The 72089-nt window shown below is 35.6% G+C and overlaps 1 protein-coding gene across 1 annotated transcript; it reads right to left on the bottom strand.

Moving 5' to 3' along the window:
• Positions 1–22820: 22820 nt before the first annotated feature.
• LOC149541052 (putative pectinesterase/pectinesterase inhibitor 24) lies at positions 22821–41414 on the bottom strand. The gene is made up of 2 exons (XM_089802041.1): positions 39554–41414; positions 22821–23835 (listed from the first exon to the last, which is right to left on the bottom strand). The coding sequence occupies exons 1-2, from the start codon at positions 40584–40586 to the stop codon at positions 23171–23173; spliced, it is 1698 nt and encodes a 565-aa protein (XP_089658167.1). The 5' UTR covers positions 40587–41414; the 3' UTR covers positions 22821–23170.
• Positions 41415–72089: the final 30675 nt, after the last annotated feature.

Raw genomic sequence — 72089 nt, forward strand, 5'->3', positions numbered from 1 at the left:
CAACACATTCAAGAATTGAATTTTATAAATTACAATTCAATTTATTATAATCAAAATAGTGAAAAAACTATCAATGGATATTTTTGTTTCTATTATTAATTTTTTTTTATAACTCTTAAATTTTAGTCTTTACTATTCTAGTTAATTAAACTATACAACAAATACAAGCTACTACATGACACTTGTTTGAACTCTTTCCTAGATAGATTGTGGGTTTATTTCAACATTTTAGAATGGATTCCATGATCTATCATTAGGATGATAAGAGTATAAGGAGAACACAAAATTTCACTAAAATGTTCATGGAAAAACTAACACAATCTAGACAAAAGGAATCAAATAATATTTTGGATTTATCTTATTATAGCTAACTAACAATAACATTTGCAAGAGCTTCATTAGTCTCAAAAGTAAACTTCTTTCTAAACTCACATGTTTTTAAAGGCTACAAGCACATGTTTTAGAAAACTCTAATAATAAAAGGCATAACTGTAATGTTTAGACAAAATTGGATCATTCATGGTAAATAGTGCATGCAATCATGTTTGAGCAAAAGAATTTGGCTAATAGTCTATAGGAATAATTGAATTCCATATTCTTAAATCTCATTTTGTTGTCAAGAACATTATACATCTTACTAGTAGCTCCTAATTCAACCCAAAAAATAATAGTTCTAACTTCTATATTTATCTTATTGATGATACACCCACCCACCTACATATAAATATATACAAAAATAAATATATTATTTATTTAATTATTTAATTAGACTATTAAACATAAAATATTTACATAAATTTTATTTCCTTAGCAACAACTCTTATTATATTATATCTAATTCCTTTACAATAGACATTTGTCATATTATGTGTTGGAATATGGATCTATGCTTACAATAAACAATCATCATTCTATTATGTCTTTTTATATGTAATTCATCAAACGACAAATGATCATAATTCTATTTATTTTTTATAAATAGATAATTTTTGTTAAAGTTATAATAACAAATAATTCTATTAGTTTTGGAAATATATTATCTAATTAATTTCAATATTATTTGAGGAAGAAATGTTCCATAACTCTGAGTTAAATTGTAGTGTCGATTTCATATGATTTGAATACACAAAAGACATGCAATTTAGAATGTTGAATAAGAAATCAATTTGAATATTTTGGTCTCCAAGTTGATTGGTAATAATCTATTTTTCCAAAAGCAATAGCTTAGAATGGTTGGATATGTTTGAAAATAGAGGATACAATTGTGATAATTATTGTGTCCAAGGGATAGAATTGCACTTGTGTGATATAGTTCCAAAAATAGGATTATATGAAATGATATTTAGCTGTTGGTATCTCTAACAATTGTTGTCTATTAATGTCAACACTTAGTCATTTACAAGGCAGAGTTAGACAGTCATCACTGTGACTGAGATACTCTATATAGTTCGAGTCATGTACATAAGTGAGTATTTACTCAGCTCTATAGGAGCTGAGTAAGTTTTTGGTCACAAAGTATTTTCTCTACGATCTAAGCTCATCAACGATTGAGCAAGTCATTAGCGATCAAGAAAATTCCAAGCATACAAGCATTGAGTTATATAGTGTGTGTTGAGAAAAATACAAGCCAAACAACAACAATGCTAAGCAACATCAATGCCAAGCATCATGAAATAGTAAAGACTGAGCAATGTGGAGTTTACATAAAAGTCGGGAATGGAACAAAGTTTGAGGCAAAATGATTATCAGGCCAATTTGAAAGGTATATTTAATTTTTGAAGAGGTTGTTACAAAACATTTACACAATGTCAATCACAAATCCCTATGTTGTGTGTTCAACGATCAAGATAAAGAGGAAAAACATGGAACCATCTAGAAAATAGTTTACAAATCACTTTAAATAGTGATGATCTTAACCTAGACCATAAGCATGCAAAGTAAGAGAAAAGGTGGAGAGGTATATGCATGTGAACAAGAAGTAAAATACAAGAGAAGGATTGAGAATAGATTAGAAGTCAATGAAGGGTTTTATTATCATCCAACAGAGCAAGTGACCTAGTCATGACAGTGAAGTGAAAGGCAAAGACAAGTGATATCTGATCAAAGGAGAGGATCAATAAGCAAGGAGAAGAGTCAAAATCAACTGACAGAGAAAATTGAGAGTCAGGTACTGAATCAGTTTTAATAGACTTGAATCAAGGTAAATCTCTTAACAAAGTGGTCTTAACAGATATATATATATATATATATATATATATATATATATATATATATATATCTCCTAACAGAGTCCTTACTTTGTTATAAGTGTCAAATATACTAACAAGGTGAGACCTAACAACCTCTTAAGCCTTTAACAAGGCAACTCCTCATAGGGTAGATCATATCTTGTTATCAAACATTGTAACCTTAACTAGTTAACTTTATTACTGTAGTATTAAAGATTTGTGGGTGTCATCCCCACCCCAGTTTTACCTTCACCTTGGCGAGTTTCTGGGTCACAAATATCATGTTATGTGTTTTATTTTCATGTATGTGATTGATCGGATTTATATGTTACAACAAGTTTACATGCAAATGAATTGGTGAAAACTTAGAAAATGTTAAAGATTTTGATTCATCCCCCCTCCCCTCTCAATATCTTAGTTATCTTGTTTAGTCCTCCATAAATAAACATTAGCATGGATTGGTGTAAGTTAATTGAGCTTGTGTTACTTTAATGTCAACTTGCCTAAAAAATAGGTTGAATTAAGAACTACAGTAGCATGTTGTAAGAGAAGACCAAAGTGGGTGTATAACTAGTGAATAAAAAAGTAGAGCAACACTTTTCTCTACATTATGCCCTTGCTTTGGCATGCATGTGACATATATAAACCATTGTTTAAGAGGGAAATGAAGCTGAAAATTTAACAATGCAAACTAGATGAAACAAACTCATTAGTCAAACAATTTCAATCTAAGTCATTCAATACAAGAGAAAGAGAGGCTTTCAAATACATCCCAATATAGTTCAAGTTAGATTAGCAAACTCCAAATAGGATAAAGGGATGCCAATGCTGAAATTGAATTATACTAAGGACGCAAGCAAGTCCTCTTTCATGAAATTTTCATCAACTTTAAATGTGCAATGTGAATGTAAATTGAACCAATTATCAAATGATAAAGATGGAATGGATCTAGGAGCAATATGTATGCAATCAATCCAATTAAAATATGAAAATTGGTCTATGATATGAAATAACAAGGCTAAAAATATGAACTTGAAATGTTCAACTAAAAGTGTCTTTTTGCTTCATAAACTATGGATTTGAATAGCTATAGGAAATCTGACTATGGATCTGTGACCATACTAGAAAAGCTAGAAAACTCTAAAAATCTAAGATCTCTAGGTACAGATCAATTTGGGTGACATCTACCAATAGGTTTACAGGATGACAAACATGTTCCTAGAGCACAAGAACCAAGTTAACCAAATTTTTTTGAAAGCTCTTAGTTGATAATTTTTAAATATGAATTTGCAATTCTGATAACTTATTCCAGCACAAGAAGATTTATTGTTTGTTGAGGGGAGGGGATGCCTTGGTTAAGTGACTAAGTTCTTGTTTAGGAATTAAATTTGAAAGAGAGAAGTATGTAAAAAAATGTAAAGAAGTAAAAAATATAAATATTCACCTTACTTAATAAAACCCTTATCAACAAGGATTTTTCAATGCTTGAATGTGCCAAAATAAAGAAATAACTTAAATATTAAGTCATCTTGACTTGATCATTGAGTTACATTTACTTCTCTCTTTAGATATCATTTTATACATTGGTGAGATTTAATAATTATTTTAATTATTAAACATTTCCTTTTTGGGGTTTCTTATTTTAGGTTACCTTGATATCCTTTATAAGAATTGATCATTGTATCTTTTATTGATTTGTTTGATATGATAATATTATCTTTCATATTTTCAAAACTGAAACCCTTGCTTTGTTATTCCATTCTTTCTTGTGGCAGGTCATCTTTGCATGTAGCTAACCTTGGCTTCATGAAGTTGGATTGACAACTTTTATATAGTATCAGAGTGTTGACATTCTACAACTTATTTTGGTCCCTGAAGAATTTTTTAGAGTAGTGAGGGTTTTCTTGGACAAATTAAAATTTTGATTTTTTTTATGAAATAGGGGATCACCCATTTTTTGGTGCACTTAGAGCTCAAATAGACCTCATCTTTGGGTTCGCAGCACTTCAAAACCTTTGTTTCCGTATAAAATTTGTCAATTTTGTGTTGTTATGTAGAGCCTAATGAAACTCATAGGTTAACTTTTCCTATTTTCTTTAGCATGGTTTCTCCCTAGATTTATTCTATAGGAGTTTGAGGGTAGCACCCCCATGATAGGGGTAAAGGAGAAACACTCCTTGCGAGGTCTAGGGGCAGTGCCCAAGGCAGGGTCTAGGGGCAGAGCCCCAGGAAAGCTCCCTGTTGTAAAAGTAGGTGGGATCACGGGGTAGCACCCCCAAGGAAAAAAATGACTTTATTACTATAAAAGGCATTGGAAGTTTTTTTTTCTATTGGAGGACATATTCTAGCCCTAATTTTGCAACCACCATAAGTTTTGTATAAAATGACTTAAGTTTATGGATTTTATGATATATGATGGTTTAATAGCTTCTTGTGACGGTATTGAATTGCAAGGGATTGTAGATTTTAATTAGGTTTAAATCACTAGCTAATAACATTAGACTCATTTTTTGGTGGATGTAGCCTAGGGATTGTGTGACCATGTTAAATATTTGTGTGTTCTATTCATTTATGTGTGCTTTATTTCTTTGTGATATTGGTTATATTTTTATACAATTGATATTTCTATCTAGCTAATCCTAACAAGTAGTATTAAAGAGAAGTTGTTTCAGTTATCCTTTGTAGTAAAGTATCATAGTTGAGTGAGAGAAATAGCAAATGAGGGTAAAGTAAAGGTTGAGTAGATGCCTACAAAACTTTTAGTTATGGAAACTGCAAATGGAGGACTATCTTTATCAAAAGGATTTATGAAGGCCATTGTGTGGGAAAATCAAGAAAGAAGAAAATATGATAGATGAGGAATGAGATATTTTGGACAAAAAGACACTTAGAAGTATTCATTTATGCCTGACATAATCAGTGACATTTAATATTATAACATCAAAGACAATTGAAGAGTTGATGGAAACCCTAGAAAAGTTGTATGAAAAGCCTTCTGCTTTGAAAAAGGTATTTCTCATGAAATATTTATTGAGTATAAAGATGGTAGAAGGTGGGTCTATTGCTAATCATTTATATGAGTTTAATATAGTTCCCAATTAGTTATTTTCTATAAATGTCAATCTTGATGTAGAAACTAGGGTTCTCTTGATTAAATGTTCTTTTCATAGAAGATGGAATGGTTTGGTAATGGCAATTAGTAACTCTATCTCTAATTTTAATACCCTAAAATTTGATTATGTTATTGGTGTTATTCTAAGTGAGGAAACTCATATGAAAAACTTAGGTAGATCTACATTAGGAAGTGTTTATAATGTGTAATGGGCACCCCTGAATGTCCTAAAAACTAAACCAAATTGCTGAAAGGAATTATGTCAAACAGTTTGCATTCAGCCTCTTATTTCTCCGTTTAATGTTTAAAACCCCTTATAACTCCAGAAATCAAACGGTTATTTGTTTGTTGTGTTTGTGCATGGAATTGGTATCATACAACATAAACAAGAAAGAAACTACAATAATATGCAAAGTGGAAATGAACTACAGCCAAATAAATGTTATTTTCAGAATTCATAAAACCAAATACATGGCAGATTTATCCACTCACTAATTACTTCAGCATTATTGACATAATACTTCAGCCCATGCTTTCGAACTTGCTTCTACAGTACTTTGTCCTTCAATCAGTCCACTACCTTCGTAATATCATTCTCTCAAAGCGACATAAGCGTCAGACAAGTAGTGAAGAAGATATGAGCAAAATACCAAATCTGCCTGTAGTCGGAAATGCAACTAAACTGCGTGATAATGAAGCCGATAACAAAGAATTCCAAAGGCCAAACCCCAAGGGAATGACATCTAGAATGTTACAAGAGAAGATAAACGTCCTCAAATACCAAGAACGGAGCTGCAAGTCACACACCAATTTCTTCTCATATTCAACCTGTCTAACGAAGCCACAAATGCTTCCTCTTATTCTATTCCCAAGGGTCTGCTCAACTCATGTGGGCAATGTGGGATAAAAGATGTGTAATATATAAAACATATATTAAAATACCCCTTATGTCTCCCTTGGGTACACATCACCATAAAATAAATATTAAAGTAACACTTTAATATTTTACAATTAAATTAGAGGTTACTTTAATAAAACTTCAGGCATTAAAATGTATTAGCACTCGGACTCTGAATAATGCGAGTGATAGCTCATCGGAAAGCTCTCACCGAGGAGTATCGAATCCAATCACCAAAATTGACCTACACTGTGTCCTGCCGACTTACTAAAAAATAATAAGTATGCCTGAAATTGAGTAAATCAACTTCGTTTTGGCCCAAACTGGAAATGACTAGGCCAAAACACTCCAGGATCCCATTAAACCCTTTGTTAGCCCTCGGGACCATGTAGAACAAGGCTAACGCGCACACACTTGGTCAACTACTAAAAGAACGTGAAGGCCAAAAGATGGGATCATTACAAATCCGCCCTCCTTGAAATTGCTTGTCCTCAAGCAATTAAGTAACATAATGGACTCCAACCTCCACCTAGATCCCAATAGGTGATATCCATATGGAAGTTAAACCAACTGCAAATCTGCATCATCAGGACCAACCCCTATAGCCTAGCATTCAAAACTTGTGCTGATGAAGTCAGAATGTCACCATAAGGAAACTCCATAGAAGATCTATGAAACGTCTTCTTCCCTTTATCCATCCACATAATATATATTGGACTGGAATGCATATTATCACCATCATGCATTGAAAAAGATGTAGTTGTAGGTGAACCATATGTACTCATGCTAACTGTATCAACAATAGGTGTTGCCACATCGAAATATATGGACATAGGAACAACATTAACTGCTGCAACAGAAAACTGAACTGAATTTGTAGTTGATGAAAACTCATCATCATTAACATGTGTGGCTTCATTAGAAAATACATCAACCACTGCATTTATAGCATTAAACTCCTCATTGGATGCTTCAACTGACATAGAAGTGGCTACTGATATGATAGTATCCTCGCATTCTCCTAATTCCACTATTGCTACGCCATCATCCCCTGACAAGGCTTCATATGTGGTCTCCTGACTTCGCACGCATGTCTCTGCTGACTCTGCTGAAATGCCCACATCACCAACATCATAGCTGGCTGGCTCTATACATGTCTCGATCCCACCTGAGAAATCGACTAGCTTCTGCTCTGGAGCAACATACAAATCATCAATGTTGATGCCCATCTATCTAGCCATAAGCTGCAACATCATATCCATTCGCCTATTCTGCTCCTGTTGCATATGTTGCCCCTTCTCTAATTTACCCAATAACTGTCTGAACATCACATCTTGATTTGGACTAATATACATCTTTATCTAGCTATCAATATGATCTCCACAGGATGGCAAAACTTATAGCTCTGATACCACTAAAATGGGCACCCCTGAATGTCCCAAAAACTAAACCAAATTGCTGAAAGGAATTATGTCAAACAGTTTGCATTCAACCTCTTATTTCTCCATTTAATGTTTTAAACCCCTTATAACTCCAGAAATCAAACGTTTATTTGTTTGTTGTGTTTGTGCATGGAATTGGTATCATACAACATAAACAAGAAAGAAACTACAATAATATGCAAAATGGAAATGAACTACAGCCAAATAAATGTTATTTTCAGAATTCATAAAACCAAATACATGGCAGATTTATCCACTCACTAATTACTTCAGCATTATTGACATAATACTTCAGCCCATGCTTTCGAGCTTGCTGCTACAGTACTTTGTCCTTCAATTAGTCCACTACTTTCGTAATATCATTCTCTCAAAGCGGCATAAGCGTCAGACAAGTAGTGAAGAAGATATGAGCAAAATACCAAATTCACCTGTAGCCGGAAATGCAACTAAACTGCCTGATAATGAAGCCGATAAAAAAGAATTCCAAAGGCCAAACCCCAAGGGAATGACATCTAGAATGTTACAAGAGAGGATAAACGTCCTCAAATGCCAAGAACGGAGCTGCAAGTCACACACCAATTTCTTCTCATATTCAACCTGTCTAATGAAGCCACAAATGCTTCCTCTTATTCTATTCCCAAGGGTCTGCTCAACTCATGTGGGCAATGTGGGATAAAAGATGTGTAATATATAAAATATATATTAAAATACCCCTTATGTCTCCCTTGGGTACACATCACAATAAAATAAATATTAAAGTAACACTTTAATATTTTACAATTAAATTAGAGGTTACTTTAATAAAACTTCAGGCATTAAAATGTATTAGCAATCGGACTCCGAATAATGCGAGTGATAGCTCATCGGAAAGCTCTCACCGAGGAGTATCGAATCCAATCACCAAAATTGACCTGCACTGTGTCCTGCCGACTTACTAAAAAATAGTAAGTATGCCTGAAACTGAGTAAATCAACTTCGTTTTGGCCCAAACTGGAAATGACTAGGCCAAAACACTCCAGGATCCCATTAAACCCTTCGTTAGCCCTCGAGACCATGTAGAACAAGGCTAACGCACACACACTTGGTCAACTACTAAAAGAACGTGAAGGCCAAAAGATGGGATCATTACATAATGCACAAGGTAGAGACATAAGAATGAGAGAGACTTTTTTTGGAAATTGTTGAAAATTAAATGGATAGAGATTTCAATCTAGAGGACCAAGAGATTGGTGATACTGTGGGAAATCAGGTCATAAGGAGAAATATTGTTGCTCTCGAAAGAACAGTGAGGGGGACAAGTAAGAAGAAAACAAAAAGGCAAACGTGGTAAGTAATAAATCTGAAGAGGATGTTTTGCTTCTTTTCTTAGAAAATGTTGATGATTCACGGGTTTTACATTCATGGGTTTTATTTCATGGTATATCTCATAGAATTTATTTTCTTAGTGATGTCCAAGGGGATTTTGGGATAGTTTATTTGGGAGATAATGAACCTTATCATGTTGTTAGAAAGGGAAGAATTAAGATTAAGTTTCAGAATGAGAATCATTGGCTATTGTTGACCCTTTGGCAAGACATACTGTCAATTAATGAAAAAACACTTAAGTTATTCAAGAAGGTCAGTTAATACTACAACCAAGCTTTCTTTTAGTCAACATGTTTCAGTGTAGCCCAAGAACCATCATATGGGACAAGCATCACAGTGTAAACCGAGTCAATAGTGTTTTCCGAGTTCTCAGTGTAAATCGAGCATTTAGTACAAGCAAGTGATCACAATGTCACCCAAGCATCCAAGTTTTACTCGAGTGCCAGAGTATCACCTGAGCTTATTGTGTCGGTCGAGCATCAACATAACTCATGATTGCATAGTTTGAACCGAGCATCAATATCAACTGACCTAAAGATGTAATTAGATTATTGAGAAAGCACCTTTTCTTTTATAGTCGACTTGGAATGAAAATATTGTGTGATGGCTATATAAGAAAGGTAAAATTTATTTTTTTCTAACATATGAACAAGAGAGAGATGTAAGCAAGTTGAGAAAGTGAATATGGAATACAAGAAGAAAATAGAGAAGATTGATTAGTAGGATACCAAGTAGTATAAAGGGCAGAGTAGAGGCTCATCTATTACAGTTAGGTGATTACAATATTTAAAGGACATATATTAGAAAAATCAAGTTGCAAATAAGGATCATCCTACTGATTGCATCCTAATAGGTGCATCAGGTAAATCCTCTAACAAGGTGGATTTAACAATCCTTTGTAAGATCTCATAAAATAGTACATACTTCATCATATTATAAAATCCTTTCATAAGGTGGACCTAATAGTCCTTTATACTCCTAATAGAGTATATCACCAGAATGATAAATTGTAAGCCCTAACATGTCAACTTTATTTCTATAGTAGTGAAGCATTGTGGGTGTCATCCCCACCCTAGTTTTACCTTCTCCTTGGAGGGTTTTTAGGTTACCAAATATTATGTCAAAGTGTTATGGTGTTGATTTCTTTATTGCTTTATGTTCCAGGCATGATAGTAGATTAGACAATCTAATAAAGAAAAGAAAAAGTATTCTAAGTGAAAAGTTTTAAGTGGTTCTTGATTCACACCCCCCCACCACCTCCTCAATCATGTCTGTCATTACATATTACATTTCCAACAATTGGTGTCAGAGAAAGGTTCTCCTATCAGAGGCTTAATAGCTTGAGAGTAAAGATATGAGGAAATGGAGGTGTGTAAGTTAGAGAAAGCTATTGATAATGACAAACTAGATCTACATATGGCTATGGAACAAGTCAAGAAACTCAAGGAGCAACTCACTCACTCTTTGAAAAGAAGAAAAGAGTTAGCTATGAAGATGAATGAAAATCTATACATAGAAGAAAGAATAGAAGACATCTATAGAGAAAGAAGTTTAGAAGAAGATGATGAAGCCATAGAAGATCTACTAGGAAGGAATACCATTCTATAATAAGACATAAGGAAATTGAAAAGAGAAAGAAAATCACTCGGTTGGGCTATATGAAGTCATGGAACAAAAGAAAAAAGCAGTAAATGAAAAAGAAATGGTAGATGAAGATAAAACATTGCTTGCAACAAGATTGGAGGAAAAGACCAATGAAACCCAACAACTATCTCAACTTCAAGTAGACATGGCAAATCAGCTAGATAATGCAAAGCATGAAATCACCAATCTAAGAACAAAGAATGAAAGACTCAATAATGATCTAAGAGCTAAAAAGGAACTCAATAAAAGAAGGTTGACATCACAAGAAAGTGTGAATCAATTGTATAGACAAACTCTGAATATACCTAAAGGCACTACTAGCTTAGGGTATACTGATCAAGGAGAATCATCACAACAAGGAGCATAGAAGAACAAAAGACCTACATGTAACAATTGTGGAAAAGTAGGTCATACATCAAACGTTTCTTGGAGTAACACTATGAAACCAAAGTTCAAAGGTTATTTCTATAATTGTAACAAGTATGGACACAAGGCAAATGAATGCAGGACCATATCAAAGTTTAAAGAAAACTGTTTTACATGTCACAAATATGGTCACAAATACTCTAAGTGTAGATCAAAATAATGGAATCCAAATAATCATCACAATGGAACCAAACAGAGAGCATTTATTGGTTGGGACTATAACACATGAGGAAGATCTCATCTATGTGGAGAATATGACCACATTGGAGCAAATTGTGTAAGAAATTACTTCAGGAAAAGACATACTAATGTGAGATGTTATATATGCAAAAAGGTTGGTCATTTGGAAAGAAATTGTATGAATTGAGCTACAACAAATTTTGATGAAGAAAAAAAAGGGAATTTTTTTTTTGAAGAGATCAAAACTCAGATGAATCAGAAATGGGTAAGGAAATTAGAGGAAAACACAAGGCAAGACAATGAAGATATTGTCATCCAAACCAATGAGTCGGGTGAAGCATCCACATCCAACTAAGCATACAAGGAGGTGGTTCAAACTATGAATCCAAAGAAGATCCTACATTAGTTCTAGATAAGCAAGAAAGAATAGTCCAAATCTGCATACTAAGATGCACAAGGACAAGTGGAGGAAACTACATTTTAACTGGGTTAAATCGCAGTTATAATCGAGCTATCAAGTATTACCAAGTCAAGTCAGGTTGGAAACCAATTCTAGCCGAGCCTCACGATAAATAGTTCATGTCAATCTCAAGTTCAAAGACCTTGTCGAGTCATCTCACCTACCAAGTACAGAGTATTTATTAGGCCCTAAAAGTTGAAATTTTTATAAAAAGATGAAATTGAGGGTTTATTTTCTAACTAAAAATTCAGAGATTAGTTTGAGTACAGTGATTTTCAAACCCCCAAGCGATCAAGAGTGAATTGTTGTGTTGTTGAGAAAATTCACAGAAGTACATTTCACAAAGATTATCTATCAATGGAATTCTTCATTCACTGAGTGAAATGACATCCAATTCTAGCACTAAGGCAAAGAAGGGTTCTAAAATGTTGGTGAAGAATGCGATCCATGAGGCAACAAAATTCAAGCTTTATCTAGCAATTGCTAAGAAAAAAGGACCCCATGGGAGCTCACTCGATCATCCTTCTAAAGGTGTTGTTGATCCATGATATTAGGTCATTTTACCACTACATGAATCAAGAATTGGGTCTTTTGAGTTAAATGAAACATTTGATGTATTATGTGAGAATGGAGTGCTAAAACCTAAACATAGACATTTGGAAGTAAAGGGGTTGACTCATGCACTGCATATGCCACAAAAATTTCAAATTAAGTGGATCAGATATGCTTTGAGTAAGGTTCATGATATGTCTTTCTGGCTTGAGCAACTAGTGAAGATTGCAAAGAGAATGATTCATCAAGTCACAGGTTACCCTATGTTGGAAAGACCAAGAACCACAAAAAACCTTGCTCAAGGCAAGCTTGCGAAGAAAACCCTAGCTGAATGGGATGGTAGAGGTATGAAGTTGAACAATGTTATAGACATGGAAATCAAGTTTGGGATCCATGTAATTGCCCACAAGATCTACATCTCGAGCAGGCCTAACAACATACCTTATGAGGTGGTTGACCCAACATACAAGGTTGTGAAGAACAACCTATCCTTTGACCTAGCTGAGTCACAACTGAGTCAATTATGCAAACACATGGAGAGCATCTTGGCATCAAAGAAGAATCTGTGTAAGTTTGGTTCTCTTCTAGTATGTTTATTTTTCTATGTGAAAAAGTTCTTTTCTTCTAAGGGTTATGTGGCTAGGAGTAAGGATAGACCTTCCCTTTATTAGATCAATGAATTCATCAATGATTTAGGAGAAAAATTTGATGGAATTATGGATGCATATTTTGAGAATTTTAAGGAAAAGATGTAGAACAAATATAGAATTCCTCAACAACTAATTGAGCAATATGAACAAAATATTTGCTTCCTAGTTGACTGTAATAAAACTCATATTCAAGAAGTCAAACCTAGTGCTGCATGGGTAAAACTATTGAGCTATGAAGTAAATATTGATGATATTAGGGACATCATTGAATCTCTATTGAATGAGCCAGTTGATCCTAAGGCCACTTAGTTTAACACCTATGAAGAGGCCAAGACCAGAATATCTCTAGAAATAGAGATTCCTCAAATACTAAAGAGAGGAAAGAAAAGAATGGGACATATTCAGAAGAATCTTGACAAGAAGAAAGACCATCTTATGCTAACCAAGGGAAAATGAGAGGATGAGGAAGAACAAGATCAAGAAGAAGAGGAAGAAGAACCTCCAAAGAAGAAGGGAAAAGTGATCAAGACTGCACCAAAGAAAGCTATAGCTAAGAAAGTAGCTACCCTTGTGATCATCACTACCAAGAAGCCAAGGAGGAAATTAAAGCTTCAGGAGGATGATGATAATGAGGAAGAAGAAAATACACCTATCATCCAACTAAAGAAACCCCCAATATCCTTTGAGTAGTAGTTGAAGAGATTGAAGGAAGGAAGTGGCATGGCTAGATTCAAATATATCAAATATGAATCCAGGAGTATAGAGGAGAAGCAACAGATTGAGGATGCTTTGGTTGAGAAGATGGCCAAATGGAAATATGATCCAAATGAATTAAAAAGCCAAGCTCTAAAAGCTTTACTTTAGGCAATAACTCAAAGATGGACGAATGATGTAAGAACAAAGAGAGACATCAGAGAATAGAGATTGAGAAGTGTCATGTGAAACTTTACCAAAGAAGAAATCAAGGAGGCCATGACCAAGCATGAAAACATGAAAATTCCCAAATTCAAATCTTTTCAAATTTTTTCTAATAAAATAGAAGTTGTAAAATCCACAACAAATTTGTGGAAAACTATTTTTGAGGAAGAGAATAAGGAAGATAAAGATGCTACATTAGAATCAAATTCAAAGATTCAGGTAGCTGAGGCAATAGATTCCCTACCTACTTCTCCAAGCCAAGCCATTGTCCCATCAAGGACATAGAAGGAAAAAGAAAGTTATACATCCGCCCAAGTACCAATCGAGCAACAAACTTTGACTATCTCTGGGCCAAGCATAACCGAGTAAAAATCAAATAAGGATGAGAACATAGTTGACCGTCTTTGTACATCGGTCCCTAGCAGTGGCCTAGGTAGTTACACTTTCCAACCACATGAAACTTGTAGGTCCACTCCCACCATGCTAATGGAGATAATTATCCAAAAATCAAATAAGGATGAGAACATAGTTGACCATCTCTGTGCACCGGTCCCTAGCAGTGGTCTAGGTAGCTACGCCTCCCAACCACAAACACACATAAAGAAAATGTCCATGGCTAACACTCACACCAAACAATGAAGAGGACTACAACCAAGATCATGAGACAATGCAAGTGGATTAGGTCTTGGTCAGAGGGTCAACTATGTAGGGGCTATAGTGGAGAGTAATATGCTTGGGACTCCCAAGCTAACCTAATGTGGAAACACTCTCAAGGTACTCCCTTGGAGGCCATTGCTGAGTATTCTCGAAATCAAACCGTACACACATCTCATTTTATTATCTTAATTTTATTGTCCAGTAATTTAATTAGATATCACTTGTTTAAAACTTCTTCATGCCAACCCTCTGGGAAATAGTCACCAAGGTTGCTAGAGAAGCCCCTCTACTGCCTACCCTACATACTCATACTTATCACACAATGAGTGCTCGTAGGCATGCATATTCCCAACCCAATCCTAACGAACATAACTCCACTAAAATACAACTGAGAGTACCAAATCACCTAACAAATGCATGTGCGCACATGCTTGTGGGTGGTGCACGACCATCACGAAAATCATAAAACAAGGGCTAGATGAGAACACAAGCAAACTCACACTCAACCGAATACGAGCTGAGGAGTACGGATGCAACACACATCCCAATGCAACATAAAATATAATAGTGGTATGACTGACATCCTACAAATAGTCCAAGTCCACGACCAATATCATGCCAAGAAAATCCAAAAAAATTGGATGACATGCAAATCGATGTAAGCACCACAAAACTCAAAAACTTCAAAGTTAAAACCCATTTGGTCTTAGGGCACAAAAGCCATGAAAATCCAATAAAATTCAAGTTCAGACACCGTATGCAAAAATAACCAGCATAACGATGCAAAACCCCAAACCATCATCCTGAGAATTAGGAAAACATTCATACCTATCCAACTGGGTAGAACTAAAAATAAAAAATGAAGGGGAACATTAGTTCTCAGCCTCCTAACATACATCTACTAGAAATGGAGCAAAAACATAAAAATGAGAGAGCCCTACTTGACAACCAAAATGGTTAAAATAGGAATCAACCAGATAAAATAAATATCCCACAAAAGTTGTCGAAAATTGCTTCAAACCAAGGTCTCCTTGAGTTGTATCCAACGAGACCGATCTCACAAAGATCCAACGCCCGTAGCTCCTACAACGAACATAAACACAATCCTCCAAAAGAGGATTTTGGAAAAAGCTCTCAATTTTCTATTTTTCAAAAGTGAGAAGTGAGGAATAAATTTCCTCTTTGAATACTTATTCACTTTTCGAGTGAATAATCGATTCGGGTAAATAACCAGGTAACCTAGTTAGACCCCAAATCAACCCAAACGAAAACAAGTTATTCCAAGTAACTGGAATTCATCTATGACAAAGCTATCAGGAATTAAAATTAATTAAAATAAAGCCTGAAAACCATTAAATAAAAATCACAGGATTTTTTAAAACTTTTGCGACAAATGCGAACCTCTAAATGCACATACATGCTCACAAGTCTAATCACATAATGCAAATGAATCTGGATTTATTAAATCACCGCAAGGTTTTAATTTAAACAATTAAATATGATACGTCGACCATACAAGGACGACATTAGTTAAATATGAATAGCTTAATCACTAACTCCATGTGCCACTGCTAGGGATATAAATCGTGCACACTAAAACACATGATCAAGTACAATTGCATATAATGACATAGCCGAAGTAAGAAATGGATTAAATAACCTAATTTAACCATTTATTTAACTATACTAAATCAATCCATTTACATTACTCACGTTCGCATAAAACATCACAAAGCAAGAATGAGGTAAATAACCATAGCATTAAATCCAACATATAAACATAATCAGAGATATGTCCAAATACCGAATAACCAGATATCATAATAAAACATACTGTCATCTCAAAATGACATCATCATGCAAATATGATCAACTGAACAACATAGTAATCTAGCAACTATGATATTGGAAATCAAAGTATAACATTTGACCCTCAAGTCATCTCAAATGTAAAAATAACATGAGTAACAAGTATCTCTCGGATCAAAATACAACAAGGTACAGACTGCAAACACGAGAGGCACTACAGGTGGTGGCTCTAGCTTACATAATATTGTAAGGAAAATGCCCATGTGGCTTTGCATCTATTATTTCTAAAATTTGTAATTCCATACTTTCAGAGACAATAAGAAGACAATTTTGGGTTCTTACAATTTGTTGTTGTTTCTCTATTTCTATTTCTATTATGTGCTTGTGTTATTAAGGGGAGTACCCTTCATTATTATGAATGGAAAAATGACAAAATAAAATAAAATAAGATTGATTGATTTTATGCTATGAGTATGATGATAGAAATAAAAAAAGAAAAGAGGAGTAATATTGAACTCAAAGTATCATGAAGTAGAAACATTCCTTCAAGAAACCTGCACACATTGAAACAACAAAAATGTTGGGGTTGGCTGTTTTGAGACTTACCTCAGTCAAATACCTACTTTGGTGATTCTACCTCTACAATAGTCGAATAAACACAAGCGGTGATAAGTAACTAATCATAAATGATATGTACTGATAAATGTTGAAAGAATAGTAGAGAGGATATCAATATGCTCAAAGGACATGAACAAAAGGAGTGAAGAGACTCCCCTCAACTCCACAAGGGAGAATTAAATGTGCGAGTGAAGATAAAGAATCCCAAGGCAAAGAATATGCCCAAAATTTGTGTTGAAGTTGTGAGAGTGAATGATCAAGAGTCAGGGTGCCAAAATTGTGAGACAGTTAGCAAAATCTAGAGGATGTGTAAGAGAGACAAAATGAAGGCCAAATGAGATCTAAAATGGATGCAAAGTTGAGTCATGTGTCAATGGGTAGTGGAATCGGGCATTACAATTGCAAGTTGGCATTTTGTAATGCATCCATGGCAACCCATATATCTACATATTTGTGGATGGGAGTGTGTCACGCAAACGTCTCCACAATGCACATTCTATGCTATCTAAGCCTCGCGGTCAAGTTTCATAAGCGAATGATGACAATGAATGGTAGAAAAATGTGGGTGGATGATATAGATTTTAAGTCATGGGCTAAGGTGAGGATGATGATAAATGACAATTTATACAAGGGCACAAATTAGGCCATCACAACATTAGGATTGGAAAGATTGAGGTCTTTGACACAAGTTTTCATAGTCATGAGACTATCATTGATAATATGAGATATGACACACAACAAATTAACACCATTTTCATCATTTGAAGAATCTTATTCAACCCTTCAATCAAGTGGTTTACCTCACTATTAGAATGATTTGGCCCATACAATGTTCAAGCTTTGCCAAATCGTTGACAAACATTTCCACATGGCTAGGAAACACTCTTGTTATGGATTCATTGTCATCACAAAAAGTATGAGAAGAGTGATTTTCAGCTATGTTAGGCATAGAGGTATCACCTACATTGCCATAGAGAATGTTAGTAGACTTAGGATCTACACCTTTGAGGGGATCCATAAGTCTATAAATTGTCTTAGAGAGATGTTATATGTAGGAATCTAGGTCATGAAACTCATACACAAAGCCATAAAATAAGAGAATCATCTAAACAATGTACATTACATTAATTGATCATTTAAACATTGCATGAAAGAAAGTAATTTTTAGAAAATGAAACAATGTAGATACATTTAAAAATATTATGCGAATCTGATCCATGATTGCACATATAACAAATGAATTGCATAAGGATCAAGTCTAATTATCCAAATGAAAATGAAAATGTAATGAGCTGGGTCACCATAATATAATGAAAGAAAATTGGGTATGATGGCATTAAAACAAATGGATGGACAAACTAGGAAGCTTTCACTTGTATCCTCTCATTAATTGGAAGGAAGATGATCACTATGCTTAAGGAGGCTCAACAGCTGAGTGGATGCAATGACCCCTTGTTATGGAAGATGACTGTGAAAAAGAAAGTGGAAAATACAAGCTCTAGGGAAACAATGGAAAGAGTGATTTTTCTGTGTACAGGAAGATAACATACAAAGAAATCAATTACGAATCTAGATGTGGGCAGCAACGACAATTATTGACTCATGATCCAAATTTCAACCTAAAACAAAAGGTCAAGGGTGACCAAGAGGTCAGGGTTGAGTCTAGTTACCTTTGACCTTGCACATTTGGATGAAACAACCATCAAACTGTAGCTCTCAATTTGACCTTTTAGTAGCTCCTTCCACATGAGCACCGCTTGTTTTCTAAGAAAAAAAATATTTATTGTGGAAAGGGGTTTACAAAAGCTATTTCAGGACTTAACTTTGAAATTGCAATGAAGATACTTGAAAATGAAGCATATTGATATGTAGCAAAGGCTTGATAAGATTCTGTGATGTTGAAAATGTTCACAATGATGTTCCAAGTTGTCCTGACTTTGGATCTAGGATAGGAAGAACATGGATGTCTTCACAGATGCTTAGATCTAGATATATTACTCCTTTTTTTCATGCTTGATGCCTTAGTGTTTTCTTGAGTGCATGAATTGTCTTGATTTCTTGAGATATCTTGAATCTATTATGATGAATTATGAATTAAATTCCTAGCTTACTAAACTGAGGGAGGTACCCTTGATTATATACCTCTTCTAACCATTTTGGGATGCAAAAAACTTGAAGGAGGCTGATCTGAATTTGGGGATCCCACTAATATTAGAAGACCATTACCCACTTCTTAGGGTTAAAGGAGACTCCTAGGCCAAGGAAACCCAACTCACTCCTGATCGCCCAATACGAAATCAAATTTGGGTCAAAGGCCTAATTGATATGGGGATGGTGAAAATATATGCAAAATTGAGGCTAACTCAAGTATAACATACACAAAAATCTTGGATACTAAAATGGGGCCTAAGGAACAAAATTATAAATGGATAAAATTTAGGACACTGCATATGGCATAACCCTTGTGAAATGAACTCCTCTCCTCTCATAAATCAGGTGAGGCATCAACATGTACATAGAGCTCAACACAAGTAGGTAGGCATCAATGGTTTCCAAAACCATCTTCAACACCTAAGAGAGAAGTTGTATCACGACAAACGTCTTGCTAATCTCATGACACGTTGCAAAGAAACTCCCAAGGAAACAAAATCTATCTCATCCATAATGATCATCTTGGTAAATACAATGTAAGTATAACATAGAGATTAACATGACTAAGAATATGAGCGTCATTGTGAAGATCAAGGATTTCTTAACCGGTCGATGGCGGGCGAGTTTCAGGCTTTCGCTAGGGCCTCCATGCCCTAGCCCGTATTCGGTCTGCATTCTAGGGCCGCTGTTTCTTTGGCTTTGTCAGGCACTCGTGGTTTGGGTGGCTGGGGATCGCTATCGTGCCCTAGTTTTGGCCGCAGGTCTACTCTACCCTTGCCGTGGCCGCTGAATGGCTCTGGCTATTTAATTGTTGTTGTTTGCTGGGTCTCCAGCTCGTGCTGCTCGCTACTGGTTGTTGATGCTATTTTTTGTTGTTCTAGGGTGTGGGAGTGTGCCATTATGCCTATTTCCGTTGTTCCGACTAGTTTTGATCAATGCATTCAGGGGATAGGGTTGTCTCTTATGCTGACATGGCTGCATTTGAGGCGGGTCTTCATGGTGTTGTTTGAGCTGCTCACTCCGAGTCTTCTCATCCCTATGAAGTCTCCCCTGTAAGTGTATCAAACCCTTTTATGGTTCCTTTGGATCCAGATACAGTCCTTGATATTTTCAACACGACAGAAGAGCTTTCTTCCTTTACTGCTATCTTCCACTTTCGGGGTTTCTGGCCCTCTCTTGCCAATCTTCATACTTGGATCTCCAAGCATTCAGAACCTCTTTTAGAGCGAGAAGTTCATTTATTTTCGATGGCTAAAGGATTTTTCATAGTAAAGTTTAAAACTGTTAAAGACAGGAAGACCATTTTTTGCAATAACAATTTTTCATGGGAGGACAGATTTCCTCTTATGGCCAAACCGTGGCATATGGATTTTGATCCGCTTACTAAATCCTTTAATAGGGTTCCTATTTGGGTCAGGATTCCAAACCTCTCGATGCATCTCTGGCTAGATTCTATTTATGAAGCTATTGGGGATGCCATTGGTGATTTTTTATATGTGGATTCTGACACTTTGGATATTCTCCATTCAACGTGTGCTTGAATTCTTGTAGAGATGGATATTTCAAAGGCCTCCCTAAAAAGATTTGTTTGGCTTCTCCAAGGGGCTCTTAGACCCTAATTTTGGATTATGAAGCTATCCCTTTTCGCTGTAGAAAATGTCATATGACAGGTCACATTGCTACTCGTTGTGCTGCTGTAAGAAGACTAAATCAATGCGACCACATTCCTAGTGGTTAGGGGCCTCTACTGAACACTATACGGTGTTTAAATCCATGGATGCACCTCAAGACCCAATGGATGATTCCCCTACTGTTGATCTTTCGGTTACAGAGGTTGCGGAGGAAGTCCAGACACTTGGTTTGGACCCTGTTCTTTCTCCTGCCCCTGCCCCTATGCTGGATGTTCCTCCTGGTCCTGTTTGGGGCCAGGGCCCTGTGCTCTCTCCTGTCCCTACCCTGGTACTAGACACTTCTCCTGGTCCTGTGGGGGGCCAGTTGCCTAAGGGCTCTTCTAGGGAGATTGTTGTTGCTTCCGATTCCCCTGGGCTCCATTGTTCAGTTTCTTTTGGGAATTGGATTGCTGAGGCAGCTAAGGTTGAGGATGGTTGGACTGTGGTAAAAAGAAAGAAAACTAAGCCATCTGCTCCTCCTTTAGAAATGAACCTCCAATCGTGCAAGGGAGGCTCAAAATCTAAGGGCAAATGGTGAGCGCCACTGTCATATCTGGCTCTCATTTGTCTTCTCGCTGGTTTTTTGGGTTTGGCTGGTGATAGGCTTTCTGTCACCTTGGTTACCCGTTGGGGGTAACCAATTTCGCTTTTTGTTTGCTGTTTTGTTGCTTCTGGACTTATTTTGGACTTATTGAAAATCTTTCGCCTTGTACAAGGTTTCAAGCACCCTTCAAAACCTGTTTTCCTTAATCAAAAACATGACCAAGAATATGCACCTTCCTTACCTAGCACTTGTAAAATTGGTATGATCAAGAGATTAACATGACCAAGAAAATGCACCTTCCTTACCTAGCACTTGTAAAATGGGCATGATCAATAAAGTGGTGGCTGCAGAGTGTTAAAGAAGTGGGTGTTCTGTGGCTGCATGTGTGAAGAGAGGTGCAGATCTCAAGAGGAGAAAGCATGTGTAAGAAGTAATAGGAAATCTGATTAAAGAGAGTTTTCTGGAGAGACGAGTGACAGTAAGAGGAATGGCACGTATAGTAGAAGAAAGGGGCCATAGGAGAGGTCATTTTTGTAAACAACATGATTTGGTTTTGTAATGTTGTTTTGCAATCTCATTGAATATATGATTTGTCAAGATATTGTATTTATATATTACAGACTTGAGGAATAAAAGTTCAATTCATTATTGCAATTTAAGAAATGGTTGATTACAGAGAGTCTCTACCAAATTTTGAGTGTATGCTGAAGTTTGATGGCAGAAGAGGTGGTCTCTCCTGCATCAATACTGATCGTCAGATATCTTTCTGGAATGTTCTCATTTCGTTCAATGTTTTTAATTGTGTTTGTGTTGTATGGCGTTTTTTCAGACTTGCTTAATCTTTTTGGGGATCAAATCCTTCCAAAAACTTTGCCCATCTAATCAGAAAAATATGTATGTATAAAAGTTTGGCCTCATATACTATTTTAATTTGAATTGTTTTACAACAGGAAAAATTAACATACCAAAATGATTTCAAACATGCGATCTGTGCAATTTGTAATATTAATAGTTATTTCGGTACAGTGATTTTCTTTTCAAATTTACAAATAACATTCTACACTGAATTTTAATATAACTATGTTTGTTCATGTAAATATACTAAATAATAATAAGCTATTTTATATAATATGCTTCTATAAATCAAGACATTTGTTATAATCATCTTTCAATAATTTATAGTTATTGAAAGCACACACTTGATTGCTTTACTTCAACAGATGATTATAACAATTGTATTATCTTAAAATAAAAAAGACTGCAAAGGAACCTATTGTGGAGTACATATAAAAGAAATAACATTACTTATACTAAAAATTTCTGCATGTACACTCTATATATGTGCATGGTTTTCAATTCATCTGTTTTTGGATCTATGGTGACGTAAAGAAGACAAATCTTGTGAATGTTTCATTTTAGCAATTAGTTATAAATTTTGGAGAACAGCCTATATGCAATAAACAATAGAAATGCATTTTCATCATACATACTCTTCCTTCCTAGAAAGCCAAATTGAATTCCTCACTGGATGTACAAATACAAGTACCATAGAACATCACTTTGTAATTCTTCAAACTACACAACAAAAAACACAACTCTGAGATTTATCTATCCCTGAAAAATTTGTCTGTTCTCTTCACCTTGGAACTGCTATTGTATTTGTGCAGCTCTAAGATTATTCCAATTCAGACTATTTTAAATATTTTACATTTTGACATATGTATTATCAACAAAATATTGCCAAAGGCATCAACATGATACGTTCTTATTACTGCATCTTCTCTGATAATATTACATGAAGGCAAGATCCTTTTAGAGCACAAATGATGGAATATGAATCTTTTAATCATGGCATTTCATCAAACTTGATATGGGTTAGTGGAAGCCATTTAGATGCAGATATAAATTCATCAGCATTGAATGAACTTGCTTGTTTTTCTGAAAGTTGTTTAGACCAATTCACTCTTTCTGCAACTTCGCTTCCAGGACCTTCATTATGAAACTCTCCCATGAACACTTTATCCAGGGGCAGGTCTTTACTGGGTGTAAGCCATCCAGCCGGATGTACAACTTTGGACATATGTGAATGGATGAAAACTGTGGAAGAGTATTGCTTTAATGGTGTCCCCAAGTAAGTAGAAAAGTCCCCAGTATTTCCATCAACCTTGCATTTCTGAAATGAAAATCCTGTGTTCTGATTGGGATCAGATTTGATTTGTGCGGTACACGTGTTGTTTTGACCCGGAAGAGGCTTCAAGGCCACAAGATTGCAATTCTGAAAAATTGCAGCTGAATTTCCAAAGATGAACTCCACGGTGCCAAATACAGTACATTCCTTGTAGAATTGACGAAAAGTGTGGGAATAAAGAGTTCCCTGATATCCCTTGACAGTGCAGTTGTAGAAGGCTGTTTGGTCTGCACTTACTCGAAGAGCTACAGCTTGCATTTTCTTTGGGCCTGATGTGTTTTCTATACTCAAATCTCGAGCAATGAATCCATTGCCATCAACAGCTTCAGCATTAAACTGGTTTTTGTCAGTTCTATGGCGAATAATCTTACAAAGGGACAAGCCAATATTTTTAAGAGTGCTTGACTATAATCATTGAATGACAAAAAACCCAAACAAGGGTTATTAATTTTTCATAAGGAAATAAGAAAAATGATCAAGTGAATCGGATACAGGGCTAGGCATTCTGGTTTAAGGATAACCATCACATAAAGATTTTTGTCACTATTTGAACCTGGGACCTGTTCTCACAAGCTAGAGCTTACCGAATACTTTATGTAGATTAATATAATCTCTATCAATCTGAGTCTGCCATGGTCATGACACATTACCTCAAGCAGGGATTAAATGAAGTCAAACTGAAATCAATCTGATCTTCAAATCTTACCAAGCCTGGCAAAGTTTAGAGACTTGCCAATTCAAAGCATAAAACTTAATAGTTGCAATTTTCTACAGAGGAAGAGGAAACTTTCATCTTGCTGAGTCTTAGCAGAATCCAAGGGTAAGGACTATGATGTATCTGAATTTTAAGCAAAACAAAAAATTCAAGAGTAAAAGTCATCGATGAGTGTTTGTTTATGATAATTAATTAACATTATGAGAACGTTCATTAACATACTAGACGAAACTATTCTAGTGATGTAGTATGTGTAATGAACAGAATAAGGAGTCCGAGAGAGTGGGCAAGGAAAACAAGGAAAGACTCTTCAAACAGTAAAATGAACTTGTATCATGAAAGGATAAATAAATAAAAAATCATCAAAACTATAAGAGAAACCCACAAATTGGATACACGTCTTTGCCTGAAAATGAAACTAAGCATGGAATAAAATCAGGGCTTTCAATCTCTCTTAAGAATACACTAATGATGGTTTAGGCCAAGAGGCATAATGAGAGGTCCCTCAGAAATGATGTTATGGATAGGATTCAAAATTCCCTGAAACAATTAGGCATCAACCCACTTTGACTTGCTGATTCTTCTCTTATTATTGGGCATTCTATCCTGTCCATTCTATGCTGCTTTGCTGGTTTACTGTTGTTATCCTGACAGCGTGGTCTGTTTGTTGTTTGTGTTTGTGCAACAACATAAGCTTTACTGATTTAAAAAGTTAGCAATATGAGCTTGTGTTGTCATTGATGTTGTTGCACCAAAAGATCGACCTGTTAATGCCTGATACAACCAATAGTCTTATAGAACCACAAGAGGCGGTTAAGCCATGTCATGAACCCTGCGAGAGACGCTGACCCACTGCCAACAATGCCCCTCCCAGCGTCACTCACTGTGGCTTGTAGGATTCGAACCTATGACCAAGCTCTGATACCAATAGTTAGAAAGGCCAGGGTTGCCGTTGCACCAAAAAACAATGACGTCATTTCGTAAAATGGCCTCCTCTAATCTCATTTCTGTTAACAGAGGTTATAAAATAGGACCTTAAGCTATGCAATATCTTGGCTTCTACCCTTGTGAGTCGTGATCTCTCTAGTTCTGATATCGATCGAATTCTTGTTACCAAAAATAACTTGGAAAGCTTGGGAAGTTTGTTAAGCCTTGATTACAATGGAAAGGTGATGATTTTTGCACTAGCCTGTTCATCAACCAATTGTTGATATGGTAATCTCATACCATCTTGTTTATAGATAAGACACTTGTAGAGATCCCCTGAATGCAATCAGTTCTATAGAAGAGAAGATTGGCATCTATATATTTCTAAGTCCATGTTCATCTTTGTTTTGCAGACAAGGATGCTTTTCAAGTGATGCTTGAGGCAATGCCACTTGTATAAAATATCTATACATCCTATTGGAAGGGTTGGAAGTTGTATGTTTATACTCCTTTATGCAATTATATTTCTGGTTATTGCCACACCTTCCTATGATTCAAAAGCTTAACTCTTGCTGCTACTTACAGGCTCCCTCTTTCATATGGGACATATGCTTTCAAACAATTTGGAAAGCACCAACAAAGCCCAACATTGAGCATTTTGCATGGTATTTGTTACCAAGGTTTTCGTATAGGAACTTGTCTTCATTTAGGATTTTAAAATTCCATTTGCCCATTGTGAAGGAAAATGGGGATGCTCCATCTTTTTGTTTTTGTGCTCAAGTATGTAGAATCCTTAACAATGGAATTATAGCTTCAGTTTGAGCCTTTCACATGACATGGTATGTTGTAAGGTGATGGAGCCATGTCTCCAATTGACTTATCTGAACTCTGACATACTTCTAGACTAGAAGTCCCTTTTGCATATGAAAAGATAGAAAATTTTCTATATTCAAGAATTTTGATGTTGATTCCAGTTTTACTACTCATGCCAATTGCTAGTGATCTCTATTGTTAAAATGTTAATACAAATCCAAGCCAATAAAGTAGCCCTTGAAGTTCAACATCTTCAAACCCTTATGGATCATAAGACAAACGATCCCTCCCTACATAGTTATTAGAGTGTCGTCCTTCTTAGCCGCTCACACAAAATGTACTATGAATAGCAACAACATGCTCGCTTAATCTTTTCTCGATGCGACTCTTGTAATTGATGAAGAGGCTTCGCTTTGCCTTTGGTTGGATAGCCTTTAGATTAAACTCCATGTAGTCACTGTGATGGAATATTTGTCACTAGACTAACAATCTTTTTCATCCTCTTGAAAGTATGGGTTGGTCCCTTCGGTGATTAGGGAAAACTTCTCATTTAGCATTTATCTCCCTACAATAAAGTGCTCAATTAGGTGTGCTAGATTGCTAGCAATTAGATCAACAACACTAGGAGAGATGAAATAGAAGACACCTCTCTTAATAGTTGGGAATTTGTGTACAAAGGAAAAGCCCTACATGCAGAGGGGTAGGGGAACCTTGACAATGGGGACTTCCTTCTTACTGTTGTGGTTTTGTGGATATCTCCTATTTGAGGTTGTGGTTTTGTATGTGCTTCCTTTTTCTTGGGTTGACATTAATATGTGATGCTTTTTTTCCTAATTAGGCTGGTTTAGATGATTTTTGGGACATGATTCCACACTGCTTATTTCTTGAGGATTAGTTGTACATTTTACTTTGGTACTGATATATTGCTCTTATCCATTAGAAAAAAAGAAAGAGAGAAAAGCATTCAGCCAAAAAGTTTTACTGATTTAAATTAGAGCATGACAATGGTTAGCAATATGAGCTTGTGTTGTCATTGACATCAATGGTGGTCTGTAAATATATGTTTAGATATTCCTATGGTCTCTGTGATAGAATGATCCAAACCACTGAGGGTGGGGTGTTAAGGGGAGGGGGAATCAATGGTCTATAAAATTCAATTTATTTAACAAATAACACTTAAAACCAATGGCCCTAAGACATATTTGTTAGAAAGGCCAGGGTTGCTGTTGCACCAAAAGAATGACCTATTAATGCCCGATACAACCAATAGTCTTATAGAACCACAGGAGGAGGTTAAGCCATGTCACAAACCCTGTGAGGGATGCTGGCCCACTGCCAACAATCCCCCTCCTAGTGTCACTCGTTGTGGCTTGCAGGATTCGAACTTGTGACCAAACTCTAATACCAATTGTTAGAAAGGCCAAGGTTGTCATTGCACCAAAAGATCGACCTATTAATGCCCGACACAACCAATAGCCTTATAGAACCATAGGAGGTGGTTAAGCTATGTCACGAACCCTGCGAGGGACGCTTGCCCGCTGCCAACAATATCTTAGTCTATACAAAATAAAACAATGGCATTGAGGCATATATCAATCCATAGAACATAAGAACCATATATGCAGATCACATGACACAAGTTTTTAAATGAAAAACCCCTCGGATAGGGTAAAAAACCACTATGAAAATGATTGCTATTAAGACTCACTGGCCATGAATCTCACAGATTACGGTCTAGCAAGTATGCCTCCCTGGCAAATAGAGCACCAACTCAATAGGAGTCAATATATTCCATTTACACAAATATTGAAGAAATTGAAAACATAATGCAAATGGCTACTCTATTTTTAATACAACTCACTAATCAATCTTGTTTCATTTGCTATACTTAACAATACTTTAATATTCTGCTTTGATCTTCATTAACTGCTGAAAAGATAGAAAGCTTCTGCCTTTTGATCCCTTACATCAACTTTTCATCGAACAAGGATCTTTATAGAAATCATTAAATCCATTATTTCAACATCAATTAGCAGAATCAGTTACACACATAATAGACCTAGCGACAACCCATCAAATTCATTTCACAAGAAATAGCCATTAATACTTCAAAACCTGATTTTAGATCTTCAAGTCTTCACCTCTGAAAGATTAAACATTGACATTAGACATGAGCTTAGATGTCATTTAAATTGTTAATAATATCATCATTTGTTGTTCTACCATTTAATGTATTTCTTGAAGTTCCTATTATTGGTTCCTGTTGCCCAGAAGATAGGATCTAAAGACACTTTGCAAAAACTCAGTCATCAAATCCTAACTACCTTCTCAACATCAAAACATCAATGAAACATATCATTGACACAAGTGCACTTTGCTCTTAATTGAACTTATACGCAAGTGATATATTTTTGTAATCTTGACTTAGTTTTCATCCTCAATGAAGAGAAGACACCCTTTTCAGGAGCTATTGCCCTATAATACCTTGGACATTTTCACATGCAACTGCTTTCTATGCAACTATTCCAATAAGTAATAAAGTCATAATAACTAAACCTTGACTTTCCAATCTTGAAACGAATGCTGCTATCACACAACAATTTCATATCTCAAACTCACTATAACTTCTTCCTTGTCAACAAAAACCTTATCACATGTTGCTCGCTACAAAATGTTTTTGACAACCAACCTCACCATTTGATATAACTGGCAAACACATGCCAACACTTTGGTGTTGTATGTGTTGTTTCTAGAATGTTATAGTATCAGGAGATGGAATATGTAGAAAAGAGTATTTGAAATTTGTTTAGGAGAATACTCTTCATTTGATGATATGATCATGTGGATCTAGATATAATAAATGTGTTTTTTAAATTTTGCACTATTATGTTTGCAGGTCCTCTAGATCACAATTGACAAGGTAGTTTTAGTTTGCTGACAGTGAGGTAGATCTAGTCTAGAGAATGCTTTGCATTTCTCTACAGTGTTGTCTTGGTTGTGCTATTTGGAGGATGTTTAAAATGCTTGTGCAGTATTCCAGTTCTGTTTTTAGGAGTTGATATGACCCACAAGAGAATTCGTGATGTTTTGTTTCTCAACATTGTTGTTCATGTTGGTCTCTAGCCGACTCAATTGGTTTTCTTGTTTGGATCATATTCTTTTAGTCCGAACTTGTTTTGGAAGTTGAGTTAAGATATTGTTGTGGGTTTTACCATTTCATGTGAAGATACACATTGAGTTATTTGCATTGGATAATGTTTTTGATGGTCAACTTGATTTCAATTATATTCATTCTATTCTTGGCCAATCTAATCGAGTGCTTTGATGACGAAGCGGATATATATATATATATATATATATATATATATATATATATATATATATATATATATATATATATATATATATATATATATATATATAATTGTTTCGGTGTGTTGAAGTGTGGATTGTGTGAGAATCATGTAGAAGTGTATGTGTTGAAGAGAAGTGTGAAGATTAGTTTGTGATGTGCTTTCATGGTCATATCATTTAGTTTGACAGAGTTTGAGACTGTGTATATGTGTGTTGTTTGTCATGAAGTTGGTCGTTTGAGATAGTGTTTCAAGGACAATTTCATGCTTACAGATTTTTTTCAAACTTCATTTCAATTCATGTCAATCCTACGCCTGTTGGAAGACAATGAGTCCTTTTAGTAGAATTGTACAGATTCATATCTTGTATTGAAGTAGTGAGATTTAGCATACAAGTCATTTGTGTATCTTGCCCCAAACCAGTGAGTTTCAACCTGCAAATCCTTTTTGTATGTTGTCCGAAGATTGCGCGTCTCAACTCACAAGTCACTTCCATCTCTCAGTAAGGTTGTGTGCCTTAGCCTACTAGTCAAATATTCTACAAGTCACTTGCACGAGCCTAAAATATGATTGTATTCAGTTGTTCATACAGTGTTTGTTAATCCTTACAGTGTTTTTCCCACATTGGACTTTCCACATAAAAAATCTGGTGTTCATGTATATGTTGTCATTACTTTATTTTTCTTTGGTGTTAAGTTGGTTAAAGTTAATTAATATGGCTTTAAGCTTGAAAAAGTTTTAAGTTTATGTTCAAAGCTGATTCACCCCCAACCTCACCCTTCCCATCCCCCCAAGCTTCTCAGTCTTGTGGTATGTTCAACATGCCCTTTCCACAAATAAAATTTTCTACGTTTTTTCAAATTTGAGATTCCCATCTTATTATTCGGATTTTCAATTTTATGCTTGTTTTCAAAATTTGGGTTATCTACTTAGCAGTAGATGTCCTCTCCTTCCAGCCAAGATACACATTGTGGCTATTACTGAATTTCAGATTACTTGGTGGAGACATTCTACATCTTTAGATTTTAATTCCAAGTTTCTTGATTGCTGTTTTGACATACACAGACCAATTTTTACATTTAGGTTAGTGTCCTTGTGAACTAAGCTTTTGATTGATTCACTTTATTCTAGCAACAAAAAAACATTAGTTTAATTTATATTGTATCATTTTTCTTTGAACTTTTCATATTTATTTGATGGATGGATGAAGTAAATCCAGTAATTACTACGCAGAAACCTGATTTGAGGCAGTTGCTGAGAACTGCTTGACAGATATGCTAGAAGATATTTCAACCCATGTAGTAGATGACAAGCGTGTTACTGTTATTGATTGAACCTCACACAGTACCACACACCATCTCAGTAATACTTCCACTTTCACTCCTATAAAATTAAGCTTGCCGCTTTCACTCCTAAAGTCGTTGAGGAAATGGATTATTAGATTTTCCCACCATCTCTACAAGATCTTTGTGATACTAAGCATGAGGCACCATTCTCTCTTCAGACGGCTGTTTGTAGGACTTATCATGACTGTACCATTTTGGAGTCTATATTTCCTTCATAGGAAACTTGCAATGTCCCCAAAATATTTAAATGCCTTAGTTAAATTGATTAATTAAGCATTCCCAAATTTAAATAATATCTTAGAGACCCCTTTAATAATTAATTAAATTGTTAAATAAAACTAATAAAATATGTCAGTCTATTTGTAACCTTTCTGGAAACTTCTTGGAACTCTTTATAAGGAAGTGGTTTGTATTGTAGGAAATCATCATGGAGTTTAATATTTCTTGTGTATTGTGAATCTAGTTGGAATTATGTTCTGGTGTGCCATTTTGGATGTGCAAGATCCTCCCTAGTCTAGTGATTGTAGTTTCAGTGGAAGTCACTCCTCTCCCGTTCTATCTGTCAATTCAAATTTGTGAAGTCTTTAGTTGAAGACGAATTTGATGGAACTTGAATATATTTTTATAATTTGAAAATGCAAGTTCTCTTCTTGGAGATTCATTCCACTTGGTGGCGTGTGCTCTGTTAGTGATATGTTTTTTGAGTTTTATCTATTTGTGTGAATCTCATCCCTTTGGTGGAACTGTTACTTGAAGTCACCATATAGGTAAGAAGCAGCTACTACACAGTGTGGAGATTGATTTGTTCAAATGGTCGTACGAGATTCATTTGAAGCACCATTGATGTACTAGTGTGGAATAGGATGGTGCATGGGAAAAAACAGCCATACGAGTGGCAAGAATGAATTGTTATACAGGTACAGATGAAATTATTGTACAATGTGGAGAGGGATGATTGTTTCGTGCGAAGGGGTGACTTCATCCTTGAGCTCTTTCATCCTGATGATGGATCACAAAGTGTGATCCGAAACATTGATGCAAAAATTATCACAAAATCTGCCCAGAAGTAACACAACAAAGATTTCATACTTCCTATATAGGTGTAGTGTTTCTACACAAGAGTAGAAGGAAATGACGTATCGGTATGTGTAATATCCTCAGCCGGATATCTTTCCAAAATTTCACAAATTAAATACAGAGCTTTAAAACAAAATTTGCATCCAGCAGTTTTCAGATTTAAACCCAGCAAATACTCATATAAACAGTCTTAGAATTGTCATTATATTCATATTGTAAAACCAGCAATACAATGATTTCATAAAATCCAGTCTTAAAAACAACAACTACAGTCAGATTGGTAAACACTAAAAAAGAACCTATAAATCTATATGTGAACTCCATTTTGAATTTACTACAATTGATGAACCGTGTTTGCATCCAATCCACCAATGAACTTGAAGGTTCCATCCTCAAATTCTGAAAATGAAAGCTGAATGCTCCCAAGTTTTCCCAAGAGAAAACTGAAATCCAATCAAACATCCAAGCATCCCAAAATGAGAAATGAACTTGTCATTCTTCTTTTGGGGTCCGTTTAGTTCCTAGAAGATGACAAGAATTGGCTTTTTCAGAATCCGGATTTGAGATTTTTTGCGTTTGTTTCAAAATTGGCAAAGTGGAATTAGCATACTGGACTTCCAATTTTGCCTCAAAACCAAGTTTTCCAACTTCCTACTAGCAAGTAGGAATTGAAAATCAAAACCTGGTTATGTTTTTTAAGGAGTGTAAAAAGCATAGATTGGAACACTTTTTGAAATTTGCCTTCAACTCCGAGCTTACGCATAAAAATGTGTCTTCACATGTATCTTCCGAGTGAAACAAATGGTTCTAAGTAAAATCCTAAAAATCGGAATTAAGATTTGCAAAACCTTGATTTGGCTAAACCAAGGCTTGTAGAAATCCTCGTTTTTAAAATTCCACGAACCAAACGGACCCTTAAGGATCTATCTTGTGACTCTTCATCTTCCCATTCTTTGATGTATGGGCATTACTTTTCCATGTGGATGAGAGTACAAGAGTCATAGGGATGTGTTAGGTATATTACAGAGTGGTATCAATGGTGTGCAAGCCTATCTGTCTTTTCCATAGAAGAAAGAGGGAAGTGCCCTATGCAATAAGGGTCTTTCTATTCATCAAGTTGGAGAGGAAAGCTGTCATACGAGAGGTTGGAGTGTAATTAATGTATAGGGGTTGGAAGGAAGTGAAGGGGAAAATGTTGTGTGTTGTCGTACAAGTCATATTCTTCTTTGGGACATTACAAAATTCTGGTTTTGAGTATATTTTTTGACCACCATCTCACTATCTTGATATCCCATTTAGTGGTTGCATGCATAGGATAGGTCTATCAACATCAAGTTGATTCTATTCCTATTTGATGTAACTGACCATTAATGCTGCTAGACTCCCTCTTTCCGTCAGTTATTTTTTCTCAAATATTTTTAAGAGATTTTGTTGAGACTACAATTTGTGAGTTTGTAACTATTAGAAAGTAAAGTCCACCAACACAACAGAGGAGGGGGGTGAATCAAATGTGTGCTTAAACAATCTCTGTATTAATCTTACCAAATTCAATTCCAATAACCAACATATAAGAAACATGTACAATAAAACAAGATTTGTTAACTAGGGAAACCCTTGATCAAAGGGAAAACCCCAGTGGAAATGATGCCCATAAGATGATGTACTCATATAAAAAATTCCTTGCAAAAGGATGTGACCCTGTTAGGAGCCGATTACAGACAATGAATACATGTGAGTCTCTTTTAGGAGACTTTGAATCCCTGCTAGAAGATTTCAACCCTGTTAAGGAGTTGATAGGAAGTCAACTGAATCCATTTTCCAAATTGCTTTAGAACTGTTCCACAAAACAGATCTAAGATAACATATTCAAGGGTGAATTGACCAATACAACAACTTCTTTGACAATACAGTTCCTTTGAAGTTCTCAATTCATTCTCATCATCATCTTCTGCTCTGATCTCATCAAATTTGCATCCTCAACATCAATACATCAATTACAAGGACAATTCATAACCATACTTAAAACCAAGGAAAACATTTTTTCCTTTATACCTTGTCCTAATAACTAATTGAGTCAGCTTGAGGCTTTTTCAATGCACAATGAATAATATAAGGAATTATTAAGATATTACAATACATGTTGCATTACATTTACACATCCCAAAAACAATATACCTAAAAAATTAGCTGCTAGTGAATAAATCACACGTTATCCTTCATTGGCCTTCACTAAGTGAGTTCTAGATTATGCTACCTCGACCTCCTCATCACGAACATGTCTTCAACCACAACCCAAGCACGTTCAACTGACCTCTATCTCGCTTAACAAATAAAATTGATTTACCAGTAAACAATTTTCCTGCATACTGCCCTGTGACCAGTCTCCACATATTCAACTAAACTCGTGCAGTCCTTCACATAATTTTCACGCACATAGCTATAGTATCTAGACATATCCATGAACATGACTCTAAGCCCACATAACATAAATTTCATACTCTGTCCTTGCTGAACAAATCTGCCTCAACAACTTTGACTATTATAACCAGAATACATATATGTTGACATCAATGACAAACCAAGTCGTGAATGCAACACATAAGCAATCAATCCAAGTGCCAACCACTCAATCATCTCTCCAAACATGCTAACAAACTCCCCTTTTGGAATACTTCAACATTCATGCTAACAATAACTGTTGTTGCGAGTATTCAGTAGTTTTTCCTGGGTACAGTAGTAGTTTTTTTTTTGTTTAAGCGATTGTGTTTCTGGGATGATAGAAAACGTTTTGGGGACTACAATGGGATAGCCAACTTGGAGGTGAATTTTCTTTTCTATTCAAGTTAAAAAATAAAGAGATTTTTTTTCCTACTGCTGCCATTTCTGCATGGTGCGTTTGTTTCTTTATCCTTTGTGAGTTAACAAAATATAGGGTAAATTACACTCTAAGCATTTGCATTAATTGCTAGGCCTTAGTTTTTGTAATTTATTTTATATCCATTATAAGTGAGAGCAGACTATTGGACTTGTAGCAATAGAGGTTGTTTGTATTAGAATTGTTTTGGAGACTTCATAGATGCTGGGAGTGGAGTATTCCTGTGAAGAGTTTTTAATGACTTAGAGGAGAGCTGAGAGTATGGCTATGGATGCAAGGGTGTAGTAGTTTTATAATGTGAAAAAGAAGATAACCAAATTGGAAGAAGAAAGAGGACAGGCAAAGGTAGAACAAAAAAGAAGGTAGGAAAAGGAAGTTTCAAAATTATGGTGAATGTTGGAGCAAAGTGAGGCAAGTAATAATGAGATCATAAAGAACGGGAGAGCTGAAACAAAAGGCATATGCTGGTTGTGGAAAATGCTTGTGGGAATAAACACTCACCATGTGAGAAGGAGCAGTTCTCAAGGAGGAGGGCTATAGAGTCTAGGATTAGTCAAGAAATAGAATTATTTGAATAGGGAAAGATAAACTCTCTTTTGGTTATGGCAGAATTACTAGTGGTTGGAAGGCCATTAAACATAATTTATAAAAAGTTTGAGAGAGTGAAAATATGATGTCCCCATCCTTGCACTAATACCATAATAGTGATAAAATATTTTTCTGGTTGAGGAGTGGTAGACCTCGAGCACCTACAAATAGTTAGAAGTAAAAGTACATAGCAAGTTGATAGACGGAATAGTAAGTATCTGGAAAATCGTGAAGTCTTATGAATAAGATGGTTTTCTCATATAAGAGTAGGAAATATAAGGACAAGTCAGAATCTAAGATGAATGATGTCCCCATCAACACCATCAAGGCAATGATTATCATTCCAAATAACGATAGTAAGCAACATGTTCATTAAACTGGGTAAGGAGAGCATCTTCATTGGATTAAGTCATTTTCAATCTTATATGAGGAAAATACAAGTGATCAATACAATCATCGGCACCTTCATCAAGGAGATGACATGATTACCGTATCCAAGACATCATAAGCATCCCTTAAGTACAATTGCCGATATGAGAATAGCAGAGAGCTTAGTCATGTATCCTGTAATTATCATTAGGGAAATCAGTCACAAACATCTGATGGAGAGAGCATGTTAAGAAATCACCATTACATCTCAATCCTACTTAAAGATAAACTACACAGAAAATTATAGAAGATTGATAGTCAACATGAATATCGATATATTGACAGATCGACCATACATGAAACCAATATAATGGATAGTGGTTGAAGACTAATGTATAATGATTCAAAAATATCAACTGCAGACCACTGATTAGTATTTGGGGTGGCAAAGGATCGAGAAATGATAAAGGACAGCAATTTGAACTATAATCAAGCATCAAACTGTTAGCGAGTAAACCATAAGCATCGACACGATAGCAATAGAAAATATGAATCAACCAGATTGACTAAGGCATAATCAGTGAAAGTAATTGACATCAATTAAGATTGCACTCATCTTAACTATAATGTCAGATGTCAATGATGCAAGTAATCTAATTGATCATTTGAGGAAGCCGATTAAGATTAAAGATAAGTAAGGACAATAGCAGCTATATAGTTAGCATCAATTAAAGCTAAAGCAGTGACCCGAGGTTTGAAACCACTTAATTATATTGTCAGCAATAATCAAGAATATGAATTGGCTAATTGATGATTTGTGACAACACAAGGATAATTGATAATTGTTATGCCTGAAGTTGACAGCAATTAAGAAATAATGGACAGCCATTATGACAATCAATATCATTTGTTTGATACTGATGGAGTTGTGTTATGAAGAGGCCCGAGTTAGATTATTAATAACAGCAATCACAAGGAGATTTACATATTAAGCAATGATGCAAAGTTAAGAGACCTCAGACATGTCGCTTGGTAGTAACCTATCCTATTGATTTGCAAGATATAACAGGGAAATCAATCTTTCTCCCTCAAATTTTCATTCACAACCTTTTTAATCTCTTATCTATCATTGGATCTACTCATTGAGTGTAAGTCTTTTTGGCCTATTTTGGTTGTATAGTTTGAAAGAGAATATCAGAGACAGCACCATTATCAGTGTTGCAAGAATGTATCTACACATTCAAATCAGCAACATATCACTAAAAGCAATATTATCATCTTGCACATATTTGAGGACTGAAATCAGAACTAGCAATTTATCACTATAGGCAGTAGGAATTTAATTTAGCATCTCCATTGTCAAATCAGAGAAGGCTAAAATCATATTAAACATCAAGATCATCCCTTGCATAATTTATTCAGTCATCTCAGATATAGCAAAAGCTAATCTTATCTTTGTGAAATGCACTAAGCGCAGATATATAGATCAGATCATCTGGCATATACCTAATTGTCAATCAGAGATAGCTGTGATCATTATATATATAGACACACACACACACATAATATTAATAATTATATGTACATATATATCGTGTCAATTGCAAATTTCATAATATTATTATATATGCATATATATTGTGCCAATGGCATAATTCAAAGTGGTATCATAGATCAAATTCATAGTGATATTTGAGACCTAAAGGAAAGAAGTCTCTTGCAATTGATTTTGCAAAGCAATAGGGACATTACAGAGAAAATAGATGAATGGGATGAAGGTGTTGATTTGTGTTGCTCAAATTAGGGGGAAAGTATGGATGATCACGTTAGAAGAGTAGAAGAGGTTGAAGATTAAAATGAATAATGCAGAAGAAATTTGCATTCAAGATGAAACCATGACAAAGACAGATCTAAAGGATGACATTGTGAAAAATGAATGTGAAGAGCATGATATTGTGAGTATGCTAAAAGTTGACATGACAGCATAAATAGACGATGAGGAAAATGGACTCCAGATAATCTGTGATAGGGCAAGTAGCCATGAAAAAGATATATAATTGCAAGGGAAAATTGGGTAGCATGCTCGAACGGTATAATATAAAATAAGGATGAATCACATATGAGAAACTTTATTTCCTTGATACTATCATTAATTGTTTATGGATAGATGCAATAGAAGGTTAGGAAAGTAATGAGAAGAGCTATACTCTTTTATGGTGTAGGAAGACTACTAGAGATAGGTCCAAGCCATGTAAAAAATATACACTGCAATGCACGATTGGAAAGCATGCCTGAATGGTATAATATAGAGAAGGAAGAATTACCTGTAATAATTTTGTATTCACTTAATTTAATTCTATGTTTTAATTATTTCTGTAGTTAAACTAAAAGAGGGGTAAAAACTTATTCAATCAGAGAGAGATGCAATGCAAGAGGGCCACACACCCAATAGAGGAAAGGTCATTACGCAACCCTGTCAGTTTCCATTTAGTGACCCAATAAATGGGACATCTCTGGAGATAATTGCCCCCTATCAACTATATGCCAGGCCTGCACATGATGAGAGGCCTATTTGGCCAAACAATCTACAGCTCTATTCCATTCTCTAGTAATGTGACTAAAGGTAACACATTCCAATGAGCCAAACAACCAAAAAAAATGTTTAATCACCGCAGCTAAGTGCCAACTAACATCATTTAACTACCACTCATTCAACAAAGTCACCACCATCTGAAAATCTGGTACAAAAATAATCCTTGTCCAGCCAAGACCACTAGAGATGGGCTTAGGGCCACAAGCAGCTGGAAAAATAGAAAGAAGACAATTTGGCAGAGAAGCATGATACATAACCCAACTTGAAGCTGGAAGCAAATTTGGAAAAGTGCCTACAATGGTGGAAGCAGAAGCCATGACAATCAGATTCTTGTGTTCTTTGAACTAGGATGTTCAAAATTTCTAACTAGAAGGGGAATGATGTAACCAAATGTTGATGATGATTAAAATTTCTCTTTCATCATATTTTTGATGCTCATATATTTTTAGCATTTAGTAGTTTTTCTCTCCCTAAGATAGCATTTTTGTCTACTAGAGAAAGCGTAATGCTGGGATGAAAGAGAGTTTTGGGGACTGGGCTGGGATAGTCATTTTGGAGGTGAGTTTTTTGTTGGAATCAAGTTCAGAAATAAAAAGGATTTGTTTTCTGCTGCTTTTTCTATAATCTATTTATTTATTGCTCGACTGCCAGTTAAGAAGTTACAGAGCAAACAATACTTGGAGTATTCTGTATTTGCATTAGCTGCTATGCTGTGTTTTTTGTTGTTCACTTTATATCCATTATCAGTGACAGCGGAATATTGAGCTTGCATGAAAAGAGGTTATCTGCATCACTATCATTCCTGTTATAGTCAAAGCTTCTTCCTTGGGCATATTTGTAATTCAGCAAACTGATGATGAGCTTCATATTTGTAATTATATGTGAGGATGTCTCTTTTGTTTTCAAGTACAGAATGAATTGAGTAATGCAAACTGTAATTTTGAAAGCTGTGTCGGGTTACGAAGTAACTCTAGCTTTCCCTCTGGTATAATAATTCCAACTTTTTCAGTTGGATAGTGGAAACCATTTGTGATATGATCGTAGTTGATCAATTCAAAAGATAAAAAAACCATTATTCTCAAAGATTGAATTTAAAGTATTTGAATTCTCATAGAATCTGATCATCTATCCCCTATGATTCCGTAAATTAGCTTTTTGTTGTAGTTGACTACTTATTTTCTAGCTTACAGGTACACCGACTAAGCTTTGTAGCTCAAGAGCTTGAAATGAAATAGCATAATCTCATAATCAGTCAAGAGGACATTGAAAGCACTCCCATGTAATCACTAATGCTACAAGTCCCCAGTGGTTTGAATATCTACAATGGATGTTTTAGCAGTAATCACCAATTGCAGTCAACTGAGCAATAACATGAAATAACATACCTAAAGTAGCTGATCTGTAAACAGATAATCCAATTTGCACATTCTTGTTCCCAGAGATGATTGTGTTCTTAGTACTGTCACCAATGAAGACAATGTTGGTCATTTTCTTCGAGATGATGACATTCTCTTCATAAACCCCAGCTTTAATATGAATCACATAACTCTGGTTGGCACTCTGGGGAGCCGCATCTACTGCATCCTGAATTCTTGAGAAATTCCCACTCTCATCTAAGGCAACAACAACATCTGGGACTAAAAATTTCTCCTCAAGCAAAAGCCTCAGCTCTGTTTCCCTAACCCATCTTGGAAGCAGGGTGGAATTGTCTTCATCAGACAGTAACCGTCTTGAATGGGACGGACTTTCAGAATCCTTTTCTAACATTGGAAAAGTCATGATCAGTGCCAAAGAATTACTCAACAACTTAGACACATTCTTTCCCTGTTCTTTTATGTAGTCTAACCCTTTCATATCACCTAGTCCATCAAGACATGTAGTCTGGTATGTGAGAGATGAGCTTAACCATGTCTGCAAATCAGAAATATCAGTTGAAGTTGATTGCAACAACTTGGTTAGAGATGAATCCAGCCCATCTAATGAATACTCAAGGAGCTCTACACAATCATTAAGAGCCAAGGACACAGCTTGATCCCCTTGATCCTGAATGAAGTTTTCCACACTCTGCATCGCACTATTGATTCCTTCCATGCCTATTCTGATTGATAGGGCCACTAGTTTAAAGTTGCTTGCATTGATAGCCCCAGGAAAAGAAGAAAGTGAATGAACACATATGTCTGGATAAAGGGTATTACTGCAGATAGACTCTATGGCCTTTTCTCCAGATTGTACACTAGGGGCTCCATGATGCTTCCACAATACTTTTCCCAATCCAACTGCCAAACAAGCAATGGCAATTCCAAGGAAGAAGACCAACACGCCCAAAAAAATGTAATGTCTTTTCCCAAATCTCTTTGGCTTGATCTCATCCTGCCCTTGTTTTTCAATTTTCCCATAATTGTTCACACTAGTCTTCATATTTGCAAAGATTATAATCACTCGCCTTTTTACCCTACATCATCATAGTAAGCTTCATTCTAATCTGATACAAAGTCACAACTTCGATGAACTTTGTTACCTCCTTGTCAATATTGCTCAAACTGGTTCTTAACCAATAACCCTCAAATCATCAATCATATCTATAAGCTTTGCTTAACTGTGATCAAACACCCATAAAAGTTATTAACCAGTTTACTTTGCAATTCTCTTAGCTCGGCCCAATCATATGATGCTAACCCACATACCACTAATCCTATATATAAGCTCAACTATGATCAACCATTTATGCAAGCTGTTAATCAGTTCACCATGACCCAACATAAACTACCCATTTCTTTTACCTTGGCAACAATCATAATGCCAAACAATCGAAATCACACTGAACATATAATTCCTGTTTGTTATGGGCTTTGCTGATCGACCCTACCAGAAAGAAAAGAGAAAAAACAAACCCAAAAAGAAAGGATGTTGAATGCCTTCTTGTACACACTTCTTTTCTGTCATATTCTGATTCTGAATTCAAATCAGCTGTCGCAATGGCATTTAACGCTCAGCTATTCAACAGTGAACAATCAAAAGCAAATCCAAAAAATCATAATTAGATGATCTGTCTTCTTTCTCATCATAACCGGTGAGTGGCTACTCACTCATATGCAGCTGCAAAAATGACTCAAACAAGATAATAATCGTTTTTCCCATTATGATTTTGTTGCTAATTGATGTAATAACCATTGACATATTACATCAGCATTCATGTATACTCATATCAATTAAATTGGATTCTATGCTTGGTTAGAATTCTGTGCTCATAAATCTACGTATTGGTAATCTCTATTTCAATGTCGTATCCCAATGGAGAGGTAACTTATAATCATTTGAATAATGTATGTAGAATCCAAACGGTCAAAATATGGAGTATGTCGGCTTCTGGGTAATACTGCTTACTAATCTTACTAGAATGAATGTTTACGAGGGAACAAATTTCAAGTGCAGGGAAAACGAGTCATATGCCCTGGGAAATCAAAACTGGTTCTTACTCCCGATAAACATTTCACATGCATGCGACTTCCAATGTGAGTAAATGTTGTAATCAAGTCGCTAACCTTGAACTATTCTCGTTGTCAAGTTTGAAGCTTTGGTTGGAGAAAATGATAGATTCGTCCGGGCATTCTTGGTTTCAACCTAATATGGGTAAATAATGACTAAACATTCATTATAAAATAAATAAACAATAGAGTAGATAAATGGATAAAATTAAAAGATTGTATTGTAATATCGCAAATTGCACCATGTAATTTCACGTCATATATAGGTCTAGCTGACTTGAATGTGAATTCTCCATCTTTTGTCAACCTACCTTCTTAGGGGAGAAGAGTCAAAAAGTACACACCCTAATTTTAAGGTCACGTGGGCTCCACATCCAATTTTTTTTGCGAGTGTAGTTGGTGAGTTGGCAAATCCAAATTAAAAGTTGAATCTATTTATTCACCACATGTAATGAATTGATTGGTTCGAGGTGTATACAATTTTGGCTTTCCAGTGTGTCAATTAGGCGTGCATGTGGCACAAGGAAAATATAAGTTGATTACCTTGCGTATAGACTAGGTGGTCGCTTGGCATTTAACCACAACGTCATCCAATCCACCAACCTCAGTGCCATGGCTTCTCGCAGCCACCTTATGTTGCAACATGCAACTGCATTTAGTACATGTCAACTCATCTCACATTTGGCTAAGGGGATGCCTTCAACATTATGACTCCATTCAGTGTCCCTAAGGCTCCGTTTGGTTGCTGGCATAGGAATAGAAAATTAGAATAGAAAAATGGAATGGGAATGGAAATGAGGAATGGGAATAGAAATAGGCAATTCCAATCATGTTTGGTGCACTTGGAATTCGACTGGGAATATGTTAATCTATTGTTTGGTTGTACAAAAATAGAATAGGAATAAGGTTAAGTTTTGTATTTTTAAAAACATTTTTCCTAATTTTTTTTTTAATTTATTATTTTTTTAGTTAATTCATTTTCATTTTCATTTTTTTAAACAAATAGATATAATTTTAAAAAATGTTATTAAAAAAAATTTAACAAAAAAAATTCAAAAAGTAAAAGTTAAAAAAAAAATTCAAATTTTTTTTTTTTTTTTAAACTTTTGAAAAAAAAAAAATTTTAAAAAAATTTTAAAATATTTTTTAATGGAAAATCGGAATGGGAATGGAAATGGCCTATTCCAATAATAGATATTTTTTGGCATAGACATATGCTCATTTTAGGGGCAAAATTGGAATATGTCTTCCTATTCCCAATTCCGATTGAGCTTACCAAACAACGAATATAAAATATATTCTAATTTCGTTTTCCTATTCCACTCATATTCCAACAACCAAACGGGGCCTAACTGTTTGTAAATTGAGATGCCCAATATTTCTTTTTATCTCATGCACTCTACAATGTTTGATTGTTTTTTAGTCCAATTGTGTTTGGCATGCAACCACTCCCTGTTTTGCTTTGGACCAACTTCCGCATTGATTTTGCAAGTTTCTTCAACTAGTTATGTACTTCAACTTATTTTTTCGCATTGCATTATTATTATTTAGCATGTATTGACTTTGTCAAATTATCATTTAGCAGACAATGAGTTCATTTGCATGTGAGAACCTCAAGATTTTGAGTAAGCAGAGAGAGAGGAGGATGTCAACCATTGAGAGCAGTTATGAGAGCTCGTTTACCATGTCATGTTTGACGGAGGTGAGGATAATGCTCCTTAGCAAGGCCACCTTTCACCATTGGGGTCAATAAAATTTGTATTGTTTTATTTTGTTTGGTTATTTCTCTAACATCAACATCCAATGTTAGTTTTTTTTGGATATTTTCAATGCTTCTTATGTTCATTAATTGATGCAAGAGCATCCTAGGTCTAAGAGCAATCTTGCATTACGAAAAAATATTTACTTTATGTTTCTTGAATAAGGGTTGTCTCAGTGCAAAGTTGTTGTTTCTGGAGGGTTACTACTTAGTAAATCGAGCATACAAGCTCAAAATATCTTAATTTCAAAGGTGGAGGTTCATCTTGTATATATCAACCTGTTAGTTGAGGTTCATTACCATATCATGAGTATTCATGAAGTTATTGCAGATTTTTGGTAAGTAATTTTGGTAAAAAACTTCTAGCTCAATTTTGAAGGCCTTAGACGACTCGAATGAGCTTCGAAATGGGGTTGACTATGGTTTGCACTATCCAAGCATTGTAGATTGGAAGTTGAGGATTTCTGGATTGGGGTTATAATAGCAAGTTAAATCAATGATTCATATGTTATGGTCTTCCAAAGTTGTGCTAGCTAGAATTTCCAAAATAAATGTCATAATTGATTTTAGCCGACTCTATATGTAATTTTAGGGTTGGTTGTTCTCAAGGGTTAGGGTTTGATGTCTAGAAAATTCCCATGTGGTGTAAAATTGCCTATATAAGGAAGTCACATAGATTGTCTAGGACAACTCTGGGTGATAGTTCGAAGCTCTATCTTGCAAATTATTGTAACGAAGACGTCCATGTGGGTTTGCATATTGTATTTTAAAATGTTATAATTCCACATTTGCGATGATAATAAGAAGCCCATATTTTGTTCTCATGATTTGTTATTATTTCTTAGTTTCTACTATGTGTTTGTGGTATTAAGAAGGGCACCCTTCATCAAGTGGTATCAGAGTAGGAGTTCCTAAGTGTGTAAATAGATCACTAATTGTGAGGTAGTGTGCACTAGGATCGTGCTTTGGGTTGCATGCGTAGACAAATCACTGATGAGACAGTTTTCCCTAGGACTTCAATGGAAGCATGGAAATGCCTCCATGAAGAGAATGTGGTGGAAGAGTACTTGGTGTTACACCTAAGGGTTCTAAAGCCCTCCAGAGGAAAATAAAAGTATTAGAAGAATAAATGCACAGAGGGATGAATCTTGTCGTAAGAAATGAAAGTGAGGATGAAGGTGAAAGAGAAGAAAATGTTGAAGAAAAGGCGGTTTTGAACCTTGAAACAAAAAGGCTTTTTAGGGTCATTTCCAAGATTGGAAAAAGACTTAAGTTTGAGATTCCCACATTTTCACGAAATCTTAACATAGAGGAATTGATTGATTTGATCATTGAATTAGAGGAATACTTTGAGTATAAATACATTGAAGATTTAGATAGGGTTGAATTTGCAAAGGCCAAACTGAAAGGTCATGCAAAGATCTAGTGGCAGGAGATTCAATTAGAGTGAAAAAGAAGAGGGAAGGGCAAAATCACAAGATGAGACCAAATGATAGCTGAATTGAAGAGACAATTCATTCCTGTTGCTTATGAGCTTGATGTGCTAAAGAAAATGCAAGCGTTGAAACAAGCGAGAATATATGTGTAAGAATTTGGTATAGCTTTGATACTATGTAAGAATTTGCCTTAGAGCAAAATTCACCCAAGATCAAGGAGCACAAGCACAATAGTAGACCAAAAGTATGATCAATATGAGAATGCTCACTATTATGTCGGAAGCATATACAGTAGGAGAGCCTATATATAAAGGCCTCTAAGATGCATCTAGAATGTGTCTAGCATGTACTAGGAGATAAGCATGACAATTAAGCACATATCCTCCACAATAAGAGGATAAGCATGTTGAGGTGTCTAGAATGTTGTAGACACCATGTGCTCAAATAATGTGCTTACTCCTATGTGTAGACACCATGTGCATATTTAGAGTGCTAACTTCTATGTTGTCAACATGACAACCCACAAGAGTACGCATACTCCTAGGTGACTAATAATAAAATATGCATTAACCTAAGTAAACTTAAGTAAGTGTAAATAGTAAATACTTATTTATACCAACACAAATATCCAATTTGCACTGGAAAGCTTCAATATTCACCTATCAAAAATCTCTCTTACTGGCCTAATGGCCAAAAGTTTTCCAAAAAATAATGTAGATCCAATTTTTTTTAGAGATGCAGATGAAAATAATGCAGATCTAAAAATTAAATGTACAGATCTAAAGCAATCATACCAATTTTGCAAATCGGGCCTTTGGGTTACCTGTTTGCAAAAAAAATGTTGCCTTAATTTTGACTATGGCCTAGGGTAGGCAAATTTATAGTCAAAATTCATTGAATTGCCTCTACAGGTGCAATGGTGAGGTCTGCTTTGGCTCTAGATGCTCCCAATAGCTGTGGATACTCCGGATGTGATGCAGGAGCATCTTGCATGGGAAAATTATTGGAAAAAAAAAATTGAAAAAAAAAAAAAATTTGTGGAGGAGAGAGAAAGTGACGAAAATTAGAGGAGAAATTAAAATTAAAAAAAAAAGAGGGGGAAAAGGAGAAAAGAAAGAAAAAAAGGATTTCTATTTTCGAGGTGCATAGGTGGCATAATAGAAAAAAAAAGAAAAAAAGGTTGTCATTCCATTTATCGAGGTGTGAGGGTAGAATTCTAGAAAGTTATGAATATTGTAGAAAGTTGTGGATATTGTAGAAGGTTATGGAAGTTGTAGAAGGTTGTGGAGGAATTCTAGAAGGTTGTGGATAAGTCATGCATGGGGTGGTAAGTGCCTATTTAAGCAAGGCATATGAGCATTTCTAAATCAAGCTCAAGGAGAAGCTTGAGAAGTGGAAGCTCAAGGAGTAGAAGCTCGAGAAGTGGAAGCTCGGGAAGAAGGTGAAAGCTTGGAAAGGTGAAAGTTGTGGAAGGTGAACCTTGGAAAACTTGGAAGGCTTCAAGGTGTGAAAGAGAAGGAGGAAGTGAAGAGTGAGTTTTCCTGAGTCTGTGGACAGAGTGTCGAATGTGAGGCAGTTTATAGCAGGATTGTGGAGTTGTGAGTGTAGACAGAGCGTCGAATGTGAGGTAGTTTACGCTTGGATCTTGGATAAGGTTGGAGAAGAGCTAGTAACTGCGGTTTAGAAACAAGGAGGTTGCTTGGTGGCTTGCGAGCACAAGTTGAGATCTCAGAGGTTTCTACGAGAGTGTGGATCTGGACTAGCTTAGGGTGGTGTGGCCCTTTATCAAGTGGTATCAGAGAGCGTACCTTCATCAGTGGTATCAGAGTGGTACTTCATCAGGATGTGAATCGAGGTGTCCTCAGAGAGGTGAAGCAAGAATGGCCTCTAATGGCTATGAAATGACGCTCATATGGCTTTGATACTATGTAAGAATTTGGTATAGCTTTGATACCATGTAAGAATTTTCCTTCACCCAAGATCAAGGAACTCAAGCATAAGCACAAAATGGACCAACAAAGTATGATCAGAATAAAAATGTATGATTCCATATGCAATGGTGAGGTCTGCTTTGGCTCTAGACACTCCCAATTTCTGTAGATTCTCTGGATTTGGGGCGAGCTGCTAAAGAAACAATAGTCTCGAACGACTATGTGAAGAGAATCTCCCTGAGCTCTCATACCATGTAAGAATTTGGTATAGCTCTGATACCATATAAGAATTTTTCTTAAAGAAAAATTCACCCAAGATCAAGGAGCACAAGCACAAGCACAATAGTAGACCAAGAGTATGATCAATATGAGAATGCTCACTATTATGTTGGAAGCATATACATATACACTAGGAGAGCCTATATATAAAGGCCTCTAAGACGCATCTAGAATGTGTCTAAAATGTACTACGAGATAAGCATGACAACTAACCACATATCCTTCACAATAAGGGGATAAGCATGATGAGGTGTCTAGAATGTTGTAGACACCATGTGCTCAAATAATGTGCTTACTCCTATGTGTAGACACCATGTGCATATTTAGAGTGCTAACTTATGTGTTGTCAACATGACAACCCACAAGAGTACACATACTCTTAGGTGACTAATAATAAAATATGCATTAACCTAAGTAAACTTAAGTAAGTGTAAATGGTAAATACTTATTTATACCAACACAAATATCTGATGTGCACCAGCAAGCTTCAATCTTCACCTGTAAAAAATCTCTCCTACTAGCTTAATGGCTAAAAGTTTTGCAAAAAATAATGCAAATCTGAAAAAATGTAGAGATGCAAATGGATAAAATGCAGATCTGAAAATTAAATGTACAAATCTAAAACAATCATACCAATTTTGCAAATTGGGCCTTTGGGTTACCTGTTTACAAAAAAAATGTTGTCTTAGTTTTAACTATGGCCTAGGGTAGGCGAATTGACTCTACAAACACAATGGTGAGGTTCGCTTTGGCTCTAGACGCTCCCAATAGCTATAGATATTTCAGATCTGAATTGAGGTGTCTTTAGAGAGGTAAAGCAAGAATGGTCTCTAATGGCTATGGAATGACATTCATATGGCTCTGATACCATGTAAGAATTTAGTATAGCTCTAATACTATGTAAGAATTTTTCTTCACCCAAGATCAAGGAACTCAAGCATAAGCACAAAATGGATGAACAAAGTATGGTCAGAATAAAAATGTATGATTCTGGATGCAATGGTGAGGTCTGCTTTGGCTTTAGATGCTTCCAATTTTTATAGATTCTTCGGATTTGGGTTGAGGTGCTAAAGAAACAATAGTCTCGAATAGCTATGTGAAGAGAATCTCCCCGAGCTCTGATACCATGTAAAAATTTGGTACTATTCTAATACCATGTAAGAATTTGTCTTAGAAAAAAATTCACCCAAGATCAAGGAGCACAAGCACAAGCACAATAGTAGACCAAGAGTATGATCAATATGAGAATGCTCACTATTATGTCGAAAGCATGTACATAAACACTAGGAGAGCCTGTATATAAATGCCTCTAAAATGCATCTAGAATGTGTCTAGAATGTACTAGGAGATAAGCATGACAACTAAGCACATATCCTCCACAATAAGAGGATAAGCATGATGAGGTGTCTAGAATGTTATAGACACCATGTGCTCAAATAAAGTGCTTACTCCTATGTGACTAATAAATAAATAATAAAATATGCATTAACCTAAGTAAAAATAAGTAAGTGTAAATAGTAAATACTTATTTACACCAACAATATGTTTAGGAGTATTGTTGGAAATATAGGATAGGCTAGGTCATTGAGAGGTGAGGGGTGAATCAAGAACCAATAAAACTTATTCTTATTTCACCAATTAATCCTTGATCTAATTGCATGCATGAAAAACCAAAAGCATTAAAACATTATAACACTTAGACAAAAGATATAGTGACCCAAAAACCTTTCAAATAGAAAGTAAAACTAGGGTAGGGATGATACCCAAAAGCTTTAGTACTGTAGTATAAAGTTGGCCAGTTAAGGCTTACAATTGATTAGTTTTGATGATCTGTCTTGTTAGCAGTAATAAGGACTACTAGGTCCACCTTGTTAAAGGATTTACAAAATATACAATGAAGTATGCACTTGGTAAAAGATTTGCAAAATACTGTTGAGTCTACCTTGTGAAAGGATTTAACTATTCCATCTATTAGGATGAACTAGTGGCTTATCTCTGATCTGTAACTCTGATTTGCTGGTTGAGATTTCTTTGAAATGTAATTATCACCTTGATGTGATAGATAAATCTTTGCTTCTTTTTATATTGCTTGTAGCCTTCTCAATTCACACTTCTGCTCTTAGTATATCTCACATATGTTATTCCTATATCTATTGGATGTGGTACAATACATTTCATATACATACCAATCCAAATTATAACGTATCAAAGTCGGCTATAATACAAGTTTCACCAAAATACACAAAGTTGACTCAATTGCTGGCCTTAAGTTCTGAAGACAAAGTCGGTGAGGTTCTAATACTCGACAACCATTGTTCACACTTGGCATCGCCATGCACTTGGTAGACATAGAAGCTTGGTTCATATTGATCACTTCCAAGTAGTTTGAACTCAGTCAGCACTGATGACTTGGTGAATACTGTGAAACTCAACATATAAACTAAATCACTTTGTTGATACTACATGGCTCGGTCAACACTAACACTCTAGATCAGTATGAATTGAATCACTTGGTTAACACTTCCTGGCTTGGTCAACATTGGATTTATATCACTGATACTGCGAACTTGGTAAACACTAGAGACCACGATTGACACTGTGCAACTCGATTAATACTATGAAGCTCGGTTTGCATTGTTACTTATCAACTTAGTAGATAGTGCTAGGTGTGAACTCAATATTGATTCTGAAACTCAATAGGAAATGTAGAACTTAGTCGAACCACAATTACTTAGTTAACACTATAAACTACAAGATAATCTCGGTAGCTACTAACCATTTCACTAAGTGTGAGTCACTAATAAACAAACTTGACCATAATGTCAACAATCTCCCCCTTTGGCATTAGTGATAATAAACACTTATCAATCAAAACCGAGTTCTCAAAGTTTCAAGTTCAAAAACATTTTTAGTCTCCATCCTGTGTTTTCAACTCGGTAACATACACTATTTTTTGTGATTTTTCAAAAAATACTTTTGTAAGAGATGTTTTCTGATTGATTATACATGTATTTGTATATTATTATGCTACTCCCCCATACGTATATCACATATTATACTTTACTCACTATATACATTACTCATATCTTATTTTCTCCCCTTATCACATCTTCTCCTCCTTTATATATTATCTTATCTTCTCCCCCTTTTGACATAATTGCCAAAGGTTGATGCTACATGGTGATGCCAAATGTGACAAGAAGTCAAAATGTATCTTCAAAATCAATTCCACAATTTCCTATAACAACTTGCTTGCATGAAGTGCAATATGTACTTTTGTTGATAACTCAATCATGTGATCAGCTATGGAGAAGTTATTATCATGGATGAGAGTTTTGGCATGTGCAATGTGTTTCTACAATGCATCCATGTTCGAGAGAATCATGCATTGGATGTCTACAAGTGTGGCCCTAATCCTAGCTTCTTCCCTTAAAAATTTTGCTTGCATATTAGATAGAAATCTAATCTTTGAGTAGTGAGTAGAACTGTAGCTCGGGTCAAGTGACAACTAGTGTGCACTTGCCTTCAAGTCTTCATTTATCTTAGATAGTTTATCTTTGATTTCTTGAGTGAAGATAGATGTATCACATAACTTGTTGAATAATGAAGTTACATTATTTGCAAAGGTTTCCAATGAGTTGAGAATAGTAGATAATTCTACTTGATTTATTACAATTTTCTGTGCAACTTGTTCCAATACATTGTTCTCAAAAAATTTCTTTGCTCTTTCTAACAACTTTTCCTGTCCATTTAGTTCTTCATTGAATTTTGTGACAACTTCTACTAACTGAACCAAAATAGGTTGAGGTACTATCAACCTCAATACTTAGTGCATCTACAAGTCTGTTCTTCACATCTTCAAGCACTTGGTTTTCTCTTCTCTAAGCTTCTGCTACTTAGCCTTCTTTTGCAATAGTTCACCCACTATGCTCATTTGATCAGGATTCAGAGTAGAGATATTCCAATTTGGGATAACTATATCCTCATCAAGATCAATATCTTCTTTTTTACCTTTGCCTTTGCTTGAAACTTTAGTACTTTGTTGAGGCTTTCTCTCAATTGTCTTTGTACTTACTATTTGCATACTTGGAATTGTAACAATAGTAGAAATACAAGGGCTAGCAACAAAAGTAGATATTGCACTAATAGAAGAAATACCTTGTTTTTATGTAGCCAAATTTGATGATGGAGGAAGTATTAGCTACTCAGTAGATGAAGTGTTGATCACTTCAATCAATATGGTACTCAACTAAATAGGTGTAGAGATTGGTTGGGTGCATTGTGTTGCAGTGGTTGCCACAACCAACTCGACAGAAGCTTTCTCTGAGCTTGATGGCATTAAAGATTTACAAAAAGAGTAAGGAAATGAGGCCATAACTACTACTGCAATCTTCTTTAGGTCAGTTTCCTCAATACTATAAATCTTAGGGGGATTCTCCTCATTAGCTTCTTATTCTTGCTCCTCATCATCCAGATTTGCATTAATTGTTTCTACATCTTCTTAATCATTGTTGTCATTTTCTTCCTTGTCATCTTCATCATCTATGTCACTAACATGAACAACAAAATCATCTTTTGATGAAGTTTGTAGATATTCTTCCATGCAGTTGTAACTAACTTCACTACTTGTCATCTTCATCATCTATGTCACTAACATGAACAACAAAATCACTCTTTTGATGAGGTTTGTAGATATTCTTCCATGTAGTTGTAGCTGACTTCACTATGAATTCTATGTCTTTTAGAAGAATCATGCATGTGTTCATTTTGAGAGTGAACCTTTGTTCATTCTTCTTCATGGAATCTCTCACCTCTTTGTCACTAAGACTCGACATGAGCTTCCTAAGAGTTTGTTCAAATATATCTTTTGTAGTTTTCTTAGCATTTTCCCAACTTGGCTTTATTGCTTGCATAAACTCATTAGGAATTTTCTATTCAAGTTCATTAGCAGAGTATTTCCATCTTCCTAGTTTATTCATAACAACATCCTCAATTTTCCTTCTCATTTGCATTCCTTGAATCATATTTCAGAAATCTAAAGCATGTCATACTAGTTCCCTCTTCTAGTTTCTTCAACTTTTCTTGAAGTGTAGGAGGAGACTTTTTGAAGATAATTTCCTTAGTATCTTCTTCACCTAACTTCAACTTCCTTTTAGTCTTAACTGACCTTCTTGTAAACATAGTTGGGGGATGATTTGGTAGGTTGGTTATGATAACCTTACCTTTCTTTTGTATAGGATCTTCTTCCTCAGACTTTGTTTCTTCTTTTTCATCCTTTATATCATCTTCTTCCATATCACCTCCTTTTCCTTCTATCAATAGGAGAGTAGAACTTGCTTGCCTTAGTTTTGCTATCCTCTTCTTTCCTTTACTAACTACTTGAGGAAGCTTAATTTCAAGTTCTATTCTATCTTTGGCTTCATCAAAAGTACAAAAATATGTGGCCTTGGGATCCACAGGTTCATTCAATAGTGCTTCAATGATAACCTTGGTGTCATCAATGTTACCCTCATAGCTTAAAGTCTTAACCCACACCTCTCTAGGTTTGATTGCCTAAATGTACACTTTGTCATAGTCTACCATGAAACAAACGTCATCCTTGTAATCTTCTACAAGTTTCATTAGAATTCTATAGCTGCCAATCCTAAGTTGTGCATGTTGATGAAGATGTCAAATTGTCACACTCTAAAGATGTTGAAAGAGGAGAAGTCCTAGTTAAAAAAAGAACCCTGTTGAGTGGTGAGAATGAACCTAATTAAAGGATGAGCCTATTTTGCACAAGGCACAAATGTAAAGATACGTGTTGTGATGTAAAAATGATGGTGGTAGTATTGACAATACATTGTTAGAAAAGTTGGTCATGAAATTAAAGCCTAAGAGGCAGAGACATCAACATCCTTATCATATTGCCTAGGTATAGGATGACCACAAGGTCATGGCCAATGAGTTGTGCCTAGTATAGTTTAAGATTGGAGTCTACCAGAATGAAGTACTTTATGATATCATACCTATGTTGTTGGGTAGGTTGTGGTAGTTTGACAGGCATGTTGTACATGATAGGCATGCAAATACTTTCCAAAATGTAACACCTATGCTTGTTATTGCCAATGGCATACCAAGATTAGACAAAAAATTCAACAAAACAAACAAGGTTAACACCTATGAGAGGACCTTCAACAAGAAACTAAGATAATAACAAAGGGAATGCAAAACTCACTACTCCAAGTAGCTCCAAGTTGAAGAGGAATTGTCTAAGTGATGGATACGTATGCTTAAATGATGTTCAAGCTTCAATAGATGAGAGATTCATTAGTGTAAGTGTGGATGGATTTTTACATTATAAGAGTGGTTTGGTAGTTTTTAGGCTCTCAAAATAGCATTATAACTTTAGTATAAAAGTGGATATGAATTATGAAGGAGAGGGTTTCATTTATAGACCAAAGGAGGTGAGGATGGAGGATCAATATGAAAAGATGAAGGATAGCTAGGATGCAAGGAGATGGAAGCACATGGATTTTGTTTTCTCAAATACATAGCCTTGCGACAAGTCTCACAAGGAAAGAGGATGTGAGAGGATGGAAAAAATGGAGGGAAAGTAGGGGATAAAGGAGTTATGAGGGGATGGTGTGTGTAAGTGGGATGTAAGAGCATGTAAGGGATGTGTAAGAAGCCATTAATTCTCCATAAGAGAATTTAATACATGTTGGAAGGGGTTAGAGGGGTTTGACTTTGGTTTGGCTTAGGAATTTTTAATCTAGGATTAAAGTTGTGCACATGATTAGGGTGAGGATTAGGTTTGGATTAAAGGGGGGATTAGGATGCAAGTGTCTTTTTAGAGGGATGCAAGTAGGTTAGGTACTCAAGTAGGTTTAATTAGTTGAATAAGCAAGGTTAGTATGGGTGAATGGGTTGGATTTAGCTAATGATATGGATGTCGAAATATGGTTGAAGAGATCATTGTTGAAGATATTGAAGAAGGGAGATTATTAAATGTTTTCAATCATTGTTTTGTCACTGATGTCAAACCTACTATTTGGTGGAATATCAATTTCTTATAAGATCCAAGTACTATTACTTAGTTGATTAATGAGGAGGAGTTAATCAATAAGATGTAACAAAAGCACCTAAGGGAAAGGTTGAGTTATGATGTTGTAATGGAGTACAAAGATCAGTTAAGACATTTGTAAAATGATGTATTGATAATATACTTGAAGATACAGAGGTTGGTCACACTTAGAAACATTAGAAGAATAAGTTATACCAAGGCTATTTGCAAAGCTTGACTAAATTCATTAGTGGGTTCCGAGCAAGTTAGTTCATGCTGAATAGATTTTTTAGTTAGTGTCGAGAAAATGCAAAATCTAGTGCTTACCGAGTAAAATTTTTTAGGTACCAAGAAAATCGTTGGTGCCGAGCAAAGTTCAGGTGTTGAGAAAGGAAAATGTAATAGGTGCTAAGTACCAGTAAAATTTAGTTGATGCCGAGTGAATCCATAGTAGGTGCTGAGTAATATAGTATGTGTCGAGCATCATTAATTCAATAATGTCGATGTACTGCATTGTTTGAATAGTCAAAGATTTGCTAGATCTAAGACAATAAGGTTGTTACCTTAAATTTTGTGAACCAGGTGGAAGATAAGGATGGTGAGTTGGTGGCACATAATTTTAGGGTCAATGTAGGTGGATTCCACATGATGTTTCTAGAAGAAACAAAATGGAGGGAAAAGATACATTGTATCTTCTCTAATCAATTCAAACCCAAGAATGAGTGAGAAGAATAAAGCGGGAAATACATTCTAAACTTCTACTTAAAGAAGTTCCAAGTCAAGAATCAAAGTGTGTGGTTAGAAAGTGGTTGGTCGGAGTATGAAGTGTCAAGAAGAAGGCATAGAGAAGGAAGAACAGAGCACAGAGACTCTGCTTTGATAAGTGATCACAGAGAAGAGATTGCATTGGCACAACAAGCAAGAAGACTTAAGGAGATAGAGCTTGAAAGGAGGACAAGTTGTCAGAGTTGCAGAGATAGAAAGCTAGGCAAAGTTGAGAGCTGAATTGTGATCTGAATTTTTCAAGTTAAGTTGTGAATTGTATTAGGTCAAAAGCCCTTAATTATTACTCTCTTGCAATTGTATCAGTTGAGGAAAAATCCTATGGACTTAGGTTGGCATAATAGCCATTGAGAAATCCTTTAACAAGGTGAAATTCCAAGTTGAATGTTCTAAAGTCCTTTAACTAGGCACACTCCTAATAGGGTGTTTGAAATCCCTTAATTGGGTCACATCTAACAGTGTGTTGTAGCCTTTAATAGGGTAGGGCATCACTTCAGAAGGGTGAGAAACAAGGTAGCATGTTACTGGTGGTTTTTCCCAAATTGGGTTTCCATGTAAATCACTGTGTTATGTGTTGATTTCATGAGTTTGATTTCTACATGTTGATTTATTAGTAACCTGCTAGAAAAAATATTTAGCATGGATGCATGGTTAGTTTAACTGAGCTCACTATACTTAGTGAAAAAGTTTGAATAGGCACTTTTGGACCTTTAATAACTTATTCAACCCCACTCTCAGTTAGTCTAAAGCATTTCTAACAATGGATTAAGGAGTAGTCAGGGGTTAAGGATTGATTTATTAAATGATTTCTTTAATAAAAGGGGATGTAGAATTAAATAAAATAGGCATGGTGTATTTATTTAATTTATTAGGAGAATAGAGATTTAACTAATAATTTAAACTTTTGAGTGTCATTTAATTTTGTCAATTGGACTATAGTTAATTAAATCAATTAATTAACTAGGGGAGGACATTGAATTGATTAAATATTAAATACTTAATTAGTGATCCCTTAGGAGATGACTAAATAGGATTACTTAAATGATGTAATCATATTTAGGTGTCTACATTTCACCCCTATTTGACATAGTGTTGGGACAATATTATTTCAAAAAAGTTTAAAGATATATGACACAAAGAGGATTTTTAAAGAAACAAAATTGCCTTAGTCTCAAGTAGAAAGAGGAGAGATTGGACTGTGTGATGCTCCCTCAAGAAGGTAGTGGGGAGAGAGTACGAGGCCCAACAAATTCTTGAAAAGTACAAGAATCTGGAGTGAGTAGGAGGATGCAACTTCGTTAAGAGAGGGTGAACTAGGACTCAAACTCTCACTATTGGAGAATCAGAGAAATGTGAACCACGTGCACAAGAATAACCATGGGTTAAGGACTCAAGTGTGGGATGGGGAGATTGGTTGTTTAAAAGGAACCCAGGGGGAGTGATGATGGTGGGATGAAGGGGGTGTGGAAACTTTGGATAATTTTAGGATAGATAGAGCTATTAGATCATGATTGTAGGACTGATTGAATTTGATGCTTGGATAGGATTTTTGATTGGATATTATAGGATTTTGCAAAAGTGGTTGGTTTTTTGGTGGAGTGGAGGGAGATGGAATCTATTGAAGCTTGAGCAGGGGGTAATCCGAAGGAGAGCACCACCATGTAGTTGAGCACTGAGTTTGATATAGGAATGTTGGAAACATGCCAAGGTCACGAAGAACATCAAGGTCTTTTCACCAATATTACATAGGACTAACTTAAAACAAACACGCAAAGATTTCCTCAACATCACTTGTGAGTCATGTGGGAATCAGAGAGGAAATGACACTAGATAACCCATAGGAAAATGGTAATTCCCAAGTGCACCATGTAACCACAAGTGGCCATATGTTTGGAATATGCAAGGGTCACATCCAATTGACTCAAAAGCATAAAAGAAAAAGAAAAGGCCCTGATCAAGACCTTGCTCTTGAATTGCCCCATTCACAACACACCATGATATAAAGGATTGTGGAAAATTTGAGGAGGGAACAATTGAATCACTTGGAAAAGATACTTTATAAACCAAACCTAAAATCTTGAAAAGAAAATAAATCAAAAGAAAATGCAATTCCAAAAAAGGAAACCTTTTGCCAAATAGATTGGTAGGAATGGATACAAACAGACCAAGGTTAGACAAGAGGAAGGATGCATCTTACAAGGACCTATTAGTGGTATCTGGGACTATGATGACATGTGATGGGCAATCATAGCTCTTAGGATAACACTTTGATAACAAGGGATCCTACTTAAGGAATTGCTAAAATACCTAACCAAGAGAATTCCAATGTGGAACAAGGCATGGACTAACACATAAAATTGGGATATATACAATGGTGCTAAGCTAAGGATTGACTCTGGAGGATATACAACTGACTGGCCACGGTATTTACAAGGATCGCTATAAAAAAGCTCAATATGATAGGATAGCACAATGGATCTGCTATAGTACAATGGAAAAAAGCTTAGGATGAAGAGATAATGGGTGAAATGCTTAAGATAGAGTAATAGTGGATAAAAAGATTGGGATGAGGTGATAGTGGATGAAAAGCTTAGGATGAGGTGATAGCATGTGAAAATATCATGATGAGAAAATAGTGGAGGAGATATAGTATAGGGCTATGATACATAGATATGATACATGGATATGATACATGGGTATGGTACAAGGATATGATACATGTGATGAGTGAGTATGATACAATGTGAAACTGCCAAGATATAATACACTACGATGATTCAAATTCCAAGCTCAGGAATTGGGATAGTGATATGTACATTGTTGCAATGTGATGGTGGAACATCTTGGGAAGATGGGGAGATGGATGAGTGGATCGGTAAGAGAGGGTGGAAGAGTTTGGATCACTGATAGATAATGAGAAGGCCAGTACACATGACACCTATTGCTAGGTTTTCACCAAGTTACCTATCAAAGGTGCTTTGAATTGCAAAGTTTTCACTATTGGATGCTTATTTTTCTTTTTCTTTTTTGGATATTTTTATTTTTTTGGGTAAAATTTTAAGACTTTTCAAAAAAAATTCTTATTTGTTCACAAGTAACAAGATACATTGAGCAACTCAGGCTTAGAACTTCTTGGTGTGAATGATGTTGGTGGGATCATTCAAAGTTTCACCTTCTAGTATTGATTGTTGATATGCTCCTAAACCAAGAGATGATGTGACAACATATGGACCAAGCCATGTGGGCTCAAACTTGCCCTTCTTCTCTTGATCTTCTTGAACTTTCATGTTTTCTTTGAGGACCATGTCACCCACTTGAAATTTTTGTGGGTGAACCCCTTTTTTGAAGTTGTGCTTGAGTCAATTTTGATAGACTATGAGGTGGTCATGGGAATGTTGCCTTCTTTCATCTAGTAGATCCAACTATGTGAGGCTGGTGACTTTGTAGTCCTCATATGATATTTGTCCTTGCAAAGATATGCACAAGTATGGGAGTTCAACCTCACTAGGTAGGACTATTTTGGCACCATAAAAAAAGGAGTATGGAGTTGTGCTTGTGGATGTATGATATGAGGTGAGGTAAGCCCATAAGGTCGAGTTGATTTGCAGATGTCAATCATGATTGAAATCATTGAAAAATTTCTTAAGGATTCATAGAAGAGTTTTATTAGTTGCCTCAACCTAACCATTATCTAAGGAGAGTATGGACTAGAGAAATGGTGATGAACATGGAGGGAGGTGCACAACTCTTCCATATTGAGGTTTTCAAACTTACCTCCATGGTCTATAAAAATGGTAGCAAGGATACTAAAATGACATATAATATGATAAAGGATGAATTAGGAAACTTGAAATCTTGTAGCGATGACAAGTGGGATTGCTTCAACCCACTTGGTGAAAAGTCTGTAGCTGTGACGATCCATTTGTGGTCTTATAAAGATAGGGGTGTAATGACACTGACAAGGTCAAACCCCCAACATGCAAATGGCCATGGTGGTGCAATAGGTTGGAGATATTGAGTTGGAGCTCTTATCAAATTTTGATTTTGCTAGTACGGTAGACACCTTTTGAAAATTCACAAGTGTCATGTTAAATAGTAGGCCAATAGTACCCTGCTCTCAAGATTTGTTTTTCTAGGACCATATAATTCTTGTGAGCACTGCAAAGTCTAGAATGTGTCTCTTTTGATGCCATGGTAGTCTCACTTTGGTCTTAACAACTAGAGAGAGTCTCATGATAACCTCAATGATATAGGGTGTTTTCTACGATGGTGTAGCGGGATGCTCTGTGAATGAGGTTCTGGCATTGGTTTCATGTGAAGTAAGGGCATATGATACCATTTTTAATGTAAGCATGAATTGTGTGGTACCACGGGGATTGGGGACCAACCAAGATGCATACTCGTGTTGATTCATCATTCTCATATGCGGGTTCGTGTAGCTGCTCAACTAAGAACACATACTATGTAACTTTCCAAGGAATTTCCAAGAGTAAACTAATGGTGGCCATTGCATCTAAAACCTTATTTTTCAACCTTGGTACCTGTGTGAACTGGGTCTTGGTGAAGTATTTATTTAATTGATAAACCAATTCTTTGTAGGTTAGCAACTTGTCATCCTTTGTTTGGTATTCATCAAGGACTTGTAGCTCTATTATGTTCCCATTCAACTATTATCTTTATCCCTACAATTAGAGCTTCATATACTGAGATATTATTGGTGCATTAGAATTGTAGTCTGAATGCTTTGGTAATGTAGTCACCTTGAGGGCTAACCAACAATACTCCAGCTCCTAATCCATGGGATGTGTAAGATCCATCAAAATATAGCTTCCACAATGGTTGTTCTTCTATCATGGAGAAATTTTCATTTGCAAACTCGATAACAAGAGGATAAGCATCAACTAATGGTGCATCAACCAAGTGACCAATTATGGCATGTCCCTTGATTGTCTTTCTATCAGCATATTGGATTTCAAATTCACTAAGGAGCATGACCCATTTGGCTAGATGGCCTGTAAGCATTATTGTTCTTGGAAGCATGTATTTTAAAGGATCAATCTTTGATATGAGCTTGACTATATGATTGGGTATGTAGTGGTGAATTTTTTGAGTGGCAAAAACCACTACTAAACATGCTTTTTCCATAGGAGTGTAGTTAAGTTCTTGGCCATCAAGAGTGCAAGTGATGTAGTAGATAGCTCTTTCCCTTTCATTATCATCAAGTTGGGCTAAGAATGCCCCTAGTTCAGTTGGTGTAGTTAATATCTAAAAGAGAAATGGTCTCCCAGCATCTGGTGGGACCAAGATGCATGGATTTACTAGGTATTTCTTGATCTTGTTGAAGCTACATTGACATTTGAAATTTTGGTCCTTCTTGAGAAGATGTGTGAATGTATGACATTCATTTGCTAGCTATGATATGAATTGTCTTATTGATTGCAATTTACTTTGAAGAGAATGGAGTTGTTGCAATGTCCATGGTGAAGGAATGTCCATGATGGCCTTGAACTTATGTGGGTTGATTTCAATGCCACATTGTGATACAATAAAACCTAGTTGCTTGCCAGATGTGACACCAAAAACACATGTCTTAGGATTAAACATGAGGTGGTACTTTGCCAGCTAATTAAACACCTCTTCAAGGTGAGTCAGGTGATCCATGACATCAACAAATTTGACCAAGATGTCATCTACATAATCTTTAGAGTTTTATGGATGAGGTCATGGAAGATGACCATCATAGCTTGCTAAAAGGTTTTCCATGCATTCTTTAATCCAAATGACATCATGTTGTAGCAAAAGGTTCCTCAAGGGGTGGTGAATGTTGTCTTATGTTGATCCTCTTATGCTATCTATATTTGATTATATCTAGAGAATCCATCCATGACGGACATTAGTTCATGGCTAGCTATGAGATCCACAATCATGTTGATATTTGGTAGAGGGAAATCATCTTGGGATAAGCCTTATTGAGGTCCTTGAAATCTATATAGATCCTAATATCATCAAAGGGCTTTGTGACAAGTACCATGTTGGAAATCCACTCTGAGTAGTTGATTGTATAGATGACCTTTTCTTCTAGCATCTTTTCTAATTCTACTTTTACTAGCAAGACAATCTTGGGATGAATCTTTTAGAGTTTCTACTTGATTGGCTTGACATTTAGATCTACTTCTGAATGTGTATAAGTAGATTAGGATCTAGTCCCAACATGTCCTGCTATGACCATGCAAATTGAACAATTTTTTCTCAAAGTACCTCAATGAGAATTTTTTCTTGATCTGGTGGCAAAGATGTTGCAATGTACATGATCTTGGGTCTTATTGTTAGACTGATGTTGATTGCTCTTGTCTCTGTGATCAGGATAGATGATACTTTTAGCCTATAATCCTGTGGGGGAAGGAATAAATCTCCATCTTTGGGCACTTCAGAGAGGTTTTTACCATATGATGCATCCTTTATTTCTCTTTTATTTTTGATTGATCTGATGGTTCTCCAATGAATTTTTCACTAGGGGATACTTTTTTTGTTCCTTTTTATTTTTAATGTTCTTTTCCTTATAATTTTTGCTATTGGAGATTTCTTCCTTCTTGAAGTAGCCTTTCGGGTCTAATTTGTAAGCATAAGTTGATGGTGGCTTTTGTTTCTTGTGTGGTGTCTCTACCCCCATGAATCTTAGGAGTGCTTCCTCAGTAGGGAACTCATCAACGTGGAGTACACTTGGTTGGTCCCAATCAATGAGTTTAGGATGGGTGAGGGGTAGGTTGATGAGGTTGATGGATAGTTCACGAAGCATAAAGTCTCCTAGGGAAATGTTTGTATCATGCATATCATCATAAGCTCTCTTTTCAACTTCCTCAAGGATGTTTTTGACCTCTATGAGTTCACGTTGGATATTTAAGAAGGCATGGGGTAAAAGTGCAAACCTATGTATATTTTTATAAAGAAACGAGATATTAGAATACGATAGTTCAACATTAATGACAAAAGAAATGGTATGTGTTTAGAATTTGAAGATGATGTAAACTGATGAAATGTGTAGAATTTTATACCTATAACTTTTATAATTTTTTTGAGTAAGAATTTACTCCTTTTCTTTTATTTTGAAGTCCCTTTTTAACTGTAAAAAATATAGGGTGTAGTTCCTGTCAAAAAAGTATATGCAAATCATCTATTTTTGTTCTAATTTGAAAATATCTTATAGATGACATGTATAGCTAGGGAAGAAAAAAAGAAATAATTATTTTTGATGTATATTTCCTTTGTTATAAGTATTCAAGCTTGACCTTATCAGAATCCAATAGTTTTTTCCTCTCGTCAAAACTTCCCTATCAAATCTACACCTTCTTGAAAAAAATTATATGTTCATGAAGAGGACTCTTTCCTCTAGAGATAAATTTAATTTTTAAATTTTTTTGATATGATTTACTATTTTTTTCCTTTTTTGAGGGAGCATCTTCTGAGATGTTGAAATATTGACTTATTATATTTTGAAATGATAACATATTATAACTAATCACAACACTCAAAAATTAATATAATAATGATATTGAATTTGAGATCTATAAAGGGGTATTTTTAGTTTATGAAAAAAAAAAGAGTTTTGATAGAGAAATGATATTAGATTAAAATAGGTTTTGGTATCCTAAACGGTGACATAGATCTTCGCTTTTACCCCATGATTGTCTTTACTAGTGCCCCCAATTGTTGCGCAACCAAATCCCAAGCCTTTCTTCTTCTCTTCTTTGTATGCTTTGACAGGTTTCCTAATGCCTGACTCCTCTTTTCCTAGGCCACCTCCTTGATAATCTCATTGTTCAATGGCAAGTCAATGTGAGCAGGAATATTTCTTTTTAAAGTAGTTGAGGAGATTATTGTATGCTTTGACAGGTTTCCTAATTCTTTTTGTATGCTTTGACAAGTTTCCTAATGCCTGACTCCTCTTTTCCTAGGCCACCTCCTTGATAATCTCATTGTTCAATGGCAAGTCAATGTGAGCAGGAATATTTCTTTTGGATTTGGATCCTTGTATAGCCATATATTGATATTAGGGGCCATTTCTTCACCATTTAGGATATCATTTGTGACACATGTGATGGGACCAAATTTCTTGAGTTTAGGAGTTGTGTCTTTATTTGGTCCTTGATGGGTTGGGCGCCCTTGAGTGTGTGGGTCAAGAATCAAGGCACCAATAACAAAGGCATATGAGAAACTATATTCACCACAACCTTGGTAGTTGATCTTAATGGTGGAGAGTGTGGAGGATAAGAGGTTCCAGAAGATCTACCGATGGTAGTGTTGATCTCAATACCTGAGCAATGATTATCATAGGATGTTTCTACCATATTGCAATATGCAAAGGGTTCTGTATCAACATGGATGGTTGGTGTAGGGGCATCTAGGTGGGGTCATGGAAGAACTAGGGCTCTTACTATATTTTGGATTGTAGTGGTGCTAGCTACACCACTAGATGAATAATAGGTTTACACTAATCCTAGGTTGAGGAGAGGTTAAGATGTGAAAGCTTAATGAGGACTAAATTGCTCATAGTTGCTTAGTTAGGTCTAAATGAGCATCTTTGTGTTTAGAAGGGTATAATGGTCAAATAGGTGTTTTTTTACATGTTTTTCATTCATTTAATTCTTTTGGTAAGGTTTGGCAACCTTTGGAGCAAGTTTGAGGGTCAAACACTCAAAAGATGTAAAATGCTCAAAAATTGTCAATGTTGTCATTGACAACATTGGCAACTTTTTTGTTGTTTTTAGTATAAATAAGTATTTACTATTTACACTTTACTTAAGTTTACTTAGGTTAATGCATTATTTTATTATTTATTAGTTGATCACCTAGAAGTATGCGTACTAACACTAGTACATTTGACCTCATTTTTGGACAAATATTGGTAAAATTTTTGACCCAGTTTGGTCAAAATTTTGACCAACCAGTTTGTCAAAAATTTTCTTGTTAAAATTTTGACCAACCCATTGGTTGAAATCTTTCAAAATCCTTGGTGCAATTTCTACTAGGCATTGGTCAAAATTTTGACCAATGCTTGGTCAAAAATTGCTAGGCATTGGTCAAAATTTCAACCAATGCTTGGTAGAAAACTACTAGGCATTGGTCAAAATTTCAACCAATGCTTGGTAGAAAATTGCCAGGCATTGGTCAAAATTTTTTTTGAGGCATTCTATAAAACAATTCACATGCCTTGCCTATGATTTGACATTCTGCATGCATCCTGCACTCTTTCATCGTGATGACAAATTACAGAGAGTGATTTGAAATGATGATGCTAAAAAACACACACAATCAAATCCAAAACAAACTTGCATTACAAATGGATCGTGGAAATTTGATATTGTTAATTTTGCATGCATGTCTACCGGGACAATCACAACTTAAACATATATATAATCTCATCAAATATATATATATATATATATATATATATATATATATATATATATATATATATATATATATATATAATAGATTTGATGAGATTATATATATGTTTAAGTTGTGATTGTCCTAGTAGACATGCTAAAAAACACACACAATCAAATCCAAAACAAACTTGCATTACAAATGGATTGTGGAAATTTGATATTGTTAATTTTGCATGCATGTCTACCGGGACAATCACAACTTAAACATATATATAATCTCATCAAATATATTATATATATATAATAGATTTGATGAGATTATATATATATGTTTAAGTTGTGATTGTCCCGGTAGACATGCATGCAAAATTAACAATATCAAATTTCCACAATCCATTTGTAATGCAAGTTTGTTTTGGATTTGATTGTGTGTGTTTTTTAGCATCATTGTTTCATATCACTCTCTATAATCCATCATTAGCCGGATGAGAGAGTGCAAGATGCATGCAAAATGTCAAATCATAGGTAAGGCATGTGAACTATTTTGTAGAATGCCTCAAAGAAGCTAAGAATATTGAAATACTTACAAGGGTGTGAGACACTTCATATTTGTTGATCGTACAATATGGTTTAAGAACTCCTCCTCACTGATTATCTTGCACCACAAATCAACAATCTTAATCTTTGTTGTAGGCTCCTATCCCCTATGTGAGTGCTGATGTAAAAGTCAAAGCAGAAAAAATAAGTGAAAGTGTGTTGAATAAGGTTTCTACTCTCAACTTGGTCAACATTGTTTATTTAAGGGCTATGGACTGGGCAATTCTTCAATGTCCAGCAATTAGGGGTAGCGTTGCATGATTTCTTAAAGAAAATAAATGCTCAAGAAAGATCAATAATTTGAAAAACAATAGATTTGTTTACGCCCTCCAATACCTAACTATTAGGAATTTGAATTTCAAATTTGTGATCTAAAATGTAAACTTGTAGACTCCTACCACTTTACCTATGATCAAAATTGACCTTATTCCATTATTTTGGACTTGTTACATCCATTTTACCCCATTTGGCATCTTAGATTCCACTTGACAACTTCCCACTCGCCATGGAGCCTATCAAAGCAAAAGTCAAAACATCCTAAAAGAAATGCTATGATTGTAATAAAAAGGGAATGTATCATACAAAAGGAACCATACCTTTGATTTCCCAGTTAGCTTGGGTTTATCTACATACTTTGTCACACTTTGTAGGAAGTGCATGTGCTTTATGATACATTCAAGTAAAGTATCAATACTACACTGAAGTGTTAAAAAAGTTGTTGTAAGTAGAGGCCCTTAATTTCTAGTTCTACTCTTTTAAGACCAGACACTTTTTTAACTTCAAAATCTGTCATAACAACTATGATCTAAAGAAAACAAAAAATGAGGTACAAATTATAGGAAGCTACCTTTGCTCCATTTGGAACAATATCTCGTATTTCCTTAAGATGATCTTGGATTTGTTGTCTGTCCTTTGGCCTTGGCCTAGAACTCTTGCTAGGCTTGGCTCGCTTCCTGATACCTTTTATAGGCTCCTTGGGTCTTTTTGTCTATGCAAACCCATGGTTTTCATAGTGAGTCTCACTCACTAGAGATTTTGGCATTGAATTTGTTAAGGACTCACTTGGAAACATTTTTATCCCCATGTCCTCATCGAACATAGAAGAAAATGTTTGATTTGTACAATCTCCTAAATCTAGGCTTTCTCTAGGCTTGGAAATGTCTATGGCCATATATTGTTCCTTCTCAAATGTACTCACCTGAACTATAGAGAAATTTTTACACTTAGCAGAGGAACAATACACATGGGTTGAATTTGTAGTGCTTGAAAATGTAGTTTTATAGGATATATTCTCATCCAACCCTTGGTTAGTGCACATGCATCTATTTGCAACTACAACATCTAAAAGATCTTCAGACTTGGTCTTAGGAAAAAACCACCCTTCAGTTCCTATTATTATGGATAAATCAAATTTTTTATTTACCTCCTCCTCGGAATGATAATCTGAACAAAGAGAAACTCCAAAATTTTAGCTTCCCATATTTGCACTAGATATGGCTCTATGAAATAATATGTCATCCCAAACGCTATTCTCTTTTACCTTAAAAGTGGGTCTCAGTGCCTCAAGTAGTTCACCACTTGACGAACTGCATGAAACAACATTCATAGTTTTATTTTTCCCTTTAGAAGGCAAAAACCTACTATTATTAGAGCTGTCAAATTCTATAACATTAAGATTATCAAAATCAGATAGAATAGTAGAATAGTTCCTAAGGTCAGACATGGCACTTTTTGAAACTTCTTTGATATGGTTCATTCCATGAATACCATTATCTAACAAATGCTCATAAATGTTCTTATCTATAACCTCTTTTTGCTAAGATGATTGATCCAATCCAACTATGTTTGATACTGAAACATTTTGATGCCCGATAGAAGTTACAATATCATTGCTTAAATTCTCAAGCATTTTTGTGTTATGACACCTAGCTACGTTAGTCCATTGTACATTATAGGATTCCCTTTTATTAGAGATGGTTATCCCCATGTTGACTGAAGATAATAAAGGAGAGGTGTAATTGATTTTTTCTCTATTTACCTTAACTATTGGCATTGTAGTTGGCTCCTTTTTTGTCTTGTTGATATTGCATGCAAGAAACCTTGCTGCTAATGAAGAGTATCTAGATTGTCCAACGTTATCTTGAAATAATGTAACTGAGGGCTGCACATCTACTGGAGTTTCTTGTAGCCTATCATTTTTCTAGGTTCCTTTAAAACTATCTTGGCCAAACCTTTCAGCATTAATTGATTTAGCACCACATATGGAATTCAAGATGTAGTCATCATGAAAATCCAATGCCATCTTTCCTTGATATTGTGACTGATCCATAAATATGGAGTTAGACCCCATGTTTAATGTCTTTTGCCTATTAGGCATAGAAATTCTTGCCGATATCTAGCTTTTGAAAGGATACACCCTAGAAGAAGATGGCAATATAACTGCATTACTTTCACTACCATTTTTATCGGCAATGTGAGCTAGATGACTATTTAGAGGATTATTTTTCTGAAATGGAGATGGGTGGTTTACAGTCCCAATAGGAGCACCATCACTTCCTATTGAAGGGAAGACCATGGTGCAAGAAGGTAGGGTCTTATTCTTTACAACTAGGCTTGCAAGGCTTATAAATTGATCTAGAATACCTGAGCTTGGAATTTTTAATACAGATGGATTAGACTTGTCTTCAGAGGGAGTTGCATTTACTAAACCTAATGATGCTGCATTTCCAAGTGAAGTTAGTGGAGTAGACATTTTCTAGAAAAGGGGCCCTTCAATCTTACCACTTTGACCATCTAGGTTATTATTGGACAACAATGGCTTTGGAATATTTTGGAATATACCAAACTCATCTTTTACATGGTTTACAAAATTCAAATCTTCTTTGACCCACTCTTTTACTTGGTTGACAAAATCCAAATCTTCCATGATCTGCATGTTATCATACACACAAATAATTTTTGAGAAAATAAAATGAATACTTGCATATAGCTGAATCTAGAAATGAGCCTTCATAGATCTAAAAATTTTAATTTAAAAAATTATGCAACAAATCATATTTATATATCTAGTACACTAGTGTTTTGACTTGCTAATGATGAATCTGATTATATGATACAATTTATAGTAGAAGTTTTCCTTAGATCTAATTGTTTTTCATTGTAAGGTCACTATACATCCATGTGTATTTATAATTAACCCTTTCTACCAAAAATGAACCAAAAATAAAAAAAACATTGGACTGCTAAGGCAACCCAACCTACTATAGCTCCTCAAGCCTTAGTTCAGTTTCTTAAGATTATATGGAAGGAAAAATAAGAAAAGAGAGTAAGCACATACATTGCATAGATTAGAAGCCAACTAAAGATGTCACTAGCATTATTATTGTTGATATACCCATACCAGGAGGTAAACCCCAACCATGTCATCCAAGAACAACTAGTATACAAATAGACAAGAGATGGGGACCAATCAAGGAAATAGAAAATAGATGAAGGCCAAAGCTAAAGATTTAAGCTAGATAATTTTTTTACATATAAATATCATCGCTTACAGAAGACCCTATTTAAGATGACTATCCATGATAGTAGTAGGGTCTACTTAAGATACAAAGATATTCATTAAAGAACTATATGGACAAATGGAGAAAGGCTAGTCAATGCTAAGAGGAAGAAAATACTCCTCATCAAAACTCTCCTAATACCCAAGGTCAATGACTTAATAGAAGTAGAGAAATAATAGATGATTCATGCCCATTCCCCTTGTTTGTGCCCAGGGAGCTGATTGACTTCTAAACCTTTAAAGATATGAATTATTGATGCCTTAAATATGAGCATGTCAACTTAAGATTCACAATTATAATTGCACGAAGACATTCTACATACCTTGTCTTTATATGTATATATTCTTAATTTCCTAGTGAGTATACTGTTGTGGTGTCCACAACACATGCCCCATTCCTCACTAGGAATAGGGACCCCCTATTTTTTTTAACTCTGAACTCACATTTCGAGAGTCGGGAGAAAAAGAGTTTTATTAGACCTTAGAATTTTAGAGTCAAATATTCGAAAAAAAAAACAAAAAATTGAAAAAATAACAAAAAAATCAAAAAATTGAAAAAAGAAGAAGAAAAAATCGTGCACGCACATCAAGGTGCAGTGCACTTTGCAAAAGAGAGAGAGGGTTATAAAACCCTGCCTCCCCTTCTTGACTTGCTCATTCTTTTTGCAAGAGCAAGGAGGGAGAGGTATAGAGACACCCCCTCCTTTTTTTTTCCCTTGTTTCTAAAACATGCGCGTGCGTGCATGGGAGGCAGCACGCGGCGCAGTGCTGCATGTGCCCTTTGGACTACGCACGCAGAAGTGCCGCTACACCCCTTTTGGGCATGCGGTGTAGCTTGCGTGACACGCGCCCTTTGGGCTGCGCGCGGCGTGGCACTACGTGCATAGCGGTGTTGCACATGCCTATAAAGGCTACACACGGTGGTGCAGCTGCACGCCCTTCTGGGCTGTGTGCGCGACGCAATGTGCGCCCTTTTGGGTGTGCAATGTCGCTCATGCCCCCTCTTTTGTGCATGCACCATGGCACCTCCTCCCACAATTTTTTTAAAATTTAATTTTGGTATAATTAGTGAAAAAATAAAATTAGAAAAAAAATGAAAAAATACAATTTAAAAAAAAAAAGTGAAAAAATATTAAATTTTTTTTTAAAAAGTGAAAAAAAAAAAAAAAAAAAAACAAATAAGTTTTCAAGGAGGACATTTTTTTTTTTACGTTATGTTTCTTCGATATCCAATAATTAATCATGTTTTCTTTTTCATGACGTCCAAGTAATATAATCAGATGGCATCCACATCCGGATTAGTAGCAAAACCAGTTGTGTACAAGTTCTAAGGTGTAACCCCAAAATTGCGGTTGCACAATGAATATTATGAGATCAAAGACATAGAACTTGGACACACGGACTTGGGAGAATTCTTGAGGGTTTGTAACAATCCAACAGAAAGATCATCCTTGAGATCCGCCCTAATCCATTTTGGATTAGTAAATGCAGCATCACATCCTGGGACCGTGCAATCAATTGAATTGATTATGACCCTATCTCAACATTTTGTTCTTGATGAAAGGGTGGTAAAAAGCATCACTAGGGAAGTGGTTCTAGATCTATGACCTGATAATATCGAGAGGGTTTTTCACCTACCTAGAGCTGATCAGTTCATCAGGCTTTCATATGAAGCAACTAAGAGGTGGCATAAGGATCATTACCAGGAGGCCATCGACATCATATATTCCTCATACTTCATTGAGAAGCCACCTCATGGGAAGACAATCAGCAAAGTGGATATGACTCAGGGATACATGAAGGATGACATTGGATATTCAATCATTCTCCTGAGCAGAGTTATGGGATTGCCTGCAGTGGGTCATCTCACCCCGTTCATGGTCAACTTCATTGAGACCATCAGACATGCAAAGATGCCACTGGATTGGGCCACCACACTTAGTGAGAACTTGTGTGACTTGTTGTGGATAGTAAAGGACAAGAACAAGTTCTATATGACTTATTATGTGTTATATCTACTTGCGGCAAGGGAAATCGACTATCTCAGGTTGTACAAGAAGGGCAGTATGCAAGATCCTAATGCATGGCCATTCATAGTCTATCCTCAACTGGTGAAGAAGAAGCTCTCACCGCAGAGCAAGGAGTATAGAATTGTGAACGACGCCTTCATCTTTTCCATCGTTCGATTCATCGAAGGGGATTATGGGAAGAGATTGTCTGATGAAGCCAAGGTGGAGATCACAGCTCTCAGTGCATATTTCATCCAGTTTTGGACATTCACATACATTCGGGTGGTGCATCCATCAATCCAAAGAAACTCCCAAGGTACCCAATTGACAAGTTGGTTTTAATGGAAATTTCTCGATAGATTGAGTCATCTTATGAGAGGATCAAAAAACAACGGAGGCCTTGTTGGGATTGGCCTTTTGTAATAAGAGCATACCAGGTAAAGAGAAAGTAGGATATCTCGAATTTGGAGTGGGAATGGGAGAATTATCCTCTTGAAGAATATAACTCTCTCTGACCATTCTTCGACAATGTTGGTAAAGTGGAAAACCTGGCAGGAAAAGAGTTCTACCATGAGGATGCCATTGAAGATCATTGGATGAATGCCACAAATGACTATGATGTTCGTATCAGGGACTATTGTAGAATGACTTTGTATTTAGCAGAGAGGACTCTTCATTTGACCATCCTGGATGAGATAAGGCTACAGGACTCGCAAGAGCTACTGGATCCCCTCTTTAATGTAGATAAAGTTGGTGAGAGGCCTATTCTGAATGCAAAAATTGATAGAGAGGAAGGAGATGATATTAATCATCGAGCGAGACATATCATCAGAATGACAAAGAGTTAGATCAAGAAACCCTTTCCACTTGATCCAATTCTGGATACAATGATATTCCATGCACATGCTCGCCTAGAAAGGGGAAAGGGAAAGAAAGTCATAGTTCCTATCTTTGCGCTCCAATCTCCTATTAGGCTAGAAATAGTCTACCAGATTGATCGTCTTGTGGGATACTACCACCCTTCAGAAAAAAAGAAGGAAAAGAGGAAGAGAGCCTCTCCTCAGAGGATTCAAGCAGAGCATGTTGAAGAACAAGCCCCTTTGAAGCGACAGGAATCTACTCCCCAGGAGCCCCAAGATTCTGGAATTTCTCATATCCAAGTTGATTTTCCACTGCCTCCTATTTTGTCAAGTCAACAAGAAGAGGGAGAAATTCTAGAGACATCCATTCATCTGGTGCATGAAGAGCCTGCTTCTTGTATGGTTCCATAGAAAAAAAAGAGGATCAAGGTTAGAATGAATAAGAGGCAAAGAGTTTGTAAAAGATTAGTGCCTAATCCCTTTGTTCTTGAAATCATTCCTGAGGAAGAATTAGATGAGGGGGAAATAGAGTCAAATGAAGAGGAGGAGCAAGTGCTTCTACAAAGGAGAAGTCGGCTGGCCAAAGCTACAAAATTGGAAAGAAGGAAGAGTGTCACAAATACCCCACCACCCACCCAAGCTGAAATGGTAGAACTCTCTTCTTTAGAAGATGAAGTACAATGATGGGTGAATGAGAAAAGGGGGCTAGGTGATGATGTTCTCTCCATCCTAGATTTTGATTTCATGCCAGTGGGTACAGAATTAGTTGGAGATAAGATTAGAGATACT

Source organism: Cupressus sempervirens, chromosome 9 (assembly GCF_028749045.1).
Source record: "Cupressus sempervirens isolate cs-2001-9-10 chromosome 9, ASM2874904v1, whole genome shotgun sequence".
Taxonomy (NCBI): domain Eukaryota; kingdom Viridiplantae; phylum Streptophyta; class Pinopsida; order Cupressales; family Cupressaceae; genus Cupressus; species Cupressus sempervirens.

Coding starts and splice junctions, on each gene's coding strand:
- LOC149541052 (XM_089802041.1), bottom strand. CDS start 40,586: ATGAAGACTAGTGTGAACAATTATGGGAAAATTGAAAAACAAGGGCAG. Junction 23,836..39,553: donor TTACAGATCAGCTACTTTAG/GTATGTTATTTC, acceptor TTAATGCTGAAG/CTGTTGATGGCAATGGATTC.